The 61,062-nt window shown below is 32.5% G+C and overlaps 4 protein-coding genes, 1 long non-coding RNA gene and 2 pseudogenes across 7 annotated transcripts; 3 read left to right on the top strand and 4 right to left on the bottom strand.

Annotated features, from left to right (window-relative positions):
* Positions 1 to 644: 644 nt before the first annotated feature.
* Positions 645 to 4,502, bottom strand: LOC118054367 (transcription initiation factor TFIID subunit 11-like; annotated as a pseudogene).
* A 7,162-nt stretch (positions 4,503 to 11,664) lies between these two features.
* Positions 11,665 to 16,307, top strand: LOC118054366 (uncharacterized). The gene is made up of 2 exons (XM_035065920.2): positions 11,665 to 14,559; positions 15,498 to 16,307. The coding sequence occupies exons 1-2, from the start codon at positions 11,931 to 11,933 to the stop codon at positions 15,833 to 15,835; spliced, it is 2,967 nt and encodes a 988-aa protein (XP_034921811.1). The 5' UTR covers positions 11,665 to 11,930; the 3' UTR covers positions 15,836 to 16,307.
* A 6,756-nt stretch (positions 16,308 to 23,063) lies between these two features.
* LOC118054365 (plasma membrane-associated cation-binding protein 1) lies at positions 23,064 to 24,577 on the bottom strand. Of its 2 annotated transcripts, XM_035065919.2 has the most exons (5): positions 24,431 to 24,577; positions 24,181 to 24,335; positions 23,913 to 24,002; positions 23,725 to 23,809; positions 23,064 to 23,605 (listed from the first exon to the last, which is right to left on the bottom strand). In XM_035065919.2, exons 2-5 carry the CDS (start codon positions 24,289 to 24,291, stop codon positions 23,292 to 23,294), a joined length of 600 nt encoding a protein of 199 aa, XP_034921810.1. In that variant the 5' UTR covers positions 24,292 to 24,335; positions 24,431 to 24,577; the 3' UTR covers positions 23,064 to 23,291. The 2 variants fall into 2 exon arrangements, with proteins under 2 accessions (XP_034921810.1, XP_034921809.1); XM_035065918.2 differs by having other exon boundaries at positions 24,181 to 24,471.
* Positions 24,578 to 34,853: 10,276 nt separating this feature from the next.
* On the bottom strand, positions 34,854 to 39,352 carry LOC118054557 (DNA replication licensing factor MCM6-like; annotated as a pseudogene).
* Positions 35,070 to 37,751, bottom strand: LOC118054364 (DNA replication licensing factor MCM6). The gene is made up of 9 exons (XM_073408369.1): positions 37,549 to 37,751; positions 37,330 to 37,444; positions 36,700 to 36,840; positions 36,468 to 36,571; positions 36,083 to 36,174; positions 35,923 to 35,978; positions 35,723 to 35,834; positions 35,395 to 35,417; positions 35,070 to 35,207 (listed from the first exon to the last, which is right to left on the bottom strand). Exons 1-9 carry the CDS (start codon positions 37,749 to 37,751, stop codon positions 35,070 to 35,072), a joined length of 984 nt encoding a protein of 327 aa, XP_073264470.1.
* Positions 39,353 to 45,544: 6,192 nt separating the features above from the next.
* LOC118054363 (probable purine permease 4) lies at positions 45,545 to 47,016 on the top strand. The gene has a single exon (XM_035065916.2). It carries the CDS (start codon positions 45,567 to 45,569, stop codon positions 46,800 to 46,802), a length of 1,236 nt encoding a protein of 411 aa, XP_034921807.1. The 5' UTR covers positions 45,545 to 45,566; the 3' UTR covers positions 46,803 to 47,016.
* An 11,741-nt stretch (positions 47,017 to 58,757) lies between these two features.
* LOC118054362 (uncharacterized) lies at positions 58,758 to 60,250 on the top strand. Of its 2 annotated transcripts, XR_012169370.1 has the most exons (4): positions 58,758 to 59,096; positions 59,216 to 59,259; positions 59,472 to 59,942; positions 60,031 to 60,250. It is a non-coding gene; the product is annotated as an uncharacterized lncRNA (long non-coding RNA). The 2 variants fall into 2 exon arrangements; XR_004688509.2 differs by lacking the exon at positions 60,031 to 60,250 and having other exon boundaries at positions 58,759 to 59,096; positions 59,472 to 59,995.
* The last annotated feature ends 812 nt before the right edge of the window (positions 60,251 to 61,062 follow it).

Here is a 61,062-nt window from a genome sequence, read left to right as displayed (position 1 = left end):
TATATATATATATGTATTATTTTGCAACTCTAGAGTTTATCTTTGTTTATTTTATTTTATTATAGTTTTCTATTTAAATATCATTTTAGTGCATAAATATACATATTAGACTAGAAATGTTAGTGCTCGTGATATTTTGTCTAATTTCTTCAAAGCAAAGTTGTTGTAGTCCATGAAATTTGTACATACGAGTTGAACTATCAAAAGAAATTGATAAAGGCAATTGATAGCAAGGAATGATTCATTGTCAATGGATATGGAACCATGCATGTGTTATAAAAAAACGAATGTAACATATTCTCAACGAAAAAATGATACAATACTAAGTACTATATATATATATTTTTTTTTTTTATTATTATAAGGTCCCGTTTGATATTGTAATTATTATTTTTCAATAAACATAGAGAAAAACAACAACTTATTAAATGGGAAAAAAAGTACACTAGTTAGAGTAATCAAGTGAAACTCAAATTACCTCACTATTAAGTATTAAGCATCCAATATAAACTTGGCTAAATTATTTATAGGTCTGCTCTGAGACTATCGAACTCTCTCCCTAGATAGGTTAAAAAGCTCCATTATGCTGCTATTGACAAGGAATCCTATATTGATTTTTTTTAGAATTCAAAATTTAAAATAACTTTTTAAAAATTGCCTCGACTACTTGTTTTTTTTATTTTAAAGCTGTAGATGACACATGATTTCAGAGTAGCAGATGACACTAACAATTCTTCAAACTCTACCATTTCCACCAGTAAACTTAAGGCTACTTGATCAATATGCATCACATTGTAACCAGTTTGTATATAACTACCAGTTGGTTATATACAAATGCATAAAAACAAGATTAGCATGCAAGATTAAGTAACGTGTAACGTGTAAACAGTTCGATTTCAGAAACCTCGAGTAAGCAACTACCAAATATGCGCCTGGGTTCCATCTACCGAAAGAGCCTTGGTAACTGATCTCTTCGGTACTTTGCCTTCAAGCTTCAGTCTTCTATATGCTTTCTCTACTGTGGCAAGGCCTGGTTGGCCCCGATTCCTTCCTCTCCTTCATTACAAATCTAGCTGTAAGCCATATAAAATAAACACAAACAAGGCAGAGTTATTCAAGTACCTATATACGAACTTCAGTCCAGTCTAGTCAAGCATAGCATCATGCAGTTAAAAAAAAGGGGTAACTTCAAAGTGTTTGCCACAGGCCAGTCATCACGTTACTTGTAGAATGGCCTGGCCATAGAAACACCACTTTCTTCCTTTCTTATAGAAATGAGTGACAAGCATTTCTATTCTGCAAAAGAAATTTAAAGAAAACATTGACTATGCATACCTGTTTCAACAAGTTCACCAACAAACATTTTTGCAATACCACAAACCACAATCGTCATCGGTGAATACGTTTTCTGGCTTCCAGTGCTCACCAACAACTGCATTCCCACCATGAGAGAAAAGTAAAGATTTCAGGCTAACATCAAAGAATAAAGTATCAACTTGCGCACAAATTAATGACATGAATGATGCATCTCAAGAAGGCTGAGTGGAAGTAATTAACAAATGTAGCAGAATCAACTTGTGCAAAAAATAATGGCATGAATGATGCCTCTCAAGAAGGCTGAGTGGAAGTAATTAACAAATGTAGCAGAATCAACTTGTGCAAAAAATAATGGCATGAATGATGCCTCTCAAGAAGGCTGAGTGGATGTAATTAACAAATGCAGCAACTAGGGTGTATGCCCAAAGGATCTTCTAGCAACTTATTCCCCATGACAGAGACAATATTCATCTTGCATGTATCAGCCAACAGGAGGTAGGTGAGAAGAAAAGACCACCATGTGCCAAATCAAAAAAATAAATTCCAAGGAAAAGGCATAAAACAAAAGAAATGGTATGAGAAAAAGAGGGATGGATGCAACCAATAGGAAAACATACCTTTTTCATATTAGTCTTTTGCAGTGCAGATCTACGGAATGATTCATACCTATTCATCTGTTCTTCAGTAAACTGAGCTAAAATAGTCCTGAATAAAGAAACGAAGAGCAATAGCTCAAAGAAATGCCTTCTTTTTATAAATTATTAAATGAGGTGGAAAAGGTGGCAATAGGCATTTGAAGTAGTTCCTTTTGTGTTTCCTAGAACTCCACACAAAGTCGATTTCTTATTGCATCCCTAATATTTTACCATCATTCATAATTTTCAAGAAATAACAACCTGAGGAAAGGAAACAACCAATAGCTTTAAGATCATTTTTTTTTCCAATTCAAAAAGTGGTACCTTTTGATATTTTATATCATCCATTTGGAATTTGGATAATGGCTTGACTCTCGGCAACACCAAATTCTTTTTTTTTTTTATTTGGCTGACTGTCATGAATAAATAATTAGCAGGCTTTATATCAAACATTCTATTTTGATTTTCAGATGTTTCAAGAACATGACGTCAAATTGATGTTTCACTTCTCTTATTGTTGTTCTGTTCTATTAAACTTCATTTTACAATGATGGGATTTGAACTAGAATAACTACATTTAAAATAGGTGCAATTACCATAGCAACACAGCAAGTCAGTAACCTACCTTTCAAATTAATGCAATTACCACAGGATTTGAACTAGGACATCCACTCTTATTACCATCTCATGCAACTTAAGATACAAAATTTAGTGTGCTAGCAATCTGGGAATAATGCCTAAAGGGGGACCATCCAATCTTGCTCCTCCCATGGCCAATCTAGGAACACATAAGAACATTTCTAGTAGTACCACATGAAAACATACATCTCTCTTTTGTGAAATCAATCATTCTCTTCTTCTCTATTTTTTGAAGAAGTCAAGATTCTTGTTACCACAAAACCAATAAAATTTACAAAATGATCCTACAAAATCAACCACTAACATTCTTCTATAGCTGCATTATTATCGAGTTTGAATTCAGTAATGCATCAAGCATCATTGTTGCTGTAAAAATCTCAACTAAAGCATTTAACCACCTCAAATTCCTCTATAGAATAATTAAAAGATGAAATAACTGAAATTAACAACCAACCCATGTCATCTGGGAACAAGCATCTAGAAAAGTAACTGAGACAACTATTGCAACTGGCTATCATGTCATGCGAAAATGAGCCTTTTGTAATCCCAAGCTTTCTTACAGAGAGGATCATAAAAATACTTAAAGCTTGAAGGTCTAAAGGATGAGGCTTTTGTTTGTAGATGATAATCTTTGCGAGAAGCATGCACAAGGGCTGAAGCTAAAATATTTAAAATTTATAGGCAATATGAGTCTAGCTGGAACTGATGGCTGATAAAACAGAGACTTTAGACACTCAACATTCAACAAAACCATCTTGAGCCTATGCACCAGACTATTTACTTCCTCGTATCAACAGCCAAAACATGCCTCTTCTACCACGTAATGCACTCCGAACACAACTGCTTAGCCTCTGAACTATTGCAGGCATGCTATTCTCAATTCTTCAATACCATCACAATGTCAACAGAAACAAGCCTGCCCAGAAAGCGCTAAAAGAAAAGCCAAGCAGTGCACCCCTGCTAACCTTTTGATCGATTTCCTTATCTCTAACATCTTAGAAATAGATCAGCTCCATTAAAAGAGTGCCTTCAAACAAAGCCTTAAGAGATAACTCATTTACGACCAACACATACAACAGAAAATTCCTAAACACTATTCTTTATTTCTCAGCTAGTCTACCCATAATACACATTCAAACACATTAAAGCCGACAGAGGATAAATTATGAATCTAAAAAGCTTTACTTACTGCATGTTGGCCATTTTATCTGGATCAGCAGTAGAAGCCAACTTCCAAAGCTCAACATCCATGTTATCTTCCTCTTCCTCCTCATCTTGTTTATTCTTTCCCTTCTTGCAGAGCCCAGCATAGGCCTTGCAGTAGATGGATTGTCAGAGGAGTGGACAAAATCGCTGCCTCCTCCACCAAGGTCATCATCATCTTGAGCAACAGAAACAGCAACAGCAACAGCAACCTGAGAATCAGCAGGAGTTAGCAGCAACATTAGAAGTTTGAGTGTCATAATCATCCTGGGCAATTGGGGATTCTGATAGTGATTCTTCTTGCTCCACATACCTCGAATGGATCCTTTGAGTGCTTCATTGCCCTGTTAGTACATCAAGGTAAGCCCTGAGCATTTTGTCGAACACCTTGAGCGCAAAAAAACTGACGATAAAATTTCGCGCCGAGATTACTGAAAAGAACCTAAAGAAGAAGAGGAGAGTTGGATTTAAAATAAAATAAAATAAAATGAGAAAGAAGAGTAAGTGCTTGATTAATGGATTATTAAATAATTGGATAGCTAGTAAACCACACTAGAAGATCAAAACACGGATCTCTCTGAGCCACGCCCTCACTTTGTTTTCCCTTTCTCTCCTCCTTTGAATTTATATTAAATAAATAAATAAATAATCAATAAAAATATAATTTAAATTCAAAATATTTTAAAATAACATATATTTTTAATATTATAATAATATATTAGATTAATTTAAATTAATTCAGATTAAAATATTAAATTTATAACTTAAATTATAAAAATATGATATTTTTTTTTAAATTAAAATAAATTATAGAATTTATTTTTTAATTAATTCAATATTAAAAAATAAAATTTTAAAATATCTTAAAAATCTTAAATTAAATTCACAATCTAAATTAAGATCGGGATAACTTTACACAAAATAAAAAATAAATTATTAATTATAATTTTACATTTTTAATAGTTAAATAAGATTAAAAAAATATAAAAAATAACTTTAAATTTATGATTTAAATTATAAAACTAAAACAACTAACAGAAAACATAAAATGACAAATTTTCAACTGTAAAGACTGAAATTACGACGTAAGTAGCAAATGAAAACACAAATCCAAAAGCCATAAAAAACCAGTTCCCAAAATCACACCATAATCCAACAGCTACAGAAGCATCATCACAGACCCGAAATCCACCAACACACATTTTATCTAGATTATAGGTCCCTTTTCCCACTCTAGAAAACTACCATCATCTACACCATAGAAACCCATGATCAAAACCCAGTAGCATTCGCCTCTCACTTCAGCCCAAACCAACGGTGACCTATAATCTCTTTAGTCCTCTCCTTTTTCAATCAGGCCTCCAAATTTTTTCTTCGAAAATGATGTTTTTTTATGGGATTAAAAAATCTCCTTTTCAATTAGGATTTTAGGCTTTTTATTAGGATTTTACTGATGAATAATTAAATATTTATATTTATATATTTATAATATTTAATTTTAATTTTAAATTTAATCAAAAAATTTCAAAAACAGTCAAATATCACCGACGACTTTTTAATTTGTTGGTGATTCTGTTTGTAATATTTAATTTAAGCTAAAATTTTCAAAAAAACCATCAAATAACACTGATGGCTTTTCAACATGTCAGTGATTTTGTCTGTAAAGAATAATAATTAACAGTGTAATTGAAAAATAAATGGTTCTAGAACTCTTTGTAAAATACCGATGGAAGTTTTCATTGGTGTTTCCCTTTGTAATTGACATGATGAATTGTGTTCCCAGTTTACCAATGATTTTACTGACGGAATTTATTCTGTTGGTAAAAATAGCATGTTATTTTTTTATTTTTTTTCATTGTAATTTCCTTAATAGATACCGATAAAATATTTTTATTGGTAAAATTCGTCGGCAATTTTTCGATCAAAATACTCTCTTGGTAGGGGAGGAAAATTAGAACGCACTGAACGATATTCAGGTCTCCTCTGTCAAAACATGGAATCACATCGAACACCCATTGAATGGAATCAAACAAACTTGATACTATAAGGAGTTCATGCATTTAATTTATCAACCCCAAACTTTTGGTAAAGTTGTAGAAGAACCCAGGGAAAACAACAAGACATCGACACAAATTCTGTATCTCCTCCTGTCCTATACTATCTCTTTGAAAACTACCATGCATCGTGCATGATCATGTCAAGAAAAAGAACCAATAAACAATAATGGCAAAGTCATGTCAAATGGGCTTCACGTTTGAAAAGATCACTACCAGAGGAGTACAGACACTCACCTAAAAATTTAAATTTTTTGGTTGAATTAATTGTTTTTACATAATATCATATCATGCTTAACCATTGACCTCTCAAAATGTTAGCTAGAAGCCATTACACACTATACAAGCAGATAACTCAGTTAGGTACCCCACGGTAAAATCCTCAAGATATCAACCAGAATTCGCCATGCACTTTGAACGTAGATCATTGGCTTCTATATACAGACAAGGAGATGATAATCGATAAAGCCACTTTCATATATATATATATATATATATATATATATATATATATAGAAGCAAGCTAATAGCAGCTTCTATCTGGTGATGCAATGCCACTAAAAGGATCATCTAAAAGAAAGATATTTTAGGATCATGCAGATGCGTGTCTCAATAGCTACCATTCTTTACAGAACAACCAAGCGTCAAACTACTGACAAATAGCAACAATAATTAAATGTGCGTAACCATGTAAAACTTGATTACGTTCTTCGCATTGATATTTGAAGCTGAGAAGTGACGATGGACGTTGATTAGTTGGATGGGAATTGTGCGTTAATTTGCCGTGTTCTGTGCCTGTCACATATGATACAATCCAAAAGATTTGGCTAAATACTTTATTTTTCAGCCAGTAGAATTCGAACTTTTCATTATTAATATAAAAAAACTATCTCGGTTAGGTAAAATTCTAAAACATAATTTATATTATATAGTTTCTAACAATAATATTCCCATAAATCCATCCCTTCCAACACGAGGGGATTTGATCTTGAAAAACACATCTGATTGAGAAATTAGAACAGGATCGGAAGTCTCTCGTATGAACAACTCACTTTGAAGAGAAGGTGTTAGAACGAGTTGGAAAGTCATGATCAAGTGAAAAAAAAAAAACATAAATATGCTGTCTTTTCCCTTCAAATATTGAGAGAGAAAAAATCAATGTACTATAGTTTTTGTCATAAAACTTTTATTGAATGCTTTATTTGAACGTATTTAATTATAGTGATATGCTAGCTCATTTTATGCTTTATACAGAGATTCTTCTATAGATGGATCTCAAATCTAGACGTACAAGCCTTTCTTGATTTCAATTTAATAAAAAACATATCTTTGTCAAAAAAGAAAGAAAGAAATAATTACGAATACGAGGCAGCACGGCTGCCCACACACGCACATATATAGCCAATTGATTGCAACGATTGATAATAATAATTGCAACACCACCAATCACATAATTATTACAGTAACAAGGAATCGGACATGATTGTTTCTCCACAAATGTTTCTTAGCAAAGAAAATTGTTTTAATTAATTAAAAGTACAATAATTATCGTGCAAAATCAAAGACAATACCGAGTCAAATAATTGTAACTTTTCTCAGTGAAGGAATGGTCTCTCTACGGCCAAAAGGGACCGGGGAGTGGGAAGATTCCATTGATGATGAAACCAGCACCATCAGTATGTATTGAAGGATGGAAACAAGCAGCCAAAATGTGGGCTCGGAGATTAAAGTTCTTTGCTGAGGAAGTTGAATGATCGTAATTTATTATTATTTTTCCAGCTTCTTTTTAATATGCTTTAATATATATATATATAATGGTAGCTTCCTGGTCCATTATAATTATAGCTATTGTCTTCTGTTCAGATAAACTCAACTCATGAATTTCAATTATGAGCCTCGTGCCTCCGTAGCACCTAGCTAGCTATATGTATTATTTTCCTTTTTCTTTCAAAACATCCAGGGCTTCGCTTCTTTCACCAACCTAAAATCTCCATTGGTTTCTAGATTAGGGTTTCCCAATATTTTGTTTTCTCTACTTGTAGCACCTAGAATTTTAAAATATATACACCTATTAATTAAGAAACTAAACTTTTAGATTGATACTTAGAATTTGAATTCCAATTATGAGCCTCGTGCCTCCGTAGCATCTAGCAAGTTAAATTTTCGTTTTCCTCATTTGTTTTTTCATTTCTAGTTTTGTATCGCGATTTTGCCACCAATTTTATAAAAAAATTATGGAATTGGGATTCCCCCCTTGTAATTTTATGTCGCAATTCCATCACAAAGTTTTATTTATATCCAGGCAGCTCCTACGTTCTCAACATCAATATTTCTTTCTCTTTTCTCCTCTCCTTTCTCATATAAAAAATCCTTTTTATCTGATCTTATCCTCTCAGGTCACCATCTTTAAAAGGACCACCAAGTCACCGTCAACGACCTCCCATGTTCAGCAACAACTCCCCTTCATCAGAACGTGTTTCTCCATCAACTATATATTTTCTTTAATATTTATATTTTTTTTCCCTTGTCTCCCTAGAATTAGTTTGTTCAATTTTATTTTTTTACATAATTTTGCAGGTGTTTTTTATTTAATGTATGATGAGTAATTATACTAATTAATTAGATAAGTTGTGTTATTTTAGATTGAATGATGATGATAAATAAAATTAAAGTTTATTACAAATTTGTGAATCTTGTCGGGTAAAGTTATAAAGTTACGATGAGTAATTAGATACCAAATTACATAATTACTATTTTTTTTTACAAGATATTGGTTTTGATGTTGTTTTTTTATCTATGGTGATTGTGATGGTAGCGGCGTGGTAGTTGTAGAGAGTTAAGTTTTTTTTCGTTATACAATATTGTGGTTTTTTATGATGGGATAATGATTGTAGTCTTGAAATTAATTGCATTTAATTTGATATTTATGTTTAACTACTTAAATTTATTATGATGTATTTTTAAAATTTTATTATATAATCAATGAAATAAATAAATTACTATTTTATTTATTTTTGCTAGAATTTCAATATTTGAAATTCAAAATTTGATTTTCTCGACCATTTTTAATGTTTTTATTAATCTCATTTGCGATGAAAATTAGCAACAAAGTTTCTGGTGCAGATCAATCACAAACTATATATTTAGCGACAAAGGCTACTGTGATGGAAATATTCAATCACAAATTCCATTGCAAGAGATTATTTGTGATGAAATTTATGGATTTTGTGATCAAATATTCTATCATTAGTTTTCAATTTTCTAGCAATGACCTCATGATTTTTTCGCTCGAGTTAATTATAACTTTTGGTCACATATTATCAAAACTAATTATTAGCTCTCAGTTTCAAAAAGTGTATTTTAAATCCTTATATCTTTAAATGCAGTTATAATTTGGTAATTTTGTAAATATTATGTTGTTTCTCAATTCATTTCTATTTTTTATAAAAAAAAAAATCTAATTAAAAAAGATCATTATTACATAAGGGATTATTTAATAATTTGTGATACTACAAGAATTGTGTTAATAAGTTATGAATCTAATAGTGATTTATATTATTTTTTAATATATCCCTTCGAGTAAAAGTTTTTTGGACTTGAAACTTGTATAGACCTATATTATCCTATACTTAATTTTTATTAAATAATTAAAGATTATGAGATTTAAACTCGTGATCATTGGTCATTAAAACTCTGATACCATATCAAATAATCATTTCAACCCAATAATTTAAACTGTTAGGTGAGGTTCCAAGATATGATTTATATTATTCTCTAATATAGTTAGTTTATTTTGCTTGACCACCACAATCTTATGAATGACAATTTAATCCAAACCCAACAATTATCTTATTTAAAGAATAATAAATAATATATAAATATTTTTAAATTTGGTTCAAAACTAGAATCAATTCGTATCTTAATATTGATATAATATATGCATATATGCATAACATCTATAATCTTATCATTTAATATATATATATATATATATAATAATTACTATTTTTATTTTTGTAATAATAAATGATAGTTTTTACAATGATATTTATATGGTTATTCGATGAATAAAATAGGAATATTTAGGTATAGTTTATTGATAAATAAGATACAAATATAAAAAAGCCGACCGTATAGCCATTGTGATCACCAATCCACATGCATGGATGTACTTTTTAAAATTAATGCTGGCTTTAGAAACAGTCCAAATAACTGATTGACCAAGTAAGTGTAGATTCCAGCAGGGCCCCCACTAGAGAGAGAGAGAGAGAGAGCTTAAAAGAGTGATGAATCTCTAAAATCAATCAACGCATGAAGTTGCTTTCACTTTGTTATATGCTGCGGTCTAAAGTGAGGGAAGGGGCAGTGCCCACTACGTACTTTTTCCTATGCAAGCAACATGCTAACGAAAGAGATCACCAATATTTGTTCACACATCCACCTCGAAAGAAACCAAGTTTGAAGATTTATCTTCGTGCCCTAAGTTGATATTTACATTATTCCATATAGTCATAGTACTCTGGAGCATGGGATATAGAATTAATATTAATCGGATTAATTTCATTGAACGGAAAGGCACTATGTTTAATGGCAGCTAGCGTCCTAAATACTTGATAAGAATCCATGACTGTACCAAATACTTCCCTTGCTTGCAAAGAAAAGGAATGAGCAATCAAGCATTGGTTCGGCGCCCCCTCTCGAGGAAAAGTGGAGAACAAAGTTAGCTTCCATGCACTGTTCCAACTAATGATTAACGGAGTCAGCAGCATTAGCAAGCCTGAATCATCAGCGATGGAAGAATATTGTTCATGTGTTTGCATATATATATGTATATATAGACATTTTCTTCTCGCAATCCGAAGCTTGTGATTGAGTAAACTAAAACCTGACGAAATCTTATATAGGTGTGCTAGGGTGATAGAAGAGGCAAAAAAAATTACTATATATCAACTATGAGCAACGCTGCTGGGCTTTATCTCTGCTAGTTCTTCGTCATCAGGCCTTGATCATTAAAATAAAACTTTAGATGCGTTCTTGTAGTTGGCAATTAAGTGGTGGTAAAGAAACACTAGCTAGCGTAGGCTATAGCTAACTAAGAAGATGCTTCATCATACCACCCATTATTGATAATTACGATCAATAGTTTGTCAACTTGGTGTAATTAATGCCATTTTTTGTTTACAATTCTTTATCTTTGCAGGGTGATGAAAGCCATGGATATGGCAAACAAGGAGCAGAAAGTTGACATAATAACACTAGATTATTGGTTCCAAGCTGGATAAGAACTACTCCTACTAAGAGTTGAAAACTCAAACAAGGTTCGAGAACTAAGAGATTATTTGGTGTAATCTATGAAAAATGATTTTTAACTTTGAATTATAATTTAAGAATTGATTTTAAAAAAAAAAATAACTTGTAGCAAAAATAAGTTTAAATGACTTCAAGTTAGAAATATGTCCAAGTAAAAACATCATAAAATTAAGTTACTCCTGCCAAGTAGGTGTTCTACTTCTTTCAGCTTGAAGTCAATGTACAAATTAAGTGCTGAGTGCATGTATATGGGAGCTATACATGTCGAACAATATTTCCTGATATATATATATATTTGCTGCTTTAAATCTTCAATCGCGTCAAATCTGTGTGTACAAATGGATTCTATTCTAAGAAAAGTTAAAGCAAGGGCAGATGAGTAAGTTGGCGTTGAAAAGGAACGGAAGATTCAAATAATGGTTGATGAAACGGCCTGCTTGCTACACATCTTTATGCAAACATTTGCTTTTGCTTTTCTTTTTTTAAAAGCAAAAGATGGAACCAAAATAAATGCTGAGCCAAAGAGAAAGATGACCTTGGATGCTGTTAATGTGCAACAAGCAACTTTGCCTTTAGTTTCATCAGACCTCTCCCCCCTCACTCTGCCACACGCACACCTCTATCTCTGTGTTGTATAGCCTCAGTTTTCAGATTTCATGAGATGGACACTTTCTTTTTATTTTTTTATTTTTTTCTCTCAATCTGATAAATAGGATATTCGGTTCTCTAGAACCCATTTTTATTTTCTCTCTAAACCACCAAAACTACTAGCATGGCTGCTTCTAATGTGAAGCTCGCCTTCTTCTCTTCTCTACTCCTTTTTTCCCTGATCAATCCCAGCCAATCACTTTCTTCACATAATATCTATCTCGAAAGGCAAGCTTCAATCCTGGTTTCTGTCAGACAATCTTTCGAGTCATATGATCCTTCATTTGATAGCTGGAATGTGTCCAACTACTCGCTTCTTTGCTCCTGGACTGGCATCCAATGCGACGACAAGAATAGATCAGTGGTTGCTATTGATATATCCAATTCAAACATCTCTGGCACTCTATCACCAGCGATCACTGAGCTTCGAAGCCTTGTCAATCTTTCGCTGCAAGGAAACAGCTTCTCTGATGGGTTCCCACGAGAAATTCACAGGCTTACAAGGCTTCAGTTCCTCAACATATCCAACAATCTGTTCAGTGGACAGCTGGACTGGGAGTTTTCTCAGTTGAAAGAGCTTCAAGTGCTGGATGGTTATAACAACAATCTCAATGGTACGCTACCATTAGGTGTCACCCAACTTGCCAAGCTCAAGCACTTGGATTTTGGCGGGAATTACTTTCAGGGGACTATCCCTCCAAGCTATGGAAGCATGCAACAGCTGAATTATCTCTCATTGAAGGGCAATGATTTGCGTGGTTTAATACCTGGCGAGCTTGGTAATCTTACTAATCTTGAGCAGCTCTACTTGGGGTATTACAATGAGTTCGATGGAGGAATCCCACCTGAGTTTGGCAAGCTGATCAATCTGGTTCATCTAGACCTTGCAAATTGTAGCTTACGTGGACTGATACCGCCTGACTTGGGAAACCTCAACAAGTTAGATACCCTCTTCTTGCAAACAAATGAGCTCACCGGTCCGATCCCTCCCGAACTGGGCAACCTGAGCAGCATCAAATCTCTTGATCTCTCAAACAACGCGCTAACAGGAGATATTCCACTAGAGTTTTCCGGGCTTCATCGTCTCACCTTATTGAATTTGTTTCTTAACAAGTTACATGGGCAGATCCCTCATTTCATTGCGGAGCTACCTGAGCTGGAAGTCCTGAAGCTTTGGCACAATAATTTCACCGGAGTCATTCCTGCTAAGCTGGGAGAAAATGGCAGATTAATTGAACTTGATCTGTCAACCAATAAGCTTACTGGATTAGTCCCTAAATCTCTGTGCTTAGGAAAGAAGCTGCAGATTCTAATCCTGCGCATCAACTTTTTGTTCGGTCCTCTGCCTGATGATCTTGGCCATTGTGACACCCTCAGGAGAGTTCGGTTGGGGCAGAATTATCTGACTGGATCAATTCCAAGTGGTTTCCTTTACTTGCCGGAACTGTCACTCATGGAGCTGCAGAACAATTATCTGAGTGAACAGGTTCCACAACAAACAGGCAAGATACCATCTAAACTTGAGCAGATGAATCTTGCAGATAATCACTTATCCGGGCCGCTTCCTGCATCCATCGGCAATTTCTCCAACTTGCAGATGCTTCTGCTCAGTGGAAACCGATTCACAGGGGAAATTCCACCTCAAATAGGTCAGTTGAAAAATATCCTTACATTGGATATGAGTAGAAACAACTTGTCTGGGAATATCCCCTCTGAAATTGGCGATTGTCCTACCTTGACTTACTTAGATTTGAGTCAGAACCAACTCTCAGGCCCGATTCCAGTTCATATCACACAAATTCACATATTGAATTACCTTAATATATCCTGGAACCATTTGAACCAAAGTCTACCCAAGGAAATTGGGTCAATGAAAAGTCTAACCTCGGCAGATTTTTCTCACAACAACTTCTCTGGTTCCATACCTGAATTTGGACAGTATTCATTCTTCAACTCCACATCATTTATCGGTAACCCTCAACTTTGTGGTTCTTACTTAAACCCATGCAACTATTCATCCATGTCTCCATTACAACTCCACGACCAAAATAGCTCCAGGTCTCAGGTCCATGGAAAATTCAAGCTTCTTTTTGCTCTGGGACTTTTAGTATGCTCTTTGGTATTTGCGGCTTTGGCAATTATCAAGACCCGAAAGATCCGAAGAAATTCAAATTCCTGGAAGCTCACAGCATTCCAGAAGCTGGGATTTGGATACGAAGACATATTGGAATGCATCAAGGAGAACAACATCATAGGGAGAGGTGGTGCTGGCACTGTCTACAGAGGTTTAATGGCTTCCGGAGAACCAGTAGCAGTCAAGAAGTTGTTGGGAATAAGCAAAGGCTCGTCTCATGATAATGGCCTATCCGCTGAAGTGCAAACATTAGGCCAAATTCGACACAGGAATATAGTGAGGCTGTTGGCATTTTGTTCCAATAAAGAGTCCAATTTACTTGTATACGAGTACATGCCCAATGGAAGCCTAGGTGAAGTTCTACATGGGAAGAGAGGTGGTTTTCTCAAGTGGGATACCAGGCTGAAAATTGCTATTGAAGCTGCAAAAGGCCTATGCTACTTGCACCATGACTGTTCCCCTCTAATCATCCACCGGGATGTCAAGTCCAATAACATCCTCCTCAACTCAGATTTTGAGGCTCATGTAGCAGATTTTGGTCTTGCCAAGTTCTTACGAGATACTGGAACCTCAGAATGCATGTCTGCAATTGCTGGCTCTTATGGCTATATTGCTCCAGGTACCCCCTTTGCCTATGTTTTCAAAATAACCTAAAACAAAATCAGCTGGAAGATCACGTACAGTAATTTTATTTTCAGCCAAATGAATTGGCCCTTGGAACCTGAGACCTTTAGTCCATGTTGACATGACATAGATTCTTCATTTAGCCACTAAGTAAAGCATCTCTCGCATTTTCCTTTGACTTGGTGTCATGATTAACGCCCCCAATAATCTGGTTTAATCATTGTTTTAAAAAACTCATTATGGTGCTCATTTCTGTGTTCGAGTGGCAAATAAACATGGAGAGTCTGTCCATTTTTGTTAGTTCTTATTTTAGATCTGCGATAAGAACTAGTGTACTTTTCCTTGGACCGAAGTAGCTAGGCAGAGTACCATGTGGAATCCAAGAATGGTGAAGGCTCCACTAACACAGATGAAAATTCTCCCTTTTACTTTTCATCTTGCTTTAAGCCTTTAACCCACACTATTAGTATTTGTGTTGTGAGCTTTTGTATTGGAAACCATAAACCAATCTTCACTCTTGCCAATAAGTAGCTTGCCCTTTTTGACCCAAACCCAGAAATAGCTAGGAGCAACAGCAAAATCAGCATAAATCCAAATTCCAAGCAAAACCTCCTTGAGGATCCTGATTCGGATCTATCTAACCTTTACTTTCCCAAAACCCCAAAAAAGAGAAACATGTCTATGCAACACAGTTATAAAGCACAATCTGCCTTTTCTCTTTTAACATACACAAGTAGTTGCTTTGCCTTGGGAGATGAGTTGAGCACCACATCTTTTTCTGTGCAAAACAACAGTGCATGTCACAGAGATTCACTTAAACAAACAGTAGTGCATGGCATTGGTTACCCTCTTTTAAATAAACATTTCTATTCTATCACACTTTCTTCAAGACTATTACTTTGAAGCTTAGGACTAAGGAATTTCTTGTAACAGAATACGCATACACCTTGAAAGTGGATGAAAAAAGCGATGTCTACAGCTTTGGAGTGGTACTGTTAGAGTTAATCACAGGCAGAAGGCCAGTTGGCGATTTCGGAGAAGAAGGGCTAGACATTGTTCAATGGACAAAGACACAGACCAAGTCAAGCAAAGAGGGGGTGGTTAAGATTCTGGATCAAAGGCTGACTGATATTCCATTAATTGAAGCGATGCAAGTCTTTTTTGTGGCAATGTTGTGTGTTCAAGAACAAAGTGTGGAGAGGCCAACAATGAGAGAAGTTGTTCAGATGCTTACACAAGCTAAACAACCCAACACATTTCACATGGAGTGACTTCACCAGACACATTATGATACAAGTTTTTCACAACAAGAAGACAAAGATGATTCACTGATTATGAATGGTGAATGTCGGGGATGACTCTGCTCAAGCAGTATTATAACCAGGCTATCTTTGCAGAGATTATTATTTATAGTATATTAATAATAAATGGTGCCTCTTCTTCTTTTCCCTTTTTCCATCTTAATGGGGTTGCTGATGCTTAAAAGCATGTCTGGCTCTAATACTGTGCATGCGGTTGATTAGAGCTAGGCTGTAGTTAGCTTGGAGGGATGATTTTGGTCTCTTTATTTAGGCATGGAAACATGAATAGGAAAAGATGTACGTACTGCAAACCTATCAGATTGTAATTCCTGGCTTCATTATTATATATATATATATATATATATATATATATATCTCATCATTTGGATGGCATGCATGCCCGCCTCAATGATGATTTGAAGTATTGCTTTTATTGCTCAGATATTATTTGAAGGGTTACGACGCCTTGTATCTGTGAGATATAATCATGCATGAGTATAAATAAAAATAAAGAGGAAGGAGAAATTATAAAGCAAGTTTAAGCACCAACTATGCTCAAATTAACTTGCATTGACCCTAGATTTATAAGCAATAAAATGATTATACACGAAGTGTAAACTATATATATATATAATTAAACTATATAAAATGATTATACACGAAGAATTAATAAGTTTGGAAAATTTAATTAAAATTTGGATTAATTTAATTAATGAAATTAGAAGAATTAATAAGTTTGAGGACTTAATTAAACTTTTATTTAATTAATTAAATAAATTCAGGGACTTAATTGAAATTATCCAAGGGTAAAATTAAAAGATATTTTAATTGAGATCCAACTGTCAAATTTCCAAAGAAAGCAGGGATCAAAATGAAAATGTCACTTTCTGCCGAAACGACGCCGTGCTGGGGATCGTGCATCTTCTCCATCCCGATTCAACCGGAGACCTGAAAATCTGTAACAAATCCGATCATGAACCACTTCTCTTGCCCAAGATCTCGTTCGTGGATTCCATAACAGTCCTGCAAAGGCAGGACTGGTTAACGGGCAAGCTTCTCTATAAAAGGGAGAAGAAAACCCAGCACCATGGGGCCAACAATAGGGAAGGCAAAAACGGATACAAAAACCCAGAAAAAAAGACAAACAAACAACACAAGGCGGCTGACCAAAAAACCCAGAACAGAGGGGAACCTAGCAACAGAGGAGGAGCCCAGCAACAGGGGAGGCAAAAACAGGGAAGCATTGGCTAGCCAACGCACAAGCATCAGCCTTGTCTCGGGTTGCGTCGCCCCCTGAACAGACAGACGAACCAAAACAGAAAAGAAGAAGATCGAGGAAGGCAAGGATCAGTGTTTCTAACTCTGTCTTCCTCCCAGAACGCAAGCAAATAAAAAACAGAGAAGCTGCAAGCATTGATCAAGTTGGCCATTCACCTTCAGTTTCTGCTCCAAGTCCTTAGCAACAGAAGAAATAAGGCTAGAAAGACGCAAGGAAAGGTGGAAAAGGTGCCCTGCCAAGTGTGGTTCATTCACATAGAAAGAGCTCTGCCATCGTCTTCGTCGCCTCCATTCGGCTCCCAGGTCGGAGAGTAAGAGAGGCTTAAGGGATTTGGTTTTTTGAGATAGAGAATACTTTTTATTAATAAAGAAAAGGAAAGTGTTTGAAAACACTTTCCTGCTCTAACATTTTAATTTTTTTGTTGACTGGAATTGAGTTTTCTTTAACTGATTTTTCTTATGCTTGCCAAACATGGAAAAGTGAGGAAAGCAGTTTCCAGGAAAATAAATTCCTGGAAACAAACAAGGCATTCGAGATATTTTTAGAATCATGGATCTCATTGTTGAAAAACTTCACATGAGTCCCTTGTCGGCAACCTGGGTGGAGGAAAACTTCTTTTCTTGCTCTGATATAAGATGCATTGATTTATTGAGTCCGGACTGCTTCTGAAGATCATTCTATCAAGATCACAGCATTTATGATCTGTTCCTGTCCATTAATGCTTTTGGTTTATGGCAAATGCTTTTAAATGTTATGAGAAAACTAGACATACCAGGTTTGCTTACAACACTGTTGATCACCACTCTTAGGTGTTCGATCTGTCCGCATTTGCATCTGATATCGCTGGTCACTTTCAATCACAAGAATTATTTATTATTATTGGAGATAATCTGGCAAATTAAGGAATGGCCTCGTCGTCAGACTAAAATTCAGGGTGCTTGTTCTGCCATTGAAAGAAGCTTGTTTCATCGCTAAATTCCCCTTCACAACCGAAATTCTTAACCCACTGAACAAAAAACTCAAAGAATATATAAGGTATATTTATCAATTATATTTTATGAAATAAAAATTATTCTTACCTAATAAAAAACTTCAAGTATAAAATGAAGATTGCCTAATACTCTACTTGTCAGATATATATAAAAATAATAATATTTTTTTAAAAAATATTTTTAATTCCTCTTTTATAGTTTTGCGTGAAGTTTTCGTTCATCTTAAATCCGCTTTGCTTTGATATGTGCTTTCTCAGATCTCAGGAAGACGATGCGTGAGAGAGAGAGCTTTTACAGGTGTAGGATAACAGTTGCCATACCCACCAAGCAATTGCTAAATTCATTCTGATGACTGGGCTATGAGCCCTTCTCAGATTAGTTTGCAGCTGCAACATATATGGCCCACTGGGCAGTTCAAAAGATTTATCCAAGGGTAGCTGGGCTCACACACTGTGGATTGGGATTTGTTTTTATTAAATTTCTCTCTTTTATATATATGTGTGTGTGTGTAATTAATGACAATTCCTATGCTATTTTTATTTTATATGTTAATGAAAGATAATTAATTTCTTGTAACAGTGGCGAAAATGAATAAAAAAAGGATCATGAATCTTTATGTGTAAACTAGAATTTAACTTACAATCCACTTAAAGAACACAAAACAAAAGAAAATCTTTAGATAAACTAGAAAATCTATATTTAAGAAAACAAATTAGAATTCAAAAGCATAAAGAAAATTAACACAAAATCTTAAATAGAACACTAAATTCAAAAAACTCAAGGAAAATAACAAAATTGATTCAAATAGAATTTCTTGAATCTAATTTTAATTAGGAGATGTAAGGGTTCAATAACCATAAAAATAGATTCTAATGTTTGATCAAATTCAAGCTTGGTTTAACGGTCAGATATTATGTTATGAATTTTTTTAGATATTATTCTAATATGGTGTGATAGATGATCTTTACTTGAATTTAAATCTATAACAATAATTTATAAAACTATATATTAGGCCATTAAAATAATAATATGGACGTAGCATATTCCTATTTACTTGTGGGGAATTTTCGTTAAAATGCCCCGGACCTTCGGTTTCTCTACAAGTTCTATTGCTTCAAACCTCTTCCCAGAAGGCCTGCATTGTCGTCGGTTTATTTTCAGTCGCGCAGAGCCACCTGATAGATACCTTTTCCTTTCAGGAAAGAGCACCTAGGGCCGAAGTCAATGAGCCCTTAATTAGTAACAGGCGGTTCGAGTTTGGTGTTAAAAGACAGGAACAAACAAATCCCTGAGTATATATCCCATCCTAACATTTGATTTGATGTCAAAATCAACAGAAGCACGTTTAATTATGTGGAGGGTGTATTTGAATTAGCTTTACTTTTGTATTATCTTTCCAAAATCTTAATTTTTCTAAACCAAGAAAATAAAATAAAAGATCAAAAAGATCAAACCAAGAAAATTGATTAAAGAATTTTAAAAAATATTTGGTTTGTTTCGGTTTCAAAAGCTGAAACTACCGTCCAAAAAATATGTAACCCTAAATCATTCTTATTGAACCCACACTTGAGCTTATAGTGTCCCTTCTCCGCAGCAGCAGCAGCAGCCCGCCCCCACCCAGGACATCTTCTTCTCGTTGTTGCTTTGGTAAGATCCAAAGACTCCAATGGATTCTCTTTAATTTCCCTTTTTATCAAACTCTCAATCTGAGATTTTTACTTTGTTATGTATATATCTGCTCGTAGTGACTCCTCTTCCCAGCTGTCGTCTCGATCTCAAATTCTTTTTTCATGTGTTCATATGAAAATGAAAGGGTTGTGTTGTGTATAGCTAATGGTCCCAAACTTGTTGGTATTTTCAGTACGAATTTTCCATTTTACACTTCTTAGTTCCTGTTAGTAAGCATACCTTTTCTTTCTTTGATTAACTGTTTTACTACAATGTTTCAGAGATGGCCATTTATTAGTAGTAGTTGCATCTGGAAGAGAAACAAAGGCCGGTAAAGCTATTCCATTGTTGAACCCCTTCGTCTCTTGCAGAAGAAGTGTCTGTCAATTGTCATTAGATGGTATGTATGTTAAGGTTCAAGCATCCTATTCAGATTTGAAATTTTTTGACACCTTTCTGCAACTCAATGACAGCCAAATGGAGCATGCATTGGATGTTAATGTAGCATATATGGGATTTAATTATTTATGCACTCCCTCTTTAAATGCAATTCTAAACTAAATAGTGTTGAAATTTCATATGTAAGTATTTAGTCTCATTACTAGATTTTGATTTCCTGTGTGATTAATTTAGATGATAGGAAAAAAATAATGTTATAATCTTTTTATGCCGTAATATTTATATATAGTTGTTGAATTTTGACTTGCGGTTTTGTTGCATGGAAAGTTTTGATGTCTACTAAAGAATCTTTCAACAATGTTCTTAGGCGCCGTTTGGTAATGTGGCTGCGGGTGAGGTTCACCCGCAGCCACACATGAATTCTGTTTGGTAAGTAAACAATCCTGCTTTTCATTGGCGGGGCCCACGAAAATTTGAAACAAAACTGAGGTTCACGAGAAGCAGCAAAATGCTGCTTCTCCTGATGGAAGAAAGCTGGAACAGTGGAGCATGGCTCCACTGTACAGTGTAAGTGAATCAGTGTTTTTTTTTTTTTTTTTTTTTTTTTTTTTAAATTTCGAAAAACAAAAAAGTTGAGTTTAGGTTTTTTGTTTTTTGAAACCAAAAAAAATTAAGTGATTTCACTCGTATTATTCATGTGAACGTGAATAATATTTTTTTGTTTTTTTTTAAATCATGAAAACTGTATTTTTTGTCGAATGAATTTTGTACATAATAAAATTGTAATTTTAAAAAAAAAATGAGTTTTAGTTGAAAAGCTAGTATTTAATATTATTTAATAACACTACATAAATTAGAAGGATATAGCATGATGACGTAGCATTCGTGAAATTTGATCACAATTCCAATTATGTTCTTGCCATGTCCGACCCAATTAAAAAAAATCAATTTTTATTTGTATTTTAATTGTGTTTTATTCAAAAAATTAGAAGGAGATCACTTGATGACGTAACAAAAATTTAGTTTTTGTTGTTGCGTGTTTAAGAAACCATGAAAAATATAGTTATTGTTGGATAGATTTCATATGTGATGACATTGCATATAGTTTAATAGAATAATAAAAAATATTTGATATTAATATTATTTATTTCATTATGTAATAATAGTAGTTAAATCTACAATATTTAAATTAAAAGTATTTTTTAATTATTTTATAACCTCAATTTGAAAAGCATTTTTTTAACCAAACACATTAAACTACTTTTGTTCAACCTCAATTTCAACCACAGTTTTAACCAAACATATATTTTTTCAAATCAACCTCAACTAAAAGTACTTTTTATAAAAGTACTTTTTTTAAAACCACAACCACAACAGCAACCACAATACCAAACACACCCTTAATGTACTTCTTGGCTGGGATGATCTGCACAATGAAAATTGAAATTTATGTTCTTGGAGTGGTTTTTTTTATTTTTTTTGTGACAATATCAGCTTCAATGTTGTTTCTTTTTAAGACTTTTAATGGCAATAAATTTCTTTATTTGTCAAGTTTGTAATGCTTTGCAAATTTGAATTTTAGTAACCACTTGTTGTGTGTTATGAAATTTCTTCTACCATTAATGGATTAAAGAAAAATTAGACCATTAGAATACTTTTTTTACAACCAAAATTCAAAAAAGTACCTAAGCAATTATAATATATTTTTTTTCAATTTTGAACCTTAAATAACTAAACCTAACAAAAATTATCGGTTTAAACTTGTTTCAATTTTAAAATTTTAAAAAAAATTGATTCGATTTTTTTTTGTGTGTGAAAACCAAGCCAAATAAAAAATAATAACTTCTATTTCTATTAATCACCCTAATATAATATGCATGCAAGAATCTAATCTATTTAAAAGGATAGAGATAGTAAAAAAAAATTACCTTAAAATTGATTAAATATGTAGGAGTATCTTGATCCTCGTTCAAGCCTTCTCTTACATCTCTGTCTTTATGTTTGACAAAATACAAGATCCTGATATTTTACGACTGAAGTTGTGGTTTTTAATTTTTGAATATATATCTTCTAAACCACCCTTATTTAATTAATAAATGGGCCTTAATTGCAAATACAAAAGCAATTATTTTTTCCTTGTTCTTTTTCGGCTTTCAGAAAACTGGAACGCACAAACAATGTGTACCCAAGCAGCTGGTCGATCGCGTGGTCGACGTAAGAAAAGGCCCAAATTAATATATAAATAAACGACAAACAATAAGATTTTATAACAACAAACCTGATCTGTCCTAATAATTCATGAGCTCATACAATATGGTTTTCAGACACACAATCTGGTCTTCTGAGGGTACTTAGCCCTGTCCAAAGAGTGAAATCAAAATATATAGCTGTAGTGCTCAGAGTCACAGAAGGAATCCATCCATCCAGGCTCCAAAAATAGAAAGAAATGTGTATCTTTTGCTAGCAGTTTATTTTTTAATAAAATTAATATCTTCCTTCTTATATGTATAAATGAACCTCAGCAATGAAGGCCAAAGCTAGGGGAACTTGTATAATCGCTCAATTTTTTAAATTAATATGGAATTAAATGCTAATATAAGCTGTAAATAACTATTCCTCCAAGCTTTTAATTACAATGATTGTGATTTTTCTTTCCATGCTATTTTTAAAACCCCGGCCAGCATCAAGCGAGAGATAATATTTTGTTCTTTGTCAAGCTTGACACGGTAGAAAATGACATGTATCATGCAACTTTAATATGAAAGACAAACAGGCAAGCAGACGTAAAGCGGGAGAGAACAATTATTTATGATCCTATTCAAAGAAATTCAATTACTTTAAGAAAAAATTATGAAGAAGAAACCGAGTAATGTACCCCACCACTTCTCTAGATAGTAAATTAATATTACAATTTAAAAAAAAAAAAAAAAAAAAAACAGCACACACAGAAATATATGATCCAAACTTACAAGGAAATTAAGGATACATATTCATAAAGAATAACAAATGTTCTTTTTTTTTTTTTTTTCTTTTACTGCATGTAACCTTTTTTCACAAAGACGGGATTTATTTACTTCTTGATGACGAGTCACGGCTTTGGTGGCTCTGCTTCCTCCACCTTGGCAGGTGTTTCAGCCACTGCTGGAGGTGGTTCAGTCTTCTCTGAAGCCTCCGCTACTACTACCTCTTCTTTCTTCTCTTCCTCGACTACTATCTCCTTCTCTGTGCTAGTAGTTGCTTCCTCGGTTTTTGTTTCGGTTGCTGGTGCTGGTGCCTCGACTGCCTTTTCCTCTACCAGAATAAAGGTTGAGACTTTTTCAAAGACGAAGAAAATAGGACCCGGAACATAGGCTGGTCCGTATTTTGAAGATGCTTCAGATACTAGTTTTGATCCTGGAAACTCTGTGCATGCAAAAATACAGCAAAGTAAATAGAGGTGGCAGTGGTAAAAAAAAATAACGCTTATTAAATCTTGAAAGAAGCTAAGGGAGGAAGAGAGGGTAGATTTTCTATATACATACCGATTTTAACAAGCTCATCAAGGAACTTTTGAGCTGAAGTAGATTGCTTCTTTAATCCTGCTTCTTTGGGATCCTTAACTAAGGTCTGTTTCAGGTTAATTATATATTTACAAGATCATGTTAGTATTTTGTTTCATGTATAAATATATAGGTACCTAGATTTATTTGTGCGTGTGTGATTGGCTTACCTTGATTTCAGCTGATGAAGCTTCATAGATTTCTATCACTTTAGGTTCAAGTTCAGTCTTCTTCTCTTCAAACTCCTTACTGATTTCTTCCTATTAATTAAAGCAAGAAAGATATTGCAAGTTCATTATAAAACAGATACACAGCAGTACATCTACATGCTTCAATTAACATAGTAAATATTTTGTAAGCTTCTTTCATGCTAGTTATAATATTCTTGTCGAAAAAAAGAAGAAATTCAAGAGTTTAAATTCAAGTTAGAAAGAGGACCTTCGATTCATCAAAGGACTTGCAAGCTTCAGCTGCAGCTGCCTTCTTGGCACTGTCCTTCTCAAAAACCTTCTTGATCTTTGGAAGAACCTTTGATTTCCAATACCCCATTTCTCTCTTGTCTCAACTCGACAGATTAATCCAAACAACAAAATCTATCGAACAAAAAAATATGTGTGTGAATAATAAGCTAAAGAAGCAAAGTTGATGAAGTAGCCCAGCGAGTCTGTGTGTATATTTTCTCACTTACTTTCGAACTGTGTGCAATGCCTCCGGGTTAAAGGAACATGATGCAAAAGAGCATGGCATCATATAGATGCACTTGTAACAAAACAACCCCTTGTTTTCCAACTAAATTACCATAAATACCAGCTTGTTCATTCCCACCAGCCAACCTCACCATGCTAATGACCCTCTCTGACCCTCTGCTTCCCTACCAGAGGACAGTCCATGCAGGGCTATGAATGTCCACAAATCTGGGTAGATATGATTGAAAGAAAGGGTGGTTTTGTAAATAAACAGGGGAAGGGAAGGATAAAATAAGGTGGAGATGCCAGTTGGCAATCAACCTCAACGAAAGGTAGCAAATATGAGAAGTGGGTCCTCACTCAAATGTTGATGGTGACGTGTAACAAAATATGTCTCTTTCCTTGGCTTCTCACGTGGCTCCGCTGGTACTACTACTTTCACGCCGTCAATGACTACACCCGCTCCTCCTCCTCCTCCTCCTCAAGCAAACAAATTAAAACCTCTTGATTTGACAGCTCTAGTCCATGGTCATGATATTCCAACATTCATCTCCAATTTGCTTTTTTATAAATCTTTAATTTTTTTTTTATTGATTGATTGCGTTTGTACCATTTTTCTATGGTGATTTATGGGATTGAATTAATCAAATTCGGTAATTTAATCGTTAACTGTTTATACATATTCCTGTATGATATCAATTGTATACATAAAATGTGTAATGTTTTATCTTTTATCTTTTATATGCATTTTTCTAAAACAAGTTTTGAGTTTTTCTTAAATTTGATAACGTTATTTAAATAAATTTTGTAATCTCATTTTCTTTTCTATTAAGAGATTTTAACCCAGAATTTATTGAAGAAAAGAAATATAAATATCAATATTAGAGTTCCAAATCATCTTACTCGATCAACTTGATCATAGTTTAATTGAGGATTTTACCTTCAAATAAATTGTAGCCTCTTCCTACACATCAAATGATTATATTCCACTATAAATATTAACTCGTGGTGTTTTTGAGTTGCCGAGTCATTGTAAAATAATTAGATCGACGGGATGCTCGAACATACAAATTAAGGGGATGACAAACATACTTATATGCGTAAGAAATGGGGTTCTGAAAATATTCAATTCAATATATATGTACTTCAAGAAAAATAAGGTGGAGAAGAAGAAGTAGAAGAAGAAGAAACATATATAGCTAGCTCGCAGTCGCATGCACATGGGGTGCTTGATGACAATTTCTGCATCGGCAAAAAGAAGGAGTGGAAGACAAGAAACAAGGATTAGTTAATGGTGGGGTTGATGCTAATGAAAGTTTTTTTCTATTATTTGAGACATTATGAAATATTGGATTTAGTACGTCATGCGTTGTTAATTAGCAGGAGGCTACAGCTAGATTACTTGACAAATATTATGTTGCAAACGCAGGTTGTTGGTATGTTTGTTTATGCTTAGGGTAATAATATAACAAATTAAGATTGAACTGTCCTTCATCTGTACATACCTGTCAACAGCTCTAAATTGGAGGCAGAAGCTTTGATATATATATATATATATATATCGAGGTGTTAAGCAACAGATGCACCTCATTGATCAGTCATTTAGGCAGCCTTACACCCATGGATTGAATATAATTAGATTATGTCAATTTTTAACTACGGTTTTGTAGACTAAAAAAAACTTTGACAAGAATAATTATCAATTATGCTTAATTTGTTCAACTTCTATCCACGATTCTGCTCTTGTCATCAAAGATTTATATTCTAAATTTTTTTTAAGAAAAAGTTTGAAAGATGCCAGCCTCCAGAAAAGGAAAAGGAGAGAGTGAGATTCTACAGGTAATAATATTCAAGAGATTTGACAGAGCAATACTTTTAGAAAACCAACCGCCATAGCGTTCGGCTTCAATTTCACAAGCTGTTGTTCTCCCCGAAAAAACAAAGAACAGAGGATATTTCGCAGGTTAATCCGCAGGTAAGATGGCGTTTTGACTTCCCATGTGTCATACCATGCTACAGTATTTTTAAAAGTTGCACCATGGCTTCTCACTCAATGCATAAGATGATATTAATTTTACGTCAGAGGAACAAGGACATTCACCTTTCAGAACCATCAACATTTTAATTTATGGGCTCCCAGTCACTTGATATATATCTTGGTCATTTTAGGAAACTAGGTATTCAGAGCAAAAAAGAAAAAGAAATCAAGTATAATTTGATCTATGATCTTGATGGCACATGCCTCTCGAACGTATATGTCTCCTTGATCAAGCTCTTTCGGTTTCCTTCCATTTTAGTTGGATAAGTAATACATTATTTAAAAATATCCAACTGCTATTTAAATTCGTGTAATATAAAATAGTTAAAAAAAATGATATTTGTCAAATCATCTGAGGGGACCTGATCCAAAAAATATATAATTGATAAAGACATGCTTCCAATGAGGCACAAATTCAAACGTTAATTTTATACCCTTTAACATTTCTATTTCAGTTTGGTCCTCCTATCATTTTCTGATAACACAAATAGTAAAAAGAAAAAAAATCATATAATAACATTTGTTAGTGGTCTCATTTAAGAAATAAAAAACTTACAACCCATATCTCAATAAATTTTTTTATTGATTTGGTCCCTAAAGGTTTAAGAATATTTAATGAAGTCCTTAATTCATTTATATCGCTAGTGGGTTATGTTCAAGAGTGTGTATTTTCTTCAGTAAAGAAGTAGCTAGTTTATCTGGAATTTGTTTAGTTTTAACCAATAAAAATTATAATAATTTGAGATGGAAGGACTCAATTGAGAATATCTAAACCCTTAGAGTCTTAATTGACAAATAAATTATGAATTAATTGAGAGTCACTGTAATAATGTATTTGAAGTTTGCCCTTTCATTCTATCATTATTCTTTCCTGGCACCAACTGGCATTTCCTTTTAGAGGCACAAAGCCACAACAAACTTAGTTGATTGCTTATTAGTGGCTTTGTCCTCATGTCACATTGTCATGTTAGCTTCAAGGGAACGAAAGCCTCGCCAACCAGCATAAATGAACTCTCTAATGATTTAATTTACAACAGTTTTTGCTCACTCATTTATTTATAAAGTCTACCTGATGGCTACTTTTCAATACTTTATGAATTAATAGTTTGTTATGAATTAATAGTTTGTTCGGTATTACAATGCAATGCAAAATATTTTTTACTTAAAAAATATTTTTTAAATATTTTTATTTTTGATATGTATATAAAAAAAATATCAATTTGATATATTTTTTAAACAAATGTATTTTTAAAAAATACCTAGAAAGGTAAGCAACCGAAATCCCAAATAAGGCAACTAAAAATATCCGATTTAATATTAATTGTCAATAATGTCATATTTTCAATCTAATTAACCCACCTTTGAATCGAATAAGGTCTATCATAATTCCATTGAAAAACTTTAAATGATAACGTGGAGAAGATGCATATCAAATCGCCAATTAAGTTGAAATCTTGTAGATTTGAGTTTTTCTTCAATTTTGAGCCGTGATGGGAGGCTGTGTTTCAACAACTTTGTCTCGTAGTGAATGAGGAATCTGCAGAGCAATACAAAAAAGAGAAAAAAACTGTCATGGATAAAAGTTTTCTGCCCTAGAATGTGGAATATAATGAACTCCAGCATAGTTATGTCGCAGAAATCCAAAATGTCGAGCTGACCAGGTTGGGGGGGGGGGAGATGGATTAGTGTCAACTGCTTTGGCGTCATTAATCAAGAAGATGACAACACACTTGCCGTTTGAGTGCAAAACTCCATTGATAAGGACTGGTTATTAGATTCTTTGTCATTTTGGAAACGAAACTCATGTAATCTGATTAGCTTCTCAGTCTTATCCAAGTTCATGTCTTTTCCAACCTAAGCATGCATTTTATTTTTTTATTTATTTATATCTGTCTTTAGAATAATGATGGATTTGTCTTCGGATTCTGAAGTTAAGATTCAAATCCCAGTTTTAGCGGTGCTTGTTTTGTAAGGGCACCAACGGGCAAGCCCATTGGTTGTCTGGATTGATATTATACACACACACTACATATTTTGTCTCTCTTGAATCTTGATAGACATAAAGGTGATCGCTGGGGTAACAAAGAAGCCTCCCAAAAAAAAAAAAAAAACTGTAACTTGGAAACCTAAGAAAAGAAATTCATGAGTTTCTCAACTGAACATTCAAGAAGAAGGATCAGCCGCAAACGAATTTATAATTCAAATAACGCTATTTTTTTTATCTCTAAAAAAATTTGAGTTCAAATCTCTATTTTATAAATGAAAAAGGATGAGGATGAGAATGAGGATGAGGATGAGGATGAGGAGGAGCCAACCTTAAGAGCTTATAGTTCAGCTCGTTAAACCATCAAGGATTGTGCGAGTGTTAAACAAGAGTACACTTAATAACCTTTGATTGATAGCTGCCTTGTCATAAAAGAAGAAGGAAGAAAGAATGATTTAAATTGGAGAAAAAAAAACTGTTCACATTCAATTTTGATAACTAGATTATTGGCTCGCGTTACCTTGCGAATCATACTAAATATTTTTAATACAAATAATCCAAGAATATGGATTCAAAAAACATTAACACGATAACTTATTGAATAAACTCATGTCAATTTTGATTAATTGGTTAAACCCGCGAATCAAGTATTGAGTTCATGATAACACATTAAAAAGTAAATCATAACCAATTAATCATACATAGATTAAAACAAAACATTAAACAAAGACTAATTCGTTATATATTAAAAAAATATTGAAATAATAACATATTAGATCAAAATTTATTTTGTTACTTGACCCATCAAACCCATGACCTAGATCATGAACTACATGAGATTAGATAATTTTGTTTTTTTAATTTATTCTTTACTTGAATATATGGTACAAAATAGATATTTTTTAAAAAAAAAGTTGAATAATAAAATTGAAAGAAAAATAATTAAGAGGAAAATATATATATATTGGATAGACCCGGGTTTTGTGGCTTAATCTGTCAGACATGTGACCTGGGTAATGGATCTTTTTGGGTTTAATAATTTTATTTTTTAAAATCTATAATTTAGCTGGATATATGATACCAAAAAAGAGGAAATTAAAAAATAACAATTAAAGGATGTAAATGGAAGGAAAAAAAAACAAGTGCACTCTTGGGCCTTAAAAAAAGAGACTTGGCCCACGTCACTAAGCCCTTTCATTTTTTTTATCTTTTGTAAGTGGCAGAAAGTCTTATCAACCTCTAATTCTTCTTTTTTAAAAAATAAATGTCATGCCGTCTACTCTTACACAGATTAGTGGCAAAAAAATCATGGGTTGTTCTTGTTGGTCAAAAACTGATTTACGATCTATTTTTGCCTTAAAACACCTAAATAACATAAAAAAAAATTAATTTATCAAGTTAAAAAACTCAAAAAATGATTCAAGAACACAATTACAACCAGTAAAATTTTTCCTTCTTAGCTTTGATCTGTTACTTAGATAATATTGAAATTCAAAATAACCATCATCAAACTTTTCATGTCAAATGAGATTTGTTGACGCCAAAACTAATTTTTTTAGTGTTTGGAATCGATGTCAAATGATTCTTTTCTCTCACAAGAATCTAACAACTTTCTCTTACTTTTTCAAACCTAAAAATTAAAAAAATTAAAAAATAAATTTTTGGATCAAATTTAAATTTTAAAGAATAATGAATAGGTTAAAAAAATGGAAGGATAAAAATGAATTTTTAAATAAAAATTTGAATTAGTAATGAAATTTCTTACTATTTTACACTTCTATGTACTACTTTTTAATTTGCTCCAAGCTTAATAAGTTTTAACAAATTATACTTTAATTTGGGTACATAAAGATGCAATAAAAGAATTTGAGGACAAAAAAAGAAAGTGATGTGCTAGCTGTTTTTTTAGTATATGTTATAATTATAATTATAACTGTCTAAACTCCAGCTGGAAGCAGACAGTTTGCTTGAGAACAGAAGAACATGTGGCGTCATTGTAGTAAAGAGACACGTGTGACCCAAATTTAATACAGCTGGCGTGCCCGATGATGATGGATTAGTGATGTTGATGCTAATGTCAGCTTAGTAAATTTAAAAAGACTTTACTGAACAAATAATCCACAAGATTATATTATAAATATTTCACTGTTTTGTATATGTAAGATAATTTAAAGTATTAGTGATTTTAGGATATTTGTTTTTTTATTATTATTATATAGGATAAATCATGAAAATTGTCATGATTAACATTTTACTCTCCGGTTGGTAATTCTTTATTTCTTGTAGGACATGAATTTTGTTCTCAGAATTAATATTTAAGAAGAGACACCTTCGTAATTCTTTGCAAGTTTTCAATAATTCAAATTTTCTCAAGTTTTCAATAATTTATATTTTTTTAATTTATTTACATCTTTATATTTTATGTTTTTATTGCTTTATGTTCACATTAGTTTTTTATTTATTTATGATAGATCTAAATAAAATAAATAAACCTCTCATATGAACTAAAAATATTTTAAAATAGACACAAAAAACATATTGTGCTCTGGCTACCAAGCCCGAGTCTAATATACAACCATGGACCAAGGAAAATGAGCTCGGGCAAGGTAGCTTAAGCTCATGCATAATTAGGCATGCACCCACCACCTAATTGGGTGTGCACCCCAGCACCCTTTTCGAGCTAGGATGCATGTCTCGAACCCAACATGCGTGAGTCCACACAACACATCTGGATCTATTATTCAATTTTAATTAACTTAAATACATTGTCCAAGCCCAACACTCGACATATAATTTTTCTAGGAACCCACACAGCTCCCTTAGTATTTTTAACTAATTTTATATATATTATTTTGAGTGTAATACAAGTTAAAATATCACATGGATGGAACTACACTTTGGCCCCTCCCCTCCACAAAATGACAATATTCATAGGTTTATACACTATAAATCTTCCAAGTCAAATGTTCATAATCTCTTTATTTTTAGCATTTTAAGCATATATATTTTCAAAATCTATCTCTTTAAAATATCATTTCATTTTATCTTTCTATAAAGTTACTAACTTTACCATCGAAAAGTCCAATATCTATCAAAGAGGATCTTTTATAGGTATCGGCTACTAGTCACTTGGCTTACCATGCACCACTTATTACTACCATAACTAATGGTCATTTGGCTTACTAAACAACACTTGCATCTACCATAACTATCGGTCACCTAACTTACCATGTATCACCCACTACTACCAAAGCTATCGATCATCTTGGCATACTAGGCATCACATACTACTATCACAACTATTAGTCACATTGACTTACCAAGCATCACTTGTGAGTAGTTAGTAACCTCATAAGCTTTTCATATCAAGCCACCAGACATCTTAATTGGGGAGAATATATCAAATTGCTTAAACTAAGAGATTATCCAACACATCAATCTTATTTCTAAGCATCTTGGATTTTTGGACTCATCAATTGGCATCGTCTGTGGAAACCAATAAAAAAACCATTAATTTCTAAAACTTGTTTTTGATATTTTTAGATCATTTCATGGCACACAACTGAGACAACCCTAAGCTAGGGTGCATGATGAAAATATTTGTTACCCACAATCGTGGGCACTTCTGCCACACCATACCTTCAACAACTGATCATCTAGGTGCACGTCCTTACTCGAGTTATGTTGGCAACTTGGGGGAAAAATTAGACATTGTCACCCCAACAAGTGTTGGCACATGTGGTAACACACTTGACCCCATCACCATCGACAAATCATTTTATGATGTATAATACTTAACACAAATGTAAGTTTATCTTTGAAATAAAAATAATGTATCTTTAACATATATTTCCTAACAACAGATCTCTAGTAGAGGGCTTTTGGCCACTCTCCTTGAATGGAATTGACTTGGTCTTCCTAGAGCAATATTTCCACAATTACTAGGGATTGATATCAGATCCTCCATTCTCCAATGCAGTCTCGAATTAGCATATTATCTAAGTGATGTCAAAGGGCCTCTCATTAATTTATCAGGGATTGATCTTAGATCTCAATTCTCCAGTGCAGTCTTAGACTAGCACATTCTTAATGTGATGTCAAAGAGCTTCTCACCAATTCAACAGGGGTTAATCTTGAATCTTTCACTTTCTAATGTAGTCTTGGATTGACATATTCTCCAGATGATGCCAAATGACCTCTCACCAATTCACTAGGATTTGATATTGGATCTCTTGCCTCTCCAATGTAGTCATAGACCAACTCCACTCTTTAGTCAGGGGCCCTTAAAACCCCATGTCATCACTAAGGAGGCTATCAACCTCCGAGAGCTCCCAAACCCCCACACCATCACCAGGGAGGCTATATACCTCCCAATCTTTGTTGAGATATTTCCTTAATTAAGGGTTTTCATGCCCCATGCCATCATAAGCAGGTCATATATCCCTACTTTCCAGTGCAACCACTTTTCAAGGGATAGACTTGGTTTTTTTAATGCAATAGAACCACCCTATATAAATTTGTCTCCTCTGCCCCTTATAAATTTCTCAAAGTATAGTCGTCGACATGGGTTCACTCCCCTCCTCCTTTAAAAAAAAATTATGAGCAAGGACAACATCATGTCACCCTACTTGGGTTCCTGCAATCCTTTAGAATATTTTACATTTATAGACGCCACCAGAAATCACCCTCTTTGGATTCTCCTCAAACCTTTAAAATATTTTCTAAATATAAACTCACATTTCATGATTTTCTACCAACCGCTTAGAAATTTTTCTAATTATGAAATTCTTCTCCATAAGTTTCCCCTAATCTCTTAAAAAAAAATTCTAAGAAAAAAAATTCTAAATATAGAGTCCTTTATATCTCACCTCAATCTCTTATGAATTTTATTAAACATGGGTTCTTCCATGGTTCCCTTTAAGTACTTAAACATTTCTTAAAGTAATGTAAACATTAGGTTAATTGTTCTGAATATAGTTACGTAAAACTCAATTTCATTTTGTTGTTTACAATCGGTTATGAAAGCTTATGATTTACTGTTTGCTTGGAGTTTATAGTTTACTTAAAACAGTTTTTTACATTGTGACTTGTTTGAATGTTTGATATGGAATTAAAATTTTTAATTTAGGTTCATTTGAACTAATTCGATTTTAATTTTTTTATAGAATTCAGATTTTATTTGATAGGGAAGTAGTTGCACTTGCAAAGACACACACACACAGATATATATATATATATATATATATATATATATATATATATATATATCATGTCCCAGGTTTAAGCCTGAGCGAGGGTGCATGAAAGCTCAGAAAATAAATAAATAAAAGAACAGAGAACAGAGAGTCACTTTGCATCTTATTTTACTCTTGATTGGTTTGGGGCCAGCAAAAATTCAGAACCTATAAAGACAACGATAATCTAGCACACCAGGAACCAGACAGTGCGTGATGAGAAAATCTTTTCAACGCATCAGTAAGGTGGATTGAACTCACATTGTCACCTTGTCGACTCATTTCTATCACAGCATAATGACAGGCAAGCTACCACCCGACACCGACACCGACTCTCTCTCTCTCTCTCTCTCTCTGTCTTCCCTGACAGGCAGACACTTATTTCATAATCTTAATCTGTGATGGCCCCAATCAGAAAATGACGTGGGGGAACCTGTACACTCTTGATCAAAGCAAGACAGAAGTGAGGGTAGGTGGCGTTATTTTAAAGTGCAAGACAGCAACGACGAAAATCGAGAGCCTGGAAGTACCAAAACAATTATCGTTGTAGCTTCCAAGCTAGTACGATAGATTGCACTGCACATTCTTAGAAGGATAGGGATTTGAAAATGATGGATTAGTGAAAATAACTGCAGTCACTGATTTCCTATCAGCCATATCTCTTTGCAACATGTTCGTTTTATAGCCAGGAAGCTTTGTCTGGTGGGGGATTGAGATGTATTATGTTTTTTAAAATGATTTTTTATATAAAAAAAAAATATTAAAATAATTTTTTATTTTTAAAAAATTATTTTTGATATAACGCATTAAAATAATTTGAAAATATAAAAAATATTAATTTAAAATAAAAAATACTTAAAAAGTATTTTTTTTTTTTTTTTAACTCTTTCTAAACATAATGCGAAACACTCAATGAGGCAAAGGATAACCAGGCAACCCGGTCTCGTAGATTGAGAATATGCATGAGTCACTGACATCTGCAACTCTTTGCTGCAGAATTGAGTTATTGATCCGTACTAACATCTCTTCTGGGTTGGGCATGCTGAGTCCGGTAACGTGCATTCCAGCTCTGTGCTACCATTAAATGTCTCTGCTTTGATAACAATCATTAGGAAAAAAAAAAAAAAAAAAACATCAATTCTTAATCACCTACCTCAATTTTGAGAAGATAATCTTACAAATGCATTTTCAATTAAAACAATGGGCTGATTCCAATGCCAAGCTTTCAGCTGTCCTAAACTGAACTCGTCCTCTTTTACATATAAAAAATAGTGGCGACAGAAGAGCCGAACTTGCAGCATTTATATGGTCAAGTTGAAATTAAATGAGTGCGACCTCGTAAACCATAAATGAGTACCGTGGTTAACGAGTTGTCAAAGCACACATCATTCTACCACATAATTGGGAGCAACAGCCAATATCCTGTCATCTTTTGACGATGACTGCCTTGCACCATCGCCCTCTGCTTCTGGTCTGCTGCCATAATCTACCACAATCAAATAGCCTTCCTTCCGAATCAAACTCTGCAGTGCAACATTTGTCATGTCCAATAGTCCCAGCAAATATATAAAATAGAATAATTAAAACACATTGGCAAGACTCAGATATTGCTGTAGTTTTGCCTCTATAATAGCTTTGATTTTTGGAGCTTCATTCTTTGCTTCCTCCACAGAACTGTAGCTATTTTTCTGACTCTGTTGTTCTACATACCATCTTATCAACTCTCCCTGTCCCTGAAAATGATGACAGAACATGCTTCAAAGACAGTAAATATGGTGATGAAGGCAAAGGGCCAACTGGTTCGTTTCTATTGCAAGGATCACTACTGGACAATATGAAAATAGTGTCCAACTTCCACTGCCATCATTATTGAGGTTGCGCCCTCAAGCAAAAAGAAACTAAATAAAAGCTTTAACGTGAAAGCCTCAATTGTAACGGTAAAAGAATAGTAACGGCAAAAATACACGTACTGAAAAACAAATATCATTTGACATAAATAAAAGGGTTTAACGTAAATAAAAGGGTCCTAGCTGTTTACCATCTCGCATCACAGCTTCTTCATGCTGTCTTAGGCGCATGACTAGTGCACCAACACCATCATCATGATTTGCTTCTTGAATCTCAGATAAATCAATCTCCTTGACTCCACACTACAAGCACAACAAAAGGCACACGTTATAAATATGATAAGCTAGCAGATCAAGAAAGATGTTCAACTCATTTCCAAAATTTTCTTGCCTGATTATGGATGTTTTCAGCAATTTCACTGCTAAGCAAAAATGCCTTGGTTGTACCTGTGAAAAAAGTTGTTTTTCTCAAGTATATATTAAAAATGCAATTGTGCGTAGCAATCTTAAGATTCAAATGGAATATTAGAAAACCTGGGTTTCCTAATGACTTCGTGCAATGGCCTCATACAGTCTGATTAATGCCTCCAGCTGTCTAACAGTCATCCGATAAGCAACTCTACTCCCCACAGTTGTATCACCTCTGCGGAGAGCAACATAAGAGTCCACCAACAGTTTTCTTGCTTCAAAATTAAGATGCATTAAGGATCAGCTAGCGTGTGGCTAGGTACAGTAAAAAAATTCTCAAATTTAAGTCATTCTTGGTGTGCGCGCGCGCGCGTGTCCGCACGCATGTGTTAGTGAATGTATATATGTAGGTATTTAAGAACAGCAATTCTTTGGTTTCAAGATCTTTGCATATGCAATATAACATTTTATCTGAGCAGTTGAGAATGGAGGAGCAAGAGCATCTTCACGCTTTTGATGAACTCTTACAATATGGTGCGCAATGTGGTATCAGTTTGATTATTGGGATCACCAATCATCACATATACCAGATCAAACCTTGAAAGAATTGAAGGGGGGAGAACCACGTTATACTGGAGAGTGCATGGAAGTGATTAGTCCGGGAAAAAGAAGATCAAACTTAATAAAACAGGTAATAGCATAAGAGATTCAATTTTTAGTTATTCACGCGGCTATAAAATCAAGTGAAAGAATTTCTGACCTTGAGTGGTTTAGATTTATCAAAGTGTCCTCCAGTGGGGTTAACTGCAGCTAGAATTGATGTTCGAGCATTGAGTGTTGCTTGCATCACAGCTTTTGTGATGCTTATTGCCTGCTGTTCCATGGCCTCATGAATTGCAACCTTGATGTTCATTTAGATTGATATCAGAAATTGTTATGAGAAATGTCAGGTTAGACTTTAATGAAGGAAGATTACCTGATCTCAAATATCCATCTTGTCAAACTCATCAATGCAACAAATGCCACTGTCAGCAAGCATCAATGCACCAGCATGAGAGGACATCAAATAAATCAGAAAAATAAATGCTCACAGATTAACAGTTGCATTAGAAATAATGAATGCTCAATATCATGCGTCATTTCAGAACTATAGTAAATGCCATTCCTAGAAAAACAGCAAGGCACATTAATATAAATCAAACTTCAAGAAATTGTTTAATAACAGCTTAAATCTAGATAGCCATAGAGTCACGTGTAGGTTCTTCCAAAATAGAAAGGCGATTGATCTGTGCTGTCCAGAGGAATATCCATAAACAGGTGACAACTGCTTGGACTAAAACAGATCCACTGATTCTCAGCCAACAAAAGAGTAACAATAAGCGAATGCTACCTCAATACAAAATTCCGCAGTTTCTGGTTCTTTAGCCACAGTTGCTGTCAACCCAGTAGCAGATGATGATTTTCCAGATGTGTAGACGGATCTGGGAACTATACCTGAAGTATACCTGTAAGAGCAAACATCAATAAACAAATGCATCCTTTGCATAAACTACTTCAAAAAAGAAGCATCAGCAGAAGAGTGCGATTCAGAGTGAAAAAGGCAGCTAACTTGAGGGACTGAGATTTTGCACAGCTGGGATCACCAACAATACAAGCATCGATGTCCTCTCTAAGGTTAACACCCTCATGAGTGAAATTGTGGACACCACCGAAGAGCATAAGCAGGAGTGCGCGTTTGATATCTTGGTGACCAAAAACAGTTGGAGAAATACTATCTACAAGCTTGTTGAAGAGATCAGGTGCGTTTCTCATTCTTTGAACTTCATCTAGCTTCACTACCTGTCAAGTAAAATGAAGTGAGAAAAGTCCAGCGTGTTGGACTCTAACCACACATAGTACCAGATGAGCGGGGCCAACAAATAACATGGCCACTTCAAACTTCAAACAATGTTACATTTATCTAGAATGTCAGTAGCTAATACTATCGTAATAGGGTTATCATATTATGAACAAATGGTGATATAAATTATCAGAGGTCGCGACATTTTAAGCATGGATAAATCACTTCAAAAGCAGAAACAGGATAAGTGACCGTGAATCACCGGGTATCATCGTCATCAGCAACCTTTTTACTATTCCTGATGTAGATATCCCTTCTTCCATCACAAACCTAAACAAATATGCATCTATGAATCACAAATAATTGTAATACACATGCATCACCATTGGCCAAACATCAGGTATCAAGCCAGCCGTAGAGGAACCTGCACTGAATTGGCTATAAATGCAAGGCGATAGGAGAGGTTTCTCACTCCCAGTGCTCGGAGCCCTCTGACACCTTCACCACCAACAGCATAATTTTTACACTGAGAAGAATCACGACGGCATTATGCTCGCTCTCCATGGGACGCCAATGCCAATAACTGGTACAACCACAGTGCCTGTGAAAATGACCCTGGACGAAATCAAAGTTCAAAGCTGAATTATATGACACGTTAACATTTACTTAAAAGAGGAGAGAAACACCAGTGGTAATCAAAATAACTGACTGAAAAGAATATCTTACATATCACCTGCTCTGGCCTGTTCAACAATATCATGGCGAAGAATAACATTCAAAGATCTGGGAAGGGAACCAGCAGGAATCTCTTTAGAAGTTTCCTGCATTCTAACCCTCTGCGGTCGGCAAATTTGCTCTCTTGCCGAAGCAATGCCCATCTCATTTCATTGGTACATGTCGCATTGGTACAGATTGTTGGCTAAAAAAATCGCAATCACGGCAGCAGATTTAACAGTTGGCATCAAACAAAATATAAACCTGAAAACTGAAGTTGCAATAGAACACTGGTGCACAAACTGACCTCAGTATATTTGAATTGCTGTTCAACATTCTTGACAACGCCACCACATTCCAAATTAACACCTAAAAGCTCCTTGTAAAAGCTCCGCCCTTACCGCACTTGTGCAAGTCACCACTCCGGTACTGACACCAGTTTCCCAATTTCTGCTGTTGTTAGCTCTCTTAATCTGTAAACATGGGAGCAAACTATACAATTGAGACACTAATATCAATTTCCAATCCTCCTTTTCATCAACTGAGGCAGTAATTGGTAATTTTACGTGCATCAATCTACAGAGAATCAACTGTTTAAGTAAGGATTTCGATCAATTTCCTAAAACCCGTCAACAAAATCATCAAAAATCAAGGAAAATATACTTCAAAAACAAACCCAGAAATACCAATGAAGGAAATAAAGAGAAGTACTCAAGTACATCAATGAAAAAGGGATATTAAAGAAAGCAATATTGATGACCTTGTTAGGATTATCATCGGATATAAATGTTGAGCTTAGCTCCATCACAAACCTCCTGCATGCATTCTTCAAATACGGCTTAAACCTAATAGTCACCATCATAACTAAACAAAATGAACAAAATTTTAACAGATTTCTACTAAGAAAGTGATTTTACTCTTTGGATTTTTGAAGGACACCTCATTGAAAAGCATGACATGGGAGAAATCTTAGACATCGTTGTCGATTCATCGCTTCAATCGGCATTATACAGGACGCTTCTCCTGAATTTCGATTTTGTCCGTCTAATCTAAAACTGCTCCAAACAAACGAAAAGAAGAAATATTTCAACAAAGCATTATAGTAATTCATTTTTTTCTCTTAAATTAAATATTAAAAAAACAACCAGAATCGAACCTTTGAGAAAGTTGAGGAAAATGTTCTCAACAAGGATTGCTTTCTCGTCGACGAAGTAGCCGCCGAACGCATCCATTGCTGTGATTTTGAAAATGGGTTTCTGTAGTGGAATAAATTTTAGTGGGTTGGTGTTTGATGCTGGAGGACACAGGCAAGGGAAGGAAAATTTACTTTAGTGTGTATACCCTCTTCTGTCTCAGAGGAAGGTTCAACTCTTTCGCGCCAAAAATAGAGAACGATGCGGGGCAGATTCACCGGCTTTGTACGAATTTTAAAAAAATATATATTCAGAAATGAATAATTATATTATATTATAACTAAAATATAGAGTTTTAATTATTTTATTATTATTAATTATTAAAAAACTAAAAAAATTGTGGTTTTACTGTATAAAACTTTTTACATCTTCTCGCAAAATAATATTCATATCATTGTTCATTATACAAATTTTTTATCCCTCCATTTAATTATTTTAATTAATTTGTTTTGGTCATACAACTTTAATTTTTTTCAATTTAATACTCAAAAGTTCCTTTGTTTTTATCCTGGATTTTTTATTTATTTTCTTTGGGTTGCCTTTAATCGTGTTCCTTGGGTGTTTAAGATTGTTTCATTCTTGAATGACATGTTCATTCTACATGGAAGAGTTTTAAATTATTGAAAAAGAATTAAAACAAAAATTATCAAATTTAGTATTTGAAGACATCGTTTTTCCAAGTTTATTGTTACAAAGAACATAAATCTACAGTTTCATCCCACAATTTTAATTTTTTAAGTGTGGTCCTTTATGGTTTAAGAATGTTCGTTTAGCTTTCAAAGTTCATTTATTTTACATTTCAATCCTTGAAACATGAGATATGAAAGAAAAGTTGTCAGAATATTTAAAGTAGAGAAAACTTTCAAGTTAATGAATTTCAATCACTGATAACTTTAATTTTGGTGTTTATAAATTTATCTTTCAAAGTGAAATTTAATGGACATGATTTGACCTTCAATAAAACTGAAAATGTATGGAAGCTTCAAATATTTTTTCTATTTGACTTTAATTTGTGTTTTTAGATCAACTAGTTTTGTTGTTATAAACAAGATTGTAGTGGTTCATTAGATATTTCATGTGTTTTCTATGAAACAATTATTGAAAACTAGGTTTTTAGGTTTTACACTCGGATCTTGATTCTGCGAACCAAAGGTCGCCTTCAATGACTGGAGAAAAAGGCTGACAAACAAAGCTTTGTTCTTAAATGGGCGATCGTGTCATTCACTAAATTTCAAAATAAAAAACATTTAAGAAAACAATAAAATGTAGAAGTATGGCCTGGTTCTTTAAATTTAAGCATGCCTAGACATGTTAGGTCAAGCATGCATGTTAGCCCATACACAACCAACACTTCAATCTTTTTTCTCATTATATTTTTCTATTTTAACATATTTTAATAAAATTAGCTAAATAAAGTTTAAATAATTATCTAACTATTTTATTATTTTAAAATATTATTAAATTATTCCATGATAAAGTTACCAATTTATTTCTTATAGGTAAATATGAACCTAATATGCATAATTTTTTCAATGCATATGAAATATTTATTTTAAATTTGTTCATAATTTTTCTTGATATTAGTTTTTTTCATGTATATGTAATACATTTGCATCCAAATTTTCAATTCATTTTTATTGTATTGTCTTGTTTTGTCAAAACTTATTTTTAAGATTATGTTAAGTTTTTGTGTGAAGAAAAGATTTTTGATCAAAAAATATTTTTCAGAAAACAAAAACCACATCAATAAAGGAAACATGATTTGATTAAAAAGATACATTTTGTTAGATTTATTTTTAAAAAATATTCAATCTTAATCTTAATTGTTTACAATTTTTATACAATAGACAACATAGCTAAAGAAAGATATGTTGAAAAAAATGCATCGGTGGAAAAGATAATTTATACTAACAATTATATTGTTTTACAAAACTTTTAATTATTACATTTGAAATTAAAATCCATTTCATCTCCATATAATTAAATATAAAAAAAAATTCAAACAGCATATCATGTAGTGAAATATCATTATCTTTATTTATAATTATAACTTTCAGTTTCAATATTTAATTAGTATTCACAGCTATTTTTATGATTCACCTTTAATTTTCATTGTATTTCTTCAAACACAATCATCAACTTTCCAACTCTCAATTAAAAAGTTTTACGATGCAAGAAAGCGCGCTCACTTTACCACCACGTTATTAACTTGAATTAAAAAAAAAAAAAAATACCCTGGAATCTCGTCCATGGTGCAGCGCGGTGGTATATTGGCTAGTTAACGAGACAACAAAGGGCGTGGTTTAATCATTATTAAAGCTGGTTTTGTTTTTGTGTTTTAAAAATATTTTAAAAAAATTAATTTTTTTTTTTTTTTATTAACTTTAAATTAATATTTTTTAGTGTTTTCAAATTATTTTGATATGATAATATCAAAAATAATTTTTAAAAAAATCAAAAAACATTATTAATGTGTATTTTAACACGAAAAGCTATTTAAAAAATAACTGCAATTACACTACTAAACAAGTTTTAAATAAGAGGGTTCATGCTATATTACACGCTAGCTCAATTTCTTTTTCAATGTAAAAAAAAAGTATTAAGGAGAAGCGAGTGTTTCTAAAAAAAAAAAAAATAGTTTGAGATTCAAATCATTAACACAATTGAATTTAACATGAGCGTGGTTGGTCTAAATAATATCATTAGAAAAATACAATGATGATAAATAAAATGACAAATAAATCCAAGAACATTAAAAAAAAAACTAGAAAGCTTGTTGAAAGAAAAATGAATAAAAATAAAAAACTCAATTATCAAACAATCCAAAATTAAAGAGTGAAACTAGCAAAAAAATCATTAAATAAAAAAGAAAAAAAAATATTCAATTCAACCTAGTTAACCGACCAACCCTACAATCCTAGGGATATAATTGTGATAACCATATAGAAAGTAAAGTGTAAAAAATAGCATGAAGATCAATTCACAATAAATCACATGTTAAATGAAAAAAAAAAGTGACCTAAAAATATATCAAAGTCAACCCATGTTAACTTTAGAAACTCGTGAAATTGATCATAAGCTTAGAATCAACCCCGTAGAAGACAAACCCTAAAAAATATAGAAAAATTATAGCTCAATAAAATATTAAGGGATGAAATTAAAAAATATATATAATAAGAAAGGATCCAAAACAAAAGAAATAAAAATAATAGGGACTAAATTTGAAATAGATATAATTTCAAATCAAATGACGATGGATAAAATTAAAGAAAACAAATCCAATTAAGAAAAAAAATAAACGACAATACAAAATGAGGACCAAGTTTTATATAAAAATAAAATGAAACCAAAAATAGTATTATAGCTTTTTAGAATAACATAGACTATTATGTCCTTAATAATATATATATATATATATATATTAATAATTCTATATTTTACATTAATTTTATAATAGGATTTATTTTAATAAATTTATTTAAATAATATTTAAATAATTATTTGATTATGCCATGATTTTCAAATAGTATCATAGTTTTTAGAATAATATGGACTGTTACGTCTTTAATAATTATATATGAATGTGATATGCTTGATTTTTATTTGAACATTTCTTCATGAATATTGAACACGGATAAAATATCTATTTTACTCTATTGTTATTGTAAGTTTTTTATATGGTTTTTCTCGAGATATATATGCTTCGATATTTCACGTATAAATTATTGATTTATGATTTCTTTTGTTTTTTTTTAATTTTCTTTGATCTCACCCTCAATGTCACGTGGATTGCCCTAACTAGTTGTTATACTTAATATATGTTTAATATTGTGATCCATAGTGATTTTAATGTCAATAGACAAAGAAAGTACGTCAATATTTACATGCCTTGCTAGTTTGTAAGATGACTAAATGTAGGTTGTGCCAAGTGACATGTATAGCACTGTTTGTTTTATGAAAAATAATATTTTTAAAACTATTTTTAAATTTTTTTCATGTTTATTTTTATATTTAAAAAGTTGATCAATAAAAAATATATTTTTTAGTTAAAAAAATTTTTGGCTTGATTTTCTAGAAAATATTTTCATTTTATATTGGGACAAAATATATTTTTCAAAAGTTGTAAAATATAAAAAATATATATAGTATTATTTTTTTATTATATTAGATTTGATTTGATTGCTATATATTTTATTTTGAATTATTTTTTTAATTTTTTCATTTAGAATTTGATTTTTTATATTAACTTTGATTTTTATTCTTTTAATTGTTATTTGATTTTCTCTTATTATTATTTTTAATTGATTTTTGTACCTAACAAATTTGATTTTCATTATTTTATTGCTATTTATTTTATTTTAACTAATTTATTAAATCAATTTTTTTTTAATTTCATCATCTTTTAACTTTTTTATTTGTCAAATATAGTCTTTATTTTTTTTATTGTTATTTGTTTTATTTTAAATAATTTATAAAATTGAGTATTTTTTTCAATTTTAACTATTTTATTTGTCTGATTTAATCATTATTCATTTGATCATTATTTATTTTATTTAAAATAATTATGAATTTTTTTTTTAATTTTATCATTCATGAACTTTTTTATCTGTATGTGTTCCATGTTTTTATAATAAACTTGAAAAAATAAATTAAAAAATAAATTTTTTTTTTTCAATTTATTTTTTCATAATCGAATACCTTAAGATATAAGAATTAAAAAAACCATTTCACAATAAAAAAATTACATTCCACAAACAAACAAACAAGGAGTCATGGAGTAACAGTTCCAAAATCAGTATAATTACTCTTAGCCCCCCGAGAGCAAGTATTGCGTCTTCCGAAAGGGGGAGACGGACACTTGTGAGAGACCCAGTAAACCCAAAACTGAAAAGGTGAGGAAAAGCCATTGCCATCATGCCACGTCGTTGCATGCTCACATTTCACTCACTGGTTGATATCTGGCAAGAACAAGTGGGCTTAGGCAGGGGAGTTACAACAAGAAAAGGATAAACGGGAGAGATCATTAATAATCAGTCAAAGTTAGCCGTTCCGAAGCATAAACTCTCCCTCCACCTGTGCTTTCCTTCTGATTACCATGCGGTATCTGAGCCATCTGTCAAGATTTATATTGAAGAAAGAAACAAAAACTCTTCCTTCTCTCATGCTTTTCCGAATCAAGCCTGCGTTCGCAGTCCTTTTTTAGACAATCATTTATGATGCTGCATTACTGTCTTCGACTCCCAGCGCCATTGCTATCAGGGATACCATGTAGACTCTGGTTCATCGCTGGAACTTTGTAGGCAAGGGGACGAAGACGTGTATATATACAAAAGCCTAAACCTACCCTTTCAAATTTGCTGTATCCCCCATTAATGCTCTTAGAATAGAATTGAATTAATAAATAAACGGCTTTCTTTTTTCATGATAGGATCAACCTAACACCAATAGGATAGATAAACTTAACACTGATAAATTGCCATATATGGCTCTACGTTCTTTATTGGAGTATTTCTAGCTAGCCTAATCGAACGCAGAAATTATTGAAGGCAGAGAAGAAATGCAGAGGCAAGATTAATTGTAAAGTTATTAATATATGATTATATCCTTGGGTCTCTCTCTCTCCCTCTCTCTCTCATTTTTTAGAATCTTGGAGCTTTCTGTTGAAGCCGTCCACAGGAAACTTCACATAGATGAGCCAAAAATCACAGACCCCACGATTATGTATGCACAATACACTTTAAAGTTATAATTCAGGTTCATTTTTCTAACTTAAAATCAACTTGGAGCACTCCTTATATAAGAAGCCAGGAATCAAAAGTCATCCACCTCATTATCAAGGGACTGCCAATTTCCTTAGTTTCTACTCATCCTCTAATTTTAATGGTACACGCATCACCTCCAAATTCTCCCAAATCCCATCTCTACTCTCCAAGTGCTCTCAAAACCAAAAACAATATCGAAACAATTCAGGAACAACAAAAGCCACACCAAGATTCCTCATCATCACAATCTCCAGTGATCACCATGAGCAATGATTCAAGTATTAGTGTGCGAGAAGACCAAAAGGCCAGGACAAACAAGAGATATATCTTTCTTTTGGTGATCAACTACTCGTTCCTGTTTGTGGGCTCGCTCTCTTCTAGCTTACTCTTGAAGTTTTATTTCAACCATCAGGGTTCCAGCAGATGGGTCTCTACATGGGTTCAATCCGCGGGTTTCCCTCTCCTTCTCTTCCCTATTTACCTCCCTTTTTATGTCTTCAAATGCACTGATAGACGTCCATTTAGTCTCTTCACTCCAAAACTGTTAATCCTATCAATCTTCATAGGTTTCATGTTAGGCTTGAACAACCTTCTCTTTTCTTGGGGTAATTCTTATCTCCCAGTATCAACCTCATCTCTCCTTTTGTCTTCACAGCTAGTGTTCAATCTCATCCTCTCAGTGATCATAGTAAAACAAAAGATCACTTTTCAAAATTTCAACTGTGTAATCCTCTTGACCCTAAGTTCAGTTCTTTTGGCTTTAGGTTCAAGCCATGACAAGTCCCAAGGTCTAACCCGTGCAAAGTATTTCATTGGCTTCTTATCGACAATAGGAGCGGGCTTGTTATTTGCCTTATATTTACCAGTCATGGAGAAGATATACAGAAGGATCTACTGTTATGAGATGGTGGTGGAAATGCAGCTGGTGATGGAGATTGCAGCCACCGCTCTGGCCACCATGGGGATGGCATCAGCCGGTGGTTTTTCAGAGATGAAACGGGAAAGCCAGGTCAAGTTCGATAAAGGAGCAAGGGTTTATTGGGTTACAGTGTTTGCTAACGTGGTTACTTGGCAGCTATGCTTCATGGGCACAGCAGGAATGGTTTTCTTAACATCATCACTAACAGGAGGGATTTGCATGACTGCCCTCTTGGCCATGAACGTGTTAGGAGGGGTGGTGGTCTACGGAGACGAGTTTGGTGGTGTCAAGGTAGTGTCCACTGTTCTTTGTGGGTGGGGTTTTTGTTCTTATGTCTATGGTCTATATCTTAAGATGAAAGAAGAAAAGGAGATGGAGAATAAAAATCATGGGATGGAGATGGTTCATAATGCTGTAGCACCCAACAATGTTTAATGGGTTATTAACATCATGGCTTTTCATGTAAAGGCGATCGAGGAGAGAATTAAGCAGCACCACTGATCCTATCCTATGTGTTAGTACTGATGTAATAATAATCTGAGATGAGATGATGTTGGGGGCAAGATGACGAGTTAGATTCCGTTTCATTTTCCCTTTGGTATTATCAGCCTCATTCTTTACAGTAATTTTCATCTTCATCCTCGTTGTTAATGCCCGCTTGAAAGTCAGTGTCCACTAGGTGGGTTTATTTTGAGGTTGACTTTTTATCTTTTTGAGAAAAAAGAAACAAGAAAATCTGATAGACCCACGAAATCCTTCTGTCAAACAATCATTTCTAAAATATAATTTATATTTTTTATAATACACCTCTTTAAATATATTTTTTTTACTTGAAAACTATATAAATTGATCGCTAATTTATATTTAATTTTATCATATAAAACAAATCCATTAATATCCACATGCTTAGTTTCACCAAATAGACCAATTGATATGAAGAATTTCGAAATCGTTCAGTCAATAATGCATATTAAAAAATCAATTTAATTCAATATATTCAAAAAACATACATCAATTTAATATCTTAAAATTTCAAATAAAATCTTAAAATATAATTTATATTCCCGTCTAACAACTCCTTTTCTTCTTCTTTTTTTTTATTGCTTAAATTTAAATAATCTGGCCTGAATATCACACTATATATATATACATTCCCTGCAAAGTCCAAATAGAAACAAAATTTTCCCCTTTGCAGGGGAAAGTCGTATTTGGTTAAAATCTTAAAAAAGAAAAAATCGTAGCGGAAATTTTTTTTATAAAGTGATGATAAACAAGAATTGAAAATTCCTTATCAAACATTATAGGAAGACCAGCTGATACACGAATTATTAGGCAAGAGGTTTAATTAGATAGTACGTATTCTTTTTTTTTTAATTAAATGATATTCTGTTTATTAATTTATGCAGTTGTGCTGTAATGTAATGTAATTTTCTAATGGAAACTAATTTTCTTTTTTCTTCATGATAAATAGCAAGAAAAATATAAAATAAAAATACTTTGGTAACATGAAGTCCATTCAATTCAATGGTGCCGACTTATTAGAGTAATACCAAATATCCTAATTATTTGGGGAGATATTATGGTCTAGTGATATCTTATTAATTATTTTGCGGGTTCACCTTGAAGAAAAATACCAATACAAGTAAAATTTAAGACCCATAAAAAATGATAAAAATATCATCATTTAGAATTTCTCTCTCTAGTTATATTTATTTTTTTCTTTAAAATAATTTTAATAAATAATTAATAAGAGATTATACTAGTTACTCCACAAGCACTATAGAAATTCATAATAATTTGGTTCAATCAATTCCAAGTCAATAATTTTTAATTCTATAGTTAGCTCATATGTGTCGGCACATAATATAAAATTCATTTCCCTCTGAAGGGGAGGTGCTTACCTTAAATTAAAAAAATATAAAAGAAAAAAGCTCTTGGGATAAAGAAAAGGATATCGAGGTAGTTGATTATTATTATTATTATTATTATTATAACTTAGTTCTTGTAGTTTAGCAAAAATAATTAATTAATCCTCGTAATTTCTGAAATTGTAATATTTTTTATATTTATTTATAACACAACTCTTTTCAATTGTTTAACATTTTTTTTTAATTTTTAATTTTAAAGAAACACTAAAAAATAAGTATATGGGGTGAAAAGTTTGAAGATAAAATAAATTATTTTTAAAAAAATAATATTAAATTAAAATTGATCAACACTATTGTTGATAAAAACTGTTTATATATATATATATATATATATATATATATATATATATATATATATAGAGAGAGAGAGAGAGAGAGAGAGAGAGAGAGAGAGATTGGAAAGTGGCCACACGCCTTAACAGCTAGAATTTTAAAAAAAAAAATCAATCCGGAAATCTTATCCCTGCAATGTCAAAGGACAATCCACTCCCTACTAAGCAAGCCCTTGACACGTGCAAAAATGGAATTTAAGAGGCTGTGCAAACGGAGTATCTGCTCAAGGCAAATCATAATCGATTTTGCATGAACTTCTTGTCTGTAACCTCGTCTTAAATATTTCTTCCTGTTTTGGAAGTAAGGTACTAAGATTAATGAAAAAAAAATAGATTATTTAATTAATACCCGTGTAATCAAGTAGGAAGTTTGCCCTTTCAATTCAATAATAATGACTAGTTGAATATGTTATTTATGGGTCATGCACGTGCATGCTATATATTAAGGGTTTTCGTCGCTTGAAGCCATAAAAACTCTTAAATAATGGGTTAATAGATGCTAAGTTCTTGATGAAAAGATTTGGTGATATTGTCGTATTAGTCGACTCGTAATTAGTCTGCGAGGAAAAGGAGTGGTAGCTTTTTACACGCAATCAAAAAACTTATCAAATACAAATTGAAATATTGATAAAAAGAAATTGTCAGTATATTATGGTAATTTTAATAATGAAAATTTTCATTTCTAAATACATCAATAAACACAGACATAATTTTTTTTTATGGAGATATACTAATGAAATTATAATGAAAGAACAAGAAAAAATATTGAAATAGTACAATAACGCGTAATTTTTACCGATAACATTACCGACATAATTAACCAGGTAATAAAATACATCCTTAAATATATCAATGAAAAAAATCTCTCAATATATATTAACGATAATACAAATAATATTATAAAGAGATTAAAAAAACAAATTATACAGTGCCTATAGATTAGATGATGAGTTAGGTAGATTTTTTTAGTCATAGACAAATTGTCTATGTTCTCTTAAATAATTTTAGCTTTCTTGATTGTTTTTCACTAGGAAGAAATTAAACCAACAATCAACATTACTGGTGTTATTGACATTGTCCTCGTGGTTCTTAAACCAACGATCAACTCGTGCTCTCATTTTAGGCTACCAACCTTGTTTTCATGGTTGTGAAACTTAGTTTGGTCTATAACCTTATTTATAATTTAGATGATGAGTGAGGAAGATTAATTTGAAATAATATTATTTTAATTATATATATATATATATATATTTAAATCAAATAATATTTCATTCAAGTTGATTAAGTAAATATATTGGATTTAACTGGATCAATTTATACTTTAATTTAATAAAAAAAAATATGAATTTAATTTTCATATTCACAAGTCATAAAATTCTTATTGCACATGAGAAAAATGCAACTGCTATTACGTACGTTGTTACCATTTTCTTTACTTATTACACTGGTGAAAAGAAAATCTATATATCTTAGAGAAAATCTAACAGAGGCTATCCCCATGCATGTCATTTCACACGGTGAAAAAAGGAAATAAACAATGAAAGTGTCCTCGTATGAACGCTGCCAGCACTTTGCGATTTACTTGAAGAGATTTTTTTTTCTTCTGAAAAACAAGTGCTATTTTATATATATATATAAAGAACAGTAAACAGGAATAACATACAAAACAAAATGCGTACAATTTGTCGTCTAGTGCACAAAAGTGGATCTTCCTTTTCGGGACCTTTTATTTTTGGTTTGTTCTGTATAAAAAGCTCCTCTAATCTACATGCCATGTACCTAAAACCAAAGATAATGTGATTGAGCATTAATATGGAGTTTGATTATCATGTCTCCCAGGCTAATGTCTTTTGAAGTAAAATCAAGCTCCTTGATTGGCTACTTTTGTTCCCAGTTGCTTTTGGAACTATTCTCACACTGAAGGTGGTGGGTCAACCATATTTAAAGAAGAAAAAACTACAAATATTGGCAATTCTTTTCTTCTTGAACGAGAATTAAAGGAATTTAAAATCATGGAAAGGAAAGGAGAGGGGTGGATTTCCTTTTACTTATAGTTTAATCAAATCCCAATATTGAAACGCAACTTTCTTTAATCATTTCTTCGTGGTGAATGGATGAACTCCTCTCTTCACAGGAAACCCAAGAAGTGCGTGCCCTCAGGATTATAAAAAAGAGGAATCGATATCATTACATATATAGCACCTTGTTAAAGTCTTGATTAGTAGAGAAATCATAGCAATAGAGCCAGTATTTTGTTGATGAGAGGTGGGGGATAATATTTTTTTTTCCCCGTAAAAAATGTCTTCTCTTGCTGCCTGCCACACCTTTTTTCTCTTTGAGATCTTGATGGTCATGTATCCTTCACGATATGCCTAAAGGGCCATAATTAGATCTTCCCCTAAACAGAAAACAAAATAAAAATTAATTGAATGATTCAAATCAAGCTAATGAATCTATAATTTTTTTTTCTAATGACCTCCTTAAAGTTGGCGTGTTCTTAGAATATGTTGAGTATGGAGATTAAAAGGAGAGAGGGATATTCGATCGATTACAAGGACCTTTAATTTCCAATAACGCTAACATTCAACCCCTTTCAGTTTTTTCTTTTTAAATCTGGCGAGGGATGAAGGGATTTTGAAAGAAAAAGGTTTTTTTACATCCTAAACACCTTGATTTTAAATATTATTTATTTAATATTTTCGTCCCCAAATTTTAACTCCGTACTGAAGTTACTGTGAATCAGATTGATAAAGAAACAAGGAGGAAGAATACTTATGAGATGTCACTCCAGCTTCGTTCGAGTGATGTGATGAGTATGAAATGATCCCTGTCCTTTGGAGCCTTTAAAATAGAAAAGCTCGAAATGATGAGGAAATATTTCAATGACAAAACAATCCCTGGATTATGTTTATTTATTTTTGGGAGGGTTTTCCCCATAAATATATTATATATTAACGGTAGACAGAGATTGGCTAGATTTTTTCCCCCCTATCACCGGAGAGTATCAAGCATTAACCTCAGTAATTAACTAGCCTTCTATTGAGATGGTTAATTACTATTTGGTAATTAAGAAAAATAAGATGTTAGGAAAGGAATCTACAACCATGGGTTTTAGCTTGTGTTAATTCCAATTTAAATGATTGTTTAAGAGTATTAATAGTGATTGTATTTTAAAGTATTTTTTGTTTGAAAATTTATTAAAAAATATTTTTTTTTATTTTATTTCAGCACATTAAAATGATATAAAAGTATAAAAAATTAATTTGAGATAAAAAATAATAATTTAAAAAAACTTTTAAAAAAAAAAAAACAAAACGGGATAAGTCATGGATGATGCCTACCTTTACCGTACCCCATGAGACAAATGCATCCTTTCCTTTGTTCTATTTATTTATTTTCAGGTGGCGAACATTTCCTTTCCAACATGCTTTAGTTTTAAGAGAAAATGATAATGCTAATGCTAATATTAAACACGTATATAAAAAGAACTCATATAGTAATATAAAAAAAAAGGTGGGGAGGATTAAAGGGGAACAAAACGACAGTCGTTGCATCAACTTTTTTTAATGACGAACAAGTTAAAGTACAGCAAGCCAATAATAATAAAAAGGTCAAACAAAGTAAACCTGTCCATCTTGTGATTGCGATGATTTGTTAGAATTTGGATACTAGTGCACATTATGCACTAATCAGATCCTCCCGGCCGGATCTCGTATTCCGGCGAATCAAACCAAAGAAGTATCAATATTCACAAACGATATTAATTTGGGAATCCTCCCATGGTGCAAGAAGCTCAAACGTATATATCCCTCTACAGCTAGAAGAATCTTATTGTATAATGTACAGGGCCTGTATCGATAAATTAAAAAGTAAACGGTCCAATTATATATCTTTTGACTAGCACACATTCATTTTTCTTTTTTCCTAGATTGATATCTTTAACCAACATGCCGGCCACATAATCACATGCCTTTCATGTTTAACGATTATCAAATACTATTAGGTAATGATTTGGAGCATTAATGATTGAAGGGAGTGGTAATAGTTATTGGATTTGGAGAGTTTTATAGTTAACTACAGGTTTAGTGCACGACCGATCTTATCGGCGGTGCTCGTGCTCGGAGCACAAATTTGGCTTGCGGTTCAAACACTTTACATCCCTTGCTTGCCAGGTTTGAGGTGAAATTGGAGCATGTCTAGATGAATTGCATGTTAATGTTTGATCAATGAAATAATATATCCAGTTATCCCCCATAATTAACAAATAACGTAACATCATGTTATATTAATCACTATGGCACTAGATATATATATAAAAAGCCGCCACAATATATATTAACCGTCCAAGTTTATGTCCTAGCAATTAAATACATATATACTAATATTTACCTAAACACTTGTGTTATTATTAATTAGTAAAATCAGAGCATGCTGCGAGGTGAAGGCATTGAAGTAGAAAAAACATTTTCACATTCCCATGTGCTTAGGAATGCGATTCCCTCGTTTTGAAAGAGAATTACATTCCTAAACTTTGCTGGTAAAATATTCTCCTGATCATATTACACCTCGCTTTATTTATCTGATATATCTTGAATATCTTTATTAATGCATGCTGAAGATCTTGTGAATATATTTATAAATTAGATAAATAAGTCTAATTAAGTCCGATACTTTTTAATAAAAACAAACATGATTTTTGATCCGGTTAATGAATTAAAATGAAATTTGACCACCCTATTTTCCATGCTTCATTTTAAAGTAAAAGCCAACTAAGGTAATTTGAAAATGCTGTTTTGATTTTTTTTTATTTTCCTTGATATCTCCCTCTCTCTCTCTCTCTCTCTATATATATATATATATATATATATATATATATATTGTTTTTATTTCAAGTTATTTTTCCCTCATAAACCAATTGTTTATATGTATAGTAACTAAACTGATAAGTTTATAAGGGAAAATAACTTGAAAAAAAGAGATATATATATATAGGTTTTTTATCGTAGAGTTTGGGAAATTTTTTTTTTTTTTAATCGTGGGGTATCCAGGTTGCCTTACACACATCTCGATTAATCCTTTAAAATTCTAAAGGTAATAATTATATAAACAACTTTACAATTTATAACACTCAAACTGATAATATCTAAGGAGTAAATCTAGAATTTAACTAGTAAAAATCTTACTTCCAATATTCTCTGTATGAGGCTTCATGTTACCAAATCTAAACCTGAATTAGAGAATTTATTTGCACCCAACAAACCGTGAACCTGAAATTACCTGTTGTAGAATGAATAATGCGACTTAAGTAGTCCACGATCGAGAACCTTAATTAGTCCACGATCTCTTCGCTCAAGGTGATACTACAGAATAATAAAATCGTGTTTAAATTTAATACAGAAATGATGCTCTCGAATTAAGCAATTAAACGAGGAGATCGAGAACCTAAATCCAAATGGCCATGGCCGATCGAGATCCAAAAAGGATGCATATCTCAAACTTTTTTCCCTTTGTCCTGAGCACCTCAAAAGAGCTGAGCTAAGCTTGCATAAAGTTCATGACATGTACACGATATGGATGAACAAAGCTAAAATAAAAGGATCAAAGATGACACCTGTAGTACTCCTTCTCCATTATAACACTGGCGGTGGATCCTATTCGCCCTAGCTACCTAGCTAGATCTCAAGTATATAAGCGTGCAGGTTGTCACTGCAAGTCACGGGAGCTTCCCGGACGAATCCTTTGTCAGTGTGTCGGGGCCGTGCTTTTCCATGTTTGTCATAAGCTCTTCTTTTTCATTGCTAGAGCTGGAATTCGAATCCTCACTCCATGGCTTGTACATGTATTCCTTCTTTATTACAATACTTTCCTTCCTTCTTCATTCCTAGAATTTCTACGGCTAGTGTTTCTAGGTAGACTTTTAATATTAGGTCCTTGTTTGTTTGGCATGGTATCTTTCAGTATCTAAACATATTTTTTTAATCTATATTTATGTGATAAATGATTTTTTTTGTTGCAAGAATCACATGTAGGAGATTAATTAACATGCATGTTTATTAGATTTTTATCTTTCTACATAATTTAAACCTAAATCATTTTTATTTAGAGTCTTGTTTTATATTTTTAAACCTAAACCAGAACAATCAAGTATGTAAACTTGGCTAAAATAAATTTTAAATTTTTTTAAAAAATTATGTATTTTTTTTAAAATAATATTTTAAAAAATAATCATTATTATAATACTAAACACTTAAGACGACGCATGTTTGATATTGACTATTGAGTTTCAACTAAAGTGGTATTTGATATTGAGTTTGGAACTGTTGTTGATAAAAAAATGATTTTGCTTTAAATTTTTTTTAATGTTTCTTTTTTATTTTTTTAATGTTTTAATATTAAAAATAAGTTTTAAAATATATTACTTTTATATATTTTAAATAAAAAATATTTTAAAAATTAATCACTGTATCATTTGCAGACTCACGCTTCCAAATATACTTGCGTGGAGATGTTACGAGCAGGCAGAACAGAAGACGTGCATCCTCTGCATCGAAAAAATTGAAAGGTGCACAATTCTAGGAAATAAAAACGTATTTTGAGGAATGGGCGGGGTAGAATTGGACAGCTCAAGGTGAAAATGTCTGAGCGGGCATCGGGTATGAAGACAGGTTGAGTTTGGACGTGGGATCCATTAAAAAAATTATATAAAAAAAAGTTTTTATAGTTAAGTTTTATATATAATTAAATTATATCTAACCACAACCTCAATCACACAAACTAAATGAAACATATATTAAAATTCCATGCGCCTGGGCTGCCCAGGCGCATGGAATTGTTTTTAAAAAAACAAATTGGGCACCGTCCTGAATCATTCAAATAACCGGTGTCTAATGACTAATCTAGATTTTCTGACACAAAAGGCAAAAAGTCGGAAGATATTTTTATTCCATTTCCACCCACAAAACTAAGCCGTATTAAGGTACAATCATGTTATTGTAAATGTTAAACGGAATCCATGCCCGAGGCTTTCTTGCCATGCTTTAAAAGTAAACCCGGATAACCTTGAGATAATATCAAGGCATATAAATAAGGTTATCTAGTTTTATAAATTTTAAAATTATTATAAGTTTATATAATTATTAATTTTAAAATTTATAAAATTAATTGAGATATATGTAAATAAACTCAAATATTTATATTAATAATTAAAAAAAACTAAGACACATAATAAAAATATGAATTAATTTTAATGATTTCGAGTTTAACTTATTTTTAAAATTATTAAAAGTTTATATACTTATTAATTTTAAAACTAATAAAATTAGTTAAGATGTATATAAATTAATTCAAATATCTATGTTAATAAAAAAAAATTTAATAAACTGAAAAATATCATCAATGTATTTAGAGTGGGTTCATTATTCAGTAAAATCATCAAACTAGATATCATTATCCTTATGGTCGCGAAATATTGCTGAGAAAAATAAGAAAAAACTAAAATGTTTAAAATAAGAGCTAGAATTACCGTAAAGGAAATTAAAGTTAATGAAACAGTAAATAGTAAAAAAGTGTTGGTTGGCCTGGGAAAGAGGATAAACTCAGGGGTCAGTATCCTAAATTCAGTGCTCTTAAAAGATTTTTTTTTTAATATATGAGAACGTTAAAGATATGATATTTTATATTTAAAAGTACAAGAATGCCATCCATTTTAGTTTGCATTAAAAATTCAACTCAATTTAATATTTAAAACTCATGATCATAATCAAATACTAATTTAATAAATCTTAAAAAAAATAAACAAAATCCTCAAGGAAATGAAATAAAAAATCGATAAAAAAAATTAAGAGAATATAAAGAATTTAATATTTAAAACTCATGATCATAGTCGAGACTAATTTAATAAATCTTTAAAAAAATAAAACAAAATTCTCAAGGAATAAAATAAAAAATCAATAAAAAAATTAAGAGAATATAAATTAAATTTGATATAATTTTTTTTTAAATTAAATATTAAATGATGAAATTTAAAAATAAATCAATCAAAAAAATGATAAAAATAATAAGAATCAAAACAACAATGATTAAATTTAATATAAAATTTAAATCAAACTAATGATAAGAGGAGAAATTAAAGAAAATATTAATTAAAAAAATATGAAAAAACAATTCAAATAGTACGCAAAGAAATAAAAATTAAATTGAAAATAAGAAAAACATATTAAATAACAATTTTATATTTAGATAAAGAAAAAAAAATCACTAAAATTCAACAACTGTTACATCATCAACTTTTTTTTTTTTTTAACAATATTGTTTGAGATAAATCGACCAAGGATTAAATTGACATCTAATAACTTTAACTTGTTTATTTAAATGAATAAAGATTTTATATTGAAAAGCTAAAAGATTAAATTATCCTATGATCAATGAATAATAAAAAAGGGCCAGAATAAAATAATAATCGTATTGGCGTAATCATTTAGCTACCACGAAGAATAAAATCCCACTTGATCTCACATTAGAAATCGATGGAATTGTGGAAGAGGGATTCCAAGTGTGCTAGCCACGGCCGGCTTTAAATAGAAAAAGAGAAAGAATCTACGATGGATTATAAATTGTTCAAGTTGCATCGTCAACACTTGTAAAGAAAAAAGGAGGAGGAGGAGAAATAAATGCTTGACGACACCAGCTAACCTCACAGTGCTACAATTACCTGCGATCTATACACACAGATGATGATCATCGTTAAATAAAGCCAGGCCCTTCATCATATTGATTTCTTTTCGTGCTATGATTAAAATTGGATAAGAATCAATTTGCCTGGTTCGACAACGATGGGGTTCTTTCCTTTTGCTGAGATAAGGATCGGCGCCTGACGTGATAGGTCTCTTGAGAGAGTAATGATTATCCCTGAGAACTCAGAAATGGAAGAATCAGGCTGGCTTTAGTATCTGTTTTTGACCCATTTTTGGTATAGCATAAGGTCGTGGGTGTGTGAGAACCATGATGGATCATCTTCAGAATTATGCAGACTGGGCCTGCTTAAAAATGATGGCAAACCAGTTTTATTAATCCAGGCTGAAATCAAACCGGATTAAAAAAAAATAAAAAACGAAAAAATTCTATGTGATTTAATTGACCCGATTAAAAACTTGGTTGCAATCCGTTAATTTTAATTTTTTTTATTTTACTAAAACGATATCGTTTTAATTTTTTTAGAAAAAGAATTGATCCGGGTAATTCGATCAAAACCCAAAACCTAAGCCTTGAACCAGATTGAGTCTCAAAACTATGCTTTTTTAAAATAGATTTTCTTCGCAATATCTTCATATTTGTAACCAAATGACACTTTTAGCTAACAAAACAAAGCCAATTGAATTCGTAAGATTTTATCACGATGATTTTACGAGTTGAATAATAATTTTAATAAGAAATTTTAAGAAGGTTTTGAGAAAATTTAATGGATGAGAAATTTTGAATTCATTTTTTATTTTATTTTTCAAGTTTTAATAACCAAGTTCTTTCAATTTTTTTATTTTTCTTAAACTATCATTCCTACCAAGAAAGATTTTTTAAATTTAAAATTTCTAAAAAAATTTATGATTGAACATTTTTTTAATTTTTTTTCATAGCAATTTGAAAAGTTTAAGTTTTTTGGGAAATATTTTTTTTTTTCTTAATACTTTTACAAAATTTAAGGACTGAGGATTGCCGGAATTTGTTTATATTTCTTGATTTTTTATTCTTTAAATATATTCAGGGTATTTATTTTTTTAAAAAAAAAAATAAATTTTTTGAAAAATCTTTATTGGAATTCATCCTATATGATTTAGTCCAGTTGAATTAAATGGAATATATTTCACAAAATCATTTTCATAAGAGCTTGTGTGGAAACAAACATAGGAGTGATTGGGGGCCTTTTCCAAACTAATTATTATAGGCTTGGCTGACGAAACACAAGCCCAATCAATATGGAGTAACATTTGGGCCGTAAACTTGGAATGGAAAAACCGCAAAAGGCTAACATTTGGGCCGTAAACGAAATCATCACCTTCTTAAACAATGAACTTTGAAAGCAAATGCTCAACACAGACATTATATCATCAACTTCAAATCAGTAATTATTACTGTTACTACTAGTTTTTCTCCTTGCTATTGACAATACTGAAGAGATAGAAGATAATGTTAATGATGGCTTTGCAACTTTACCAACTTCTTCTTCTTCTTCTTCTTCACATTCCAATATTTCACTCTTCTTTCACCCTCACCAATACACACCTTTGAATGAGAGAATGACGACAAGATTGGCCAATATTTTCCTCTACCATAATGCGTCGAGAAGGAGAAAGACTCGTCATTTGTTGGTTCGGAAAGAAGACTTTGAATCGCGTGTCCAAGACCAAGAAGAGGAAGAAGATGAAGCACCTCCTCCCAGCCCTCAAGAACTCCAGCATGTTCGAGATATCAAAAGGGTCTCTTTCATTTCCTGTCTACTCACTATTCTTCTTCTTTTCTTGTTTTTCTTATATATATATATATATATATATGTGTGTGTTTTTAGCAATTAATTATACCTGTGTCATTTGATTAGGTTTTGGAGCTTCCAGGAAAAACAGAGACATGCTTTTTAGCGAGGTAATTTCGTTTGCTTATTATTAATTCAATCCACTTACTGTTCAATGTTCTTGTATCTGAATATTGTACTACAAATTAGCTCAATAATGTTGTTTCTTTGTTATTAAACTCACTTCGATTTCAATTATTCATCCAAATATTGATGTATTCCTCAACGGTTTTGTGCCGTGTGTCTGAGAATTTTGTTTATACACCCCATGTTCATTGAGAAGGTTGAGGCACCAGTGACAAACCCAAGCAAATTCCTTTATGCAAAAGCCACTGACACTGGTAAAGATCCTAAAGAGGCTGCAAAGAGATTGAAAATTGAATGGGATTCAGCTGCTGAAATTGATTATACTGGCCTGAATGACGAACCAGCTTCGGTTTGTTCTCTTTCTGAATAGTTTAATGTGTTTCATTTAAGGGTCGTCTGTTTGTGTGTTATTTCTTATACAATAGTCTGGAAACCACATTTATTAAACCTTACCTGGCTTGGATCAGCGGGTTGACCCAGGACCTCGTCAACCCAACCCCCGACGTTAACCTTCCCAACTTGCAACTTGTGACCTGAGCCCGTGGCCATTGGGTTTAATTACCATGGTCTGGCTGGTCCTCTTGAGCTTGCTATTTATGTGGTGCCGATGCTTCTGCAAGCATGATACAACTAGCTCTTAAAATTTTCTACTTAAACATTTGTAGTGGTAAGATACTACTCTAACACAGTTGAAAGTCACTGTTAAATATGTTTTATTTCTCATATGGGTTTATTACTTCATATATGGAAAACAGAAAAGACATAACCAGTGAGACCAAAAAAGGAAGAAGTGAGGGGAGATTTGGGAAATGTAATATCCAGGACAGTTTCTGTGGAAAAATTTGAATGTGGTTCATGGGCTTCATCGACCATCATAAATGACCATGAACATGACTTCAAGAATCTTTACTTCGATTTGCCACTAGAGTTGATACAAGCTAGTGCGAATGACACAAATTCACCAGTTGCTGCTGCCTTCATGTTTGACAAGGATCGAAAACAAGTTCTCAAGAATTGTTCAACAAGAGCAGCACCCAGGAAATCCCATGAATTTTCTCGCCATGTTAGGTTTTCAACATCATTGCCCACATCGCACCCTACCTCACCAACTTCTTGCACTACACCTCGCTTGCAGAAGGCTAGGGAGGAATTCAATGCCTTTTTAGAAGCGCAGAGTGCATGAATCTTTCTGCCAACTTTCTTTCTTTCAAGCATTATGTTTTCCAGTTCGTTGCAATTATGCAGATTTGGATGGCACATTTTACCCGAATGTGATGCATCCTTTATTTTCCAGCCATCTTCTGGAAATAAGCCAGAGAAGGTTGACCAAAATAATTGTACGAGAATTTTGCCACTTCTTGTTCTTTTGTTTATTTACTGGGTTAATCGCATGATCTCCTTCAGGTTTATGTCAAACTTTTCTAGTGACAAGTGTACCAGCATGAAAGTTTTTAGCATCTATTCATGGGTGATCTTTGTTGCACTTGGTAAGGTTCCCATCCCATCCAATTACCATGAGAGATCGAGTTGTAAAAGAAAGTGAAAACTACCATGTTTCAATGCTTTTTTTTATGTGTTTAGTATTATGGTAGTATTGTGGTTGTAGTTGACCAGAATATGATCGACTTATACTTTCTTTCTCTCTTTAGCTCATTTCTTAGAAATCAATGATTGAAATGTGATTAAAATTAAAATTTAAGGACCGAAATAAAAAATATAAACCTCTAATAATCAAAGTGTACTCTTACATGCCCCAGGAACAATGACAAAATTGCATTGCTCCTCAA

Source organism: Populus alba, chromosome 3, assembly GCF_005239225.2.
Source record: "Populus alba chromosome 3, ASM523922v2, whole genome shotgun sequence".
In the NCBI taxonomy this organism is placed as follows: Eukaryota; Viridiplantae; Streptophyta; class Magnoliopsida; order Malpighiales; family Salicaceae; genus Populus; species Populus alba.
This window is presented reverse-complemented; position numbering and strand designations above follow the sequence as displayed.

Bases quoted from the DNA above. Each gene is read 5' to 3' on its own strand.
- LOC118054365 (XM_035065919.2), bottom strand. From the start codon at position 24,291: ATGGGGTATTGGAAATCAAAGGTTCTTCCAAAGATCAAGAAGGTTTTT. The intron at 24,003-24,180 runs GTCCTCTTTCTA...TTTAATTAATAG, and splicing joins AGTCCTTTGATGAATCGAAG to GAAGAAATCAGTAAGGAGTT. The intron at 23,606-23,724 runs GTATGTATATAG...TTGCATGCACAG, and splicing joins TGATGAGCTTGTTAAAATCG to AGTTTCCAGGATCAAAACTA.
- LOC118054364 (XM_073408369.1), bottom strand. From the start codon at position 37,751: ATGAGAAACGCACCTGATCTCTTCAACAAGCTTGTAGATAGTATTTCT. The intron at 36,572-36,699 runs GTCAGAAATTCT...TGCACTCTCCAG, and splicing joins ATAAATCTAAACCACTCAAG to TATAACGTGGTTCTCCCCCC. The intron at 36,175-36,467 runs GTAAGAGTTCAT...TGCTCTCCGCAG, and splicing joins ACCACATTGCGCACCATATT to AGGTGATACAACTGTGGGGA.
- LOC118054363 (XM_035065916.2), top strand. From the start codon at position 45,567: ATGGTACACGCATCACCTCCAAATTCTCCCAAATCCCATCTCTACTCT.
- LOC118054366 (XM_035065920.2), top strand. From the start codon at position 11,931: ATGGCTGCTTCTAATGTGAAGCTCGCCTTCTTCTCTTCTCTACTCCTT. The intron at 14,560-15,497 runs GTACCCCCTTTG...TTCTTGTAACAG, and splicing joins TTATGGCTATATTGCTCCAG to AATACGCATACACCTTGAAA.